Here is a 72,089-nt window from a genome sequence, read left to right on the forward strand (position 1 = left end):
GTCAAACAGGGCAGTGGGGCCGTCTGTCATAGACACATTTTAACTAAACAGGGTTAATTAGACTAATATGCAATTAGATTAATTAAACATAATTAATTGGGGTTAATTAACATGATTAATTAATTAATTAATTAAATTATTATTATTTTACACATATTTCCTTTTGTTCCTTTTTTATAGGGGCAGACCCCACTGGTAAGTGGCCCAGGAGGCCACGCGGGTTAATGGGCACAGGGGCGTTGCGGGGGTGGGCGCCGGCGTGCGGGGGGCTAGCCCAACTGGCCGTGGCCAGGCACGGCCGGAGCGGGCGCGACCTCGGGAGGCGCGACCTCGGCCAGTTATGCAGAGCTAATTTTATTCATCTTCTTGTGGTTGTGACTTCATAAGGCAATATCAGAAAATAGGAAGGAAAGAGTAAGTTAGGGGATGTTGGTGGTCCTCCGCACCGACGCAAACAGAGACTCTCTAGATTTGCCACTGCTACTACTAATGAAGTTGAAGTTCCAAGTCTGCATGATGAGTTCATTTCCCGTACTCCACCATCGTAGGTGCTTGCTCTAAGTTGACAGTGTGATAATTGGTTCCATGTTGCATATGTTGTCTAGCCTGTATTTCTTCTATTTTGATTAAATTGCACTTGTTGAGTTTATACGTTATACATGTGCATATGACATGGCTTTCTATGTCTAGAATACACTACATCTATCTATCATACCATGTTCTTACATAAAAATACTATTGTTGTGTATCCCGCATCACTCACTCATGATTGGACGCTTTTAACATGGCAGTTTGATAGTGGTTGCATCTTGCATTGATTTCTACGTTGTACTGCTTCTAATTTTTCGAATTGCCACTTATGACAAGACACATTTAGCTTGGCAGATTAATATTGGTTGCATCTTTCATATGGTGTCTAGCTTGCATTACTTCTATTTTCTTGAAAATCCTTCTGCTTAGTTTACACATCGTAATTGTGAATATGTCATGCCGTCCTATTTTTCTTACATATTCCATCCTCATACGGTTGTCTTACATCAAAGTATTGCTTGTCTGTATCATGCATCAATGAGTTCTGAAGAGCGATTTTATTCTTTTGTGTTGTGGGTACGGCTTGACATGGCAAAGTCAAAAAAGAGCAAAAAAGATAATATAGTAGGGAGTGGTGTTACTTGTCGGGTGAAATGGAAAAGGATCTGCCGTCGAGATTATACTGGTACTTATAGTGCAGTAGAAGGTTCAAGTCCACCGGCTAAATCTACAAACACAATATCACCTGCTCCACCAGCTGCAGCATCTGCTTCAACTATACCAGCATCTCAACGAGTTACTCATTTATTTGCTTCAGAACTGGCAGTTCCCAAGCTACCTTCACACCTAACACTACTTCCGAAGCACTACTGACACAACAGGACTTGGCAAGATCAGATGAACCTCATGAGCATCAACACCAAGACGGTACCTGACCGAGTCAAGTTGCAGTTGCATGCTCCTTTATATGTACTCTCACAGTTGGATGTACACTAACACTTTCCATATTCATTGTTGAACTAGCACCACGGCGCAAGCGCAAACAGACATCGAGAATAATGCTTGACAGATTAACAAAATCTAAAGGAGGAAGAATGGAGATCCATTTTGAGGCAGGTTTAAAAAAGCCACGTGATGCTACAGAGTCAGCCAAGTTAGTATTAGAGGCAGCCATTGCCGTTAGGTGTCATGCACGTATCCTCCCAACGTGGATCCAGTATAGTAATGAGAAAGACAATACCCAGTTTAACACCTTCCTTGACCATTTATCCGTAAGTAATGTTATTCATTGCAATTAGTAATATTGTCTTGCTTTGTCCCATACTTTCTAGATTCCTCCTAATAAGACTCACATTCTTTTTTGAACAGATGAGGTTCAAGTTGGATCCAAAAGATGATGCAACTAAACAAGCATGCACTCATGTTTTTCAATCTGCTCTGCGACAGTATCGGTACCACCTTAGAAAATCTCACTTTGAAGGCAAGGCTAACAATGAAATCGCCCAAACATCTCCAGTGGAATATATTATAGATGAAGACTGGACAACCCTTGTTAAACACTGGTCTGATCCAAAGTATCAGGTAGGCTATATGTATTTGATCAGACAACATATTAAACTTGTATTTATGTATGTGCCTTACAAGTGTATCTTCTTCTAGGCTAACTATTTGAAGAACAAGACCAACCGTTCTAAAGTGAAATTCCAACAGACAACAGGCTCTCATAGCTATATTGCACACTACGAGGCTCTTGTAAATAGCTTCTACTTCTTTCTTTTTTCTGTGTCATATTATCGTATCTATATTGACTTGTTCCAAATATAGAGGAAAGCCCATGCGTACCAAAAAGAACCTGAACTGAATGCAGTGCAAATCTTCAAGGATTGCCACACCAGCAAGATGAAGGGCATGAGTACACCAGTTCAAGCCGCTGTTGTAAGTCCTTACTCCTCCTGCCTTTGAACTGATTGGTACTGTGATGTGTTCATTTAACTACTTGGTTTGCAGCCAATGTCAGTTAGTCTGTTCACTTTTATACACAGTTGTCTTAACGTATCATTTCACCTTACATGGTTTAAAAGGGATGAAGGATATTCTTTTGGTCTTGATCTATAATCTAGTTGTTATGTTCACATGCGCACACAATGATAAAATAGCCTATTTGTTTTCTATCTGTTTTCCCATGATATGAATGATGTCATACTATGTTCATCCTACTTTAAACCATGGCTCTTTATCCTTAGATGCCAACGAGTGTGAGGAAATAGACAATACAGTAGGCATGCTACATGGACATATGTTCTGAAAGTGATTTTGTTATGTAGTTGGCACTACAATACATGCTAATGTATTACTGTAGATCACCAAAATATGTTATATATAAATGTGTAACCTACTTTGTTTGTTTTTTTCTCATTAGTAACTTATCTGGTACACTAATCTACAAGTTCAAACTTTCATCAAGCTATGGAACAAATGATTGAACAGCCACAACCACATGTAGGTGACAAGGCTACCACAGGCACAATGCCACCTCTTGCTGCAGTGCGTCAGTATCTCTCCACTAACAGTGCAAGAAGCACCTTCCTGCGTAATTCTGGGTTGGTGGTCAAGCTAACCTCGTCCAAATCGCCTATTGAACAAAATCTTCCGGCTAGACAAAGTGATATATCTGTGCTCCAGACACAAGTCCAATCCCTAATGGACGTCGTTTCGGAAACAAGAATAGTGGTTGACAAATGTCATCAAGATATGAATGGTTTTGAAACCAGACTATCAGGCATTCGCTTCGTTGTTCAAGAGTAAAGGTCTCGTGAATCATCATGACCTTGTCCTCGTCCGAGGACTCTTCTGCGTGACTGGGGGTGCCCGCAAGGAGGGCGGGTCCTCCTTTAGTCACTTGCCTCACCACCCGACAGTCCCGAAGGTTGTGAGTCGGGTAAGAATTAAGCAGAATAGCATGTATCGCACATGGTTTATCCAGGAGACCATCAAGGGTGGTCCAGGGGTGGCCAGAGGTTTTCTTCTTCTTCCGAGGTCGTTCATCCGGTATGTTTCGCGTGTGGGACTTGCATCGAGGTGTGGGTCTGTAGCATTTTAAATTGTATTCATAGATCAAATTTGTGTTTTTCCTGCTGAGCCAAGCATATTCGATGGTGTAGAACTTGGACACCAGATCGGACAATTCCGGAAGTATTTGGACACTGCGGCGAGCGAGGGCATTTGAAATGCCTATATCCTTGCATCCATGTTGAAAAGTTGTTACTATATCGGAGTCCTGGTAGTCCGATATCTGGTATTTGACAGAAAAGAATCTGGCCCAGAACTATCTAATTGATTCGTCGGGGAGTTGCTGCACGTAGGCATCCCATAATCTGATGGGCCCGATTTATTAGGCCAATACTCGATGTGGGAGATGGGTGGGCAAATTTTGATCCCTATGGATTGCGGGTTCAAAACCCTAGCATCCTCATCATGTGCTAAGCCCGTAGCCATCACATTGGTCGGGCTGACTTGACGATCAAATTCCTCGACTGCGTCTAACCGGCCGCTGTCTGAATCACTTTCCAAGAAGTACCTCGGCCCTTTGCCCTTGAAAGTGGGTTCAGTCGGGGCCATGGAGGAGTCATGGGTTACCTCTGACCCGTGGAGAGGGGAGGGCACTTTTGTGCCAGAAGCTTCAGGTACGGGAGCCGTGCCCGCGAGATTGGAGTCGTAAGCTGATGATCCCATCGATCCTTTTTTTACTTTCACAAGGAAACTCTCAACGAAAGCACCAATGTTGGTGCGAAAACCGGCAGACCTCGGGGTAGGGGGACCCGAGCTTTAGATCTCTGACAGATGGTAACAGGAACAAGGAGACAATGTTTACCCAGGTTTGAGCCCTCTTGATGGAGGTAAAACCCTACGTCATGCTCTTGTTTATATTAATGGAGATGTATCGAGTACAGAGTTGATCTACCTCGAGATCGTCAGATGTGTTCTAACTCTAGGGCTAGGTGAATGTGATTGTGTTGAAGTGCCCTCTACGGGCTAACCCTTTGTCTTATATACACGCCAGGCAGGGCATCTAGGGTTACAAGGTCGCTATCTAGGGATGGAGACGATTGGAGAAGTCTTGAAGTACAGGCCAAGTCTTTGACGGGCGTAGTCCATCACACCTCCATCGTGCGGCTTCAGGAGTCCATCTTGGGACGAATGAGGGCCCGCCGGCCCAACCGGAGGAGTACGGGCCAACTAGGTTCGTACCCCCTAGTCCAACACACCGTTAGTGGGCGATATGGTGGGCAAGGAGACAATTGATCCACGAGGAAATCTATCAAGCTCCTTCGGCGTCACATTTTTTATAAACTGTTTCATAGTTGAACCAAAGATAGCACCACAGAAGCAAGCAACACCTCAGACCGCACCCAAGATCGCATGTGTAAGACCAAAGGCACCGCCACCGGGACATGCTAAAATACATGTGGATGCCAACATGACGAGATCAGGCTTGGTTGGCTCCACAACAGCCATTAGCCGGGACGCTGGAGGTTTTTATCTAGGTAGCTCTGCTCTGGTTATTACCGCTGTGACTAATGTTGCAGCATTGGAAGCGATTGCATGTCGCGAGGCTTTATCATTAGCCGAATATTTGCTTCCCCAAAAATTCGTTGTTGCTTCATATTTGAAACAGGTGATCAAAGATATCGACAAAGAGGTGGGTAGCAGCTATTGGAACATCATCAAGGAGATCAAGCAGCGAGCAACAAAATTTAATGCGATTTTAGTTTGAAAGTCGAGTGGCAAATTTAGATGGAAATAGTTTAGCTAAGTATTCAAATTCTTTTGAGAAGGGGCACCACTTGTGGTTGGGTCAACCCCATGATTAGGGCTGGAATTCGAGCCGAGTCGAGCTGGCTCGGCTTGACTCGCTAGAGCTCGTTTCGTTAACGAGCTAGCTCGACTCGACTCGTTATTATAACGAGCTCAAATCCAAGATTGGCTCGACTCGTATAACTCGCGAGCTGGCTCGTTTAGCTTGTTAAGCTCGTTAAAGATATGAACATAAAACCCTCAAATATTATAAAAATGATTATGTATATATTAAACATATATATCACTAACAATAGTAATTTTCTTGTAACGCATGAGTCTCCTAGGCGGTTGGGCCTTCAACGGTTAGGCCTTGTGTTGTGCGCCTAGGACGTAGGGTGCTGAGTGTCTGATATTTTTTTGTATTGGTAGTGGCTGATCTTTTGTACCAAGCCAAACGAGTTACATGAGTATTCATGAGATTGGCTCGTTTAACTTGGTCTATAAACGATTTTAAACTAAAGCTTCGCTCGACTCGTTATTCTTTGAGTTCGAGTCGATTCGAGCCGAGTCACGAGCTACTCGTTTAGCTCACGAGCTTCGAGCTTTTTCCAGTGCTACCCATGATTAATTTGTTGAAGTGCCTTCTGCTTAGTTACCACATCATAGGTGTGAATATGTCAAGCCACCAGTTTTTCATACATGTTCCATCCTCGTATCATGACTTTGCCTTTCATTAGAGTAGTGTTCGTCAGTATCATGCATGAATGAGTTCTGTAGAGCGCATTATATTCCTTTTTCTTGTCTGTTTGACTTCACAATGCAAAATCAATAAAGCTGAAGGAAATTGGCAAGGCATTGGATGATGGTGGTCCTTCCGAGCAACTGAAATGGAGGTTCTCTACAGATTCTACTCCGCCATCCTCCCAACAAGATTCGCAAGACAACGCAAGGCTATACAGTCAACGTAGTCGTGTAGATGATGAGCACATCTCCCCTACTCCACCATCACAGGTGCTTGCTCTAACTTGGCACTATTATATGTGGTTGCATGTTGCGTATGATGTCTAGCTTGTATTGCTTCTAACTTTTTTGAATTGCATCTGCTTACTTTACACATAATGCCTATGAATATGACATGTGTTCCTGTTTCTAGAACATACTATATCTGATCACACCATGTTCTTACATCAGACTACTATTCTTGCATATCCCGCATCAATCACTTATGATAAGGCACCTTTAAGTCGCCACTATGATATTGGTTGTGTCTTGCATATGATTTCTAGCATGTACTGCTTCTAATTTGTTGAAATGCCATATAGTTTGAACTTGGCAGAGTGATATTGGTTGCATCTTTCATATGGTGTCTAGCTTGCAGTGCTTCTAATTTGTTGAAATGCCTTCTGCTTAGTTACCACATCATAGGTGTGAATATGCCACGCCATCCTGTTTTCCATACATATTCCATCCTCGCATCATGTGTATGCCTTTCATCCAAGTAGTGTTCGTCAGTATCATGCATGAATGAGTTATGAAGAGCGAATTATATTCCTTTTGCTTGTCGGTTTGACCTCACAATGCAAAATCAATAAAGCTAAAGGAAATTGGCAAGGCATTGGATGATGGTGGCCCTTCCAAGCAACTGAAACGGAGGTTCTCTATAGATTCTACTCCGCCATCCTCCCAACAAGATTCGCAAGACAATGCAAGGCTAGACAGTCAACGTAGTTGTATAGATGATGAGCACATCTTCCCTACTCCACCATGACAGGTGCTTTCTCTAACTTGGCACTATTATATGTGGTTGCATGTTGCGTATGATGTCTAGCTTGTATTGCTTCTAACTTTGTTGAATTGCATCTGCTTACTTTACACATAATGTCTGTGAATATGACACGTGTTTCTGTTTCTAGAACATACGTGTACATGATGAACATATCTCCCCTACTCCACCATCACAAGTGCTTGCTCTAACTTAACTGTTATATGTGGTTGTGTTTTTTGTATGATGTCTAATTTGTATTGCTTCTGATTATGTTGAATTGCATCTGCGTAGCTTACAACTTATACCTGCAACGATCACTTACCCATAAGACACATTTAACTTGGGACTGTGATGTAGGTTGTACTGCTTCTAATTTCTTGAAATGGCACTTACGACGAGACACTTTTTACCTGATAGAGTGATATTGGTTGCATGTTCATATGGTGCCTAGCTTCCATTTCTTCTAATTTTATTGAAATGCCTTCCGCTTACTGTTTTTTCATACATATTCCATCCTCCTATCGTACGTGTGAATATGCAACGCTGTATTTTTTTGTATATATTACATCCTCCTATCCTGCGCTTGCCTTACATCAAAGTAGTGTTCGTCTGTATCATGCATCAACCAGTTATGCAGAGCTAATTTTATTCATCTTCTTGTGGTTTTGACTTCATAAGGCAATATCAGAAAATAGGAAGGAAAAGAGTAAGTTAGGGAATGTTGGTGGTCCTCCGCACCGACGCAAACAGAGACTCTCTAGATTTGCCACTGCTACTACTAATGAAGTTGAAGTTCCAAGTCTGCATGATGAGTTCATTTCCCGTACTCCACCATCGTAGGTGCTTGCTCTAAGTTGACAGTGTGATAATTGGTTCCATGTTGCATATGTTGTCTAGCCTGTATTTCTTTTATTTTGATTAAATTGCACTTGTTGAGTTTATACGTTATACATGTGCATATGACATGGCTTTCTATGTCTACAATACACTACATCTATCTATCATACCATGTTCTTACATAAAAATACTATTGTTGTGTATCCCGCATCAGTCACTCATGATTGGACGCTTTTAACATGGCAGTTTGGTAGTGGTTGCATCTTGCATTGATTTCTACGTTGTACTGCTTCTAATTTTTCGAATTGCCACTTATGACAAGACACATTTAACTTGGCAGATTAATATTGGTTGCATCTTTTATATGGTGTCTAGCTTGCATTACTTCTATTTTCTTAAAAATCCTTCTGCTTAGTTTACACATCGTAATTGTGAATATGTCACGCTGTCCTATTTTTCTTACATATTCCATCCTCATACGGTTGTCTTACATCAAAGTATTGCTTGTCTGTATCATGCATCAATGAGTTCTGAAGAGCAATTTTATTCTTTTGTGTTGTGGGTACGGCTTGACATGGCAAAATCAAAAAAGAGCAAAAAAGATAATATAGTAGGGAGTGGTGTTACTCGTCGGGTGAAACGGAAAAGGATCTGCCGTCGAGATTCTAGTGGTACTTATAGTGCAGTAGAAGGTCCAAGTCCATCGGCTAAATCTACAAACACAATATCACCTGCTCCACCAGCTGCAGCATCCGCTTCAACTGTACCAGCATCTCAACGAGTTACTCGTTCGTTTGCTTCGGAACTGGCCAGTTCCCAAGCTGCCTTCACACCTAACACTACTTCCGAAGCACTACTGACACAACAGGACTTGGCAAGATCAGATGAACCTCATGAGCATCAACACCAAGACGGTACATGACCGAGTCAAGTTGCAGTTGCATGCTCCTTTATATGTACTCTCACAGTTGGATGTACACTAACACTTTCCATATTCATTGTTGAACTAGCACCACGGCGCAAGCGCAAACAGACATCGAGAATAATGCTTGACAGATTAACAAAATCTAAAGGAGGAAGAATGGAGATCCATTTTGAGGCGGGTTTAAAAAAAGCCACATGATGCTACAGAGTCAGCCAAGTTAGTATTAGAGGCAGCCATTGCCGTTAGGTGTCATGCACGTATCCTCCCAACGTGGATCCAGTACAGGAATGAGAAAGACAATACCCAGTTTAACACCTTCCTTGACCATTTATCCGTAAGTAATGTTATTCATCGCAATTAGTAATATTGTCTTGCTTTGTCCCATACTTTCTAGATTCCTCCTAATAAGACTCACATTCTTTTTTCAACAGATGAGGTTCAAGTTGGATCCGAAAGATGATGCAACTAAACAAGCATGCACTCATATTTTTCAATCTGCTCTGCGACAGTATCGGTACCACCTTAGAAAATCTCACTTTGAAGGCAAGGCTAACAATGAAATCGCCCAAACATCTCCAGTGGAATATATTACAGATGAAGACTGGACAACCCTTGTTAAACACTGGTCTGATCCAAAGTATCAGGTAGGCTATATGTATTTGATTAGACAACATATTAAACTTGTATTTATGTATGTGCCTTACAAGTGTATCTTCTTCTAGGCTAACTATTTGAAGAACAAGACCAACCGTTCTAAAGTGAAATTCCAACAGACAACAGGCTCTCATAGCTATATTGCACACTGCGAGGCTCTTGTAAATAGCTTCTACTTCTTTCTTTTTTCTGTGTCATATTATCGTATCTATATTGACTTGTTCCAAATACAGAGGAAAGCCCATGCGTACCAAAAAGAACCTGAACTGAATGCAGTGCAAATCTTCAAGGATTGCCACACCAGCAAGATGAAGGGCATGAGTACACCAGTTCAAGCCGTTGTTGTAAGTCATTACTCCTCCTGCCTTTGAACTGATTGGTACTGTGATGTGTTCATTTAACTACTTGGTTTGCAGCCAATGTCAGTTACTCTGTTCACTTTTATACACAGTTGTCTTAACGTATCATTTCACCTTACATGGTTTAAAAGGAATGAAGGATATTCTTATGGTCTTGATCTATAATCTAGTTGTTATATTCACATGCGCACACAATGATAAAATAGCCTATTTGTTTTATATTTGTTTTCCCATGATATGAATGATGTCATACTATGTTCATGCTCTTGTTTATATTAATGGAGATGTATCGAGTACAGAGTTGATCTACCTCGAGATCGTCAGATGTGTTCTAACTCTAGGGCTAGGTGAATGTGATTGTGTTGAAGTGCCCTCTACGGGCTAACCCTTTGTCTTATATACACGCCAGGCAGGGCATCTAGGGTTACAAGGTCGCTATCTAGGGATGGAGACGGTTGGAGAAGTCTTGAAGTACATGCCAAGTCTTTGACGGGCGTAGTCCATCACACCTTCATCGTGCGGCTTCAGGAGTCCATCTTGGGACGAATGAGGGCCCGCCGGCCCAACCGGAGGAGTACGGGCCGACTAGGTTAGTACCCCCTAGTCCAGCACACCGTCAGTGGGCGATATGGTGGGCAAGGAGACAGTTGATCCACGAGGAAATCTATCAAGCTCCTTCGGCGTCACATTTTTTATAAATTGTTTCATAGTTGAACCAAAGATAGCACCACAGAAGCAAGCAACACCTCAGACCGCACCCAAGATCGCATGTGTAAGACCAAAGGCACCGCCACGGGACATGCTAAAATACATGTGGATGCCAACATGACGAGATCAGGCTTGGTTGGCTCCACAACAGCCATGAGCCGGGACGCTGGAGGTTTTTATCTAGGTAGCTCTGCTCTAGTTATTACCGCTCTGACTAATGTTGCAGCATTGGAAGCGATTGCATGTCGCGAGGCTTTATCATTAGCCGAAGATTTGCTTCCCCAAAAATTCGTTGTTGCTTCATATTTGAAACAGGTGATCAAAGATATCGACAAAGAGACGGGTAGCAGCTATTGGAACATCATCAAGGAGATCAAGCAGCGAGCAACAAATTTTAATGCGCTTTTAGTTTGAAAGTCGAGTGGCAAATTTAGATGGAAATAGTTTAGCTAAGTATTCAAATTCTTTTGAGAAGGGGCACCACTTGTGGTTGGGTCAACCCCATGATTAATTTTGTATTTCACTTTTTGTGGCTTTCGATCAATAAAACTTAGATTTACCCTCTAAAAAAATCAGTACAACTTTTCGTCTCTTCGTGGCTAGGGTTTTAGTGGTAGCAAACCTTCAGTCGATATTGAAATCTCTGGTGACGACGCAATTTATCGTCGTCCTTGTCATCTAAGTCAATCCGGTATTATCTGCAACTAGACATTCTCACATCCGCGATAAGTTGACAGAGGTTGAAAGTGAGAATTGACACGTGTACAAGTGTCTGTCCCGAGTCCGGGCACGCCAAGAACATATGTGCGCTCCCCGTGCCGTCGGCCGTCCCAATCAGTCGGGTATTATTTTCCACTAGTTCCCTCGCCTGCAGGGTAGACGCGCGCATAGAAACGAGCAAGCCATTTCTAAGATGCGATCGATTCGGAGAGGAGAATTTTCTGCCCATGATCCTAGCTAGTGCCTTGGACTACTAGCACTAGCGGGCAATTTCTTCTTGTTCAGTTCCAAAGGCTACGTGTTTAGCCCCTCGTACTACGTAGGTACTTGCAGATACAGAGACAAACCACCGCATTCAAGCCGCGGCAGGATCAGCGAAAAGATGAAACCCGACAACGAGAGGAATGTCGAAGACTACATATATAGCTCGTACTACTATATTCTCGGGCAATGTAGTCCAAGGCTGCATTAATTGGTGCTTTCTCTTTGCGTTGACGAAATCTGTCAGCGGGGAATTTCTCTCTTTAGGAAAGCAATAGAAGTACGGACGGGAAGGTTGAAGATTTATGCGACAACAGCGACGTCCATGGACTGGACTGCTGGAAGCTATGCATCGACCATTTTTATATATAAAAAAAATGTTAAATACACTACGGGTGACTCAACTTGTCCAGTGGGGTCACCTTGTTACCTAAACTTGTAAAATACACGAAATTGGTGTTGTAACTTGTCCGAACGTTCAAATACGATGCCTCCAACTGTATCCAAGCGTGTGCACTGCTCATGTGGCATGCCAACGTGATGTTGGCCCACATGTCAATGACTATGAGGAGAGAGAGAGCTGGGTCAAAGCCGCGCTTTGGTAGTTTTATAGAAAACTCCTTGTACTTTAATTAAATTTCACATAAGGCCCCTTTTATTTTATTTAAATAGGCCAAACTGTTTTGATCCCACCTGTCAGGTTTGGGTCCTGAAGCCAGCACATGAGATGAAAACAGTAATTAAGAAAGAGAGAAAAGGGTGCGCATCGGGAATTTGAACCAAGTACCTTGGCGCTCAAGTGCGCACATGTGTTTTTTCTTTTTTGCGGGTAAAAGTGCACACATGTGTTGGCCACTAGGTCAAACCCTTCTCTGTCCAATGTGGAGATAAATTCGCCTTTTATAATAAAGACACCGTCCAAAATAATAAAGAGAAATTAAAAAGAAAAAGTTGACTCGCCTCTTCAAGCATTTGTCTTATTTATGAGCTAGACGTCTATATATCGCGTTTGTGAATAAGGATGTGGGACGAAATATGTTCCTATTTATAAGCAAGATGTCTATATATCATGTTGCCATTTACCTCTTCAAGCATTCGTCTTATTTTTATTATAATATATGGCCCTCTTATGGGCCCGCACAAAAAAAATTCAATTTCAAGTTTATTATTTATGCTATTTTTCTGGTAGGAAATGTAAGAAAATGTTACAGTTGCCATAGACTTAAAGAAAGAGTTAGTGATTTTGAAAAAAAATCAACATCTGTTTCAAAAATTATCACGTGTGTTAGGAAGTTGTAGATGTGTATTGGAAAAATTATTGTGTAAAATTATTCTTACGTTTCTGCAAACACGTTTAACATGTTTTAACACATTTATAGAATTTATTGTTTTTACACAATGATTTTTCATACATGTTGAACTTTTTATATTGAAATGTTTTTATTACATTAAAGTTCCGAATGAAGATACAAAAATTTACACAATATTTATAATATACGTTGGACTTTTTAAATACACGGAAAATTCAGAAAAGGGTCATGTTTACCCCTTCGAACTACACAATGATAAAAATAGAATGGAAAATTAAATAGACAAATAATCACATATTGATGATTATTGTATTTTTATATGGAAAATTTTACACGTCATAACAACTAAACAGTAACCTGAAAAGAAGAAGTAAATAACTTAAATGGAAATTGCATGGTGATAGGTAGAATTGATCTATATATGTTTCCAGCGAACAGTTGCTTATAAAGTACTCCCTCCGTCCGGAAATACTTGTCATCAAAATGAATAAAAGGATATGTATCTAGACATATTTTAGTTTTAGATACATCTTTTTTATACATTCTGATGACAAGTATTTTTGGACGGAGGGAGTACTAATTGTTCTGGTGGCTAGCGTACATGCTACTTAACCTGCAGCCCCAGGTTCGAAACTGTATATGCACCGTGCGACAAGTTGTAGCATTGCTTTTGTGTATTTTGCAAGTTTAGGCACTAAACTAACCATAGCGAACAAGTTAAGGCATGTGAGGTGTATTTAACTCCATCTAAAACCTACGAAGTGAAAAATCACGTAACCACGAGAACGATGCTTCTGCAAAATGCATGATAGATGTTGTCACCGACGAGAGAGAGGGGGGAGCATGGACCGGTGCAGAAGACAAGCGTGTATCATGGCTTTCACCGGCGCATCCGTACGTATGGGGGTATGATACCGACGTTGCCAACGCGAGATCGATAAAAACGCCGGGACAAAAGGGAAGAGGGTTCACGGGACGCCTCCAAGGCTCCAACTATCCGTGCCACCCGGCCCTCCCTCGTGCGCCCTCCACGACGGCGGCCCACAGGCACAACGCAAAGATTCCCCTCTCGGTGTGACATGGCAACATGGGCGCGACAAGGTGAGGGGCCGGGGCATTTCGCTTCCCAAACTCTGGTCCCCGTGGCCAAGATGGAACTCGTAAGTTCCCAAAAAGGTTTAAAAAGTTAAAAGAATCCATACATGATCCCATTTTGACAGTGCGACGTAGTACCTGACATTTCGAAGCGAATCCGTAGCAGAAACGCCGTAACAAGAACGTCCTACTGAGCTCGTATCGTTGCGACATCAGATTGAATCTTTTCCGTCCAATTTTCCAGCAAGACGGGAGCGTTTAGTTGACTCGTTCGAACGCTCCCCTCACCTTCCCCGTCTGATGCATCCCGACCACACCCGTACGCCACGGCATGGCCGCTTCCCGGTGTCGCTTACACCAGCCTCGCCAGAAGCGTACACAGGCCGACCCGGGCAATTCCAAGACATCCGGACGACTGTGATGAACAGAAAGAGGGGAGGCTTAAAGGCACGCGGGAGGGAGCAAGAAATGGCCCAGCACCGAGGACCGAGCCCACAGGACGGACAGCAAAATCAAATCCATCCACGACAAGTCATTTCCATCGTCCGGAGACAAATCCCTCCGCCCCAAATGATTCCATCAGATCACTCATATGCGTGCAGTGCGGCTACACAGCAACTTCTGAGCCAGGCCGTGATGCAGCCTTTCTCTTTGATTGCACACATCACGGCGCCAGGCCAGACTTGCCAGAACCAGTACGCCGTGCGGCCGGGGTATGCACCACGGTTTGGCGTCGGCAGCGGCGCTTGCCCCAGAATGTGCTGTGCCTCAACAGAACCATGCTTGGAGTTATGCCAAGAATCATGCGCAAAGCAAATTCGAGGTTTAGTCCGGAGGATCAAAGTAGGCGAAACCAGATCGCTAATCGGCACTAGGACACCCTTGTAAGAAAGGGACATGGGTAACTGGATAGTGGCATCACGGAGAAAACATTATAAGAATTGTAAGCTTTTTTTCAACAAAAATCATGACAGGATAAAGATCGCTTAGTTCCATTCTCAGCACTCAGTACCCGTAATATTATACAGCATTCCATCTACACAGCAAACAGCCAGGCAAATGTTGGACCCAACAAATGGGCAAAATGATAGACCATGCGGGGGAGTGAGGAGCGAGTTTGAAACCAGGCAAACCTCACATAAATGACGCTTCTTTGTCAGTTTTGAAGATTCTATGCAGAAAGAAGACCTAGGGGGACTACTGTGACCAAAAAAAGATCCAAGACTAACCAAGAAATCAAGCTAGTTCAATTCGAGAAGGGATGTTTGGGCTCAGTACCTTCAAAAAAAAGCAAAGCAGTGCAAAAACAGTTCCCCGATTGCCTCCAGCTCAACACATTAGCTATCGGATATACCATACAATCAAATATAATACTTGTGCTGGTCATTTATACTTTTGGGGTTACAGGGAATTGGTTCTCCCATGTACTCCCTCCGTCCCAAAAATGATCTTATATTTCGAGACGGAAGGAGTAGTAAATTAACATGGTAACTCTGCAAAGAACACGTAGTGGGGCAAAGTTATTCAACCCATTTCCTCTCTCGCTGGCTCAGTCTGAAACTAGTCACTAACTGATAAAACTATTTGGTAATTTTACAGTGACTGATGATTTGAGGGCTAAGCATAATCTTGTTTCGTGTATGATCTCTTAAATTACAGTGACTAATTGAGCAGAAATTCCGTACAGACAGTCAGAAACAACTATTCCCACTGTCCCGAAATAAGTGTCGCTGATTTAGTACAATTTATACTAACTTTGTACTGAATCAGCAACACTTACTTTGGGACAAAGGGAGTACTTAAACATAGGTACAGCAGGCTGCAGATTCACTTTCGTAACCGATATAGAGTTGGATACTTGTATAGCTTAAATCTCAAGTATGGACAAAATGTTAAAACGCTAATAATATCTCTACCATACAGTTTCAACTTCAGCTATTCTCCATTTCATTAATACCAGGATGTGCTTCCAACATTTCATCCAGTACAAAAGTAGGATGTCTGTTCTGAGACTTCTGGTTCAGCACTTTCTGGAAATCTACACCCTACTTCGAGCTATGCTAAACTTATACAGTATGTCACCCTGATCAAGCACAGCGAAGAGAAGCAGTGCGGCTATCCAGTAGGTTGCAGAAGATCATCAGTAGATCCTAATAGTAGATAATGTGGATGCCAACAAACTGAGAGATCTAATGCAAAAAGGCACCAGCATCATCATGCAAAGAAGCTTAAGACCCCATGGATAAACCTGAGTGGTGCTTGAATGAAGCAAATAATTATCCCAACCAAGAACATCGCCGCAGGTGGAAAAGTGGCTCCATGAAGTTTCTCACACCAGAAGAAGAGATGCCAGAATCTCTCCCATTGTCTGCTCAGGTACATCAGTTCTATCATCTAAGTCTGCTCCAGACTGAAGAACAGCAGCATCTAGTACTAGCTTTCTCCTTGCAATTGCATATATGCTTTCATCAACTGATTCCTTTGTCACTAACCTGGATAAAATAAACACTCACTGTTATCAATTTATCATCTTAAGAGTTTGATTATTCTTTTTTTTTAGTTTCTTATGTGACATCTAGTGTTCTTTTTCGACTTTCAGATCATTTGGAGTTCAAGCGACCAGTATCCTTCCTTTTTATCTGAACCCAATGGAAACAGACTAAGCGGAGATGTTCAAAGGAGAATGAGATATTTTTTTAGCAGAGGACATCACATAGAAAAAGCAGGTGCAGATTGTATGACGCACATTTAAAAATAAAAATATGACCAGCTTATATAGTGCAAGGGTGCCCAACATTTTATTAAAGCAAAAGAAAAGAGTTACTTCTGAAAACTACCAGCACGAACCTCCATACTTTGAATTGCATTGGTAATGCAAAGGCAAAAACAGTAGTACCAAAAACAGAAAGGAAAAACAATCAAACTTTGTCTTGAGGAATGCAATACAATAACTTAACTATATATTCCAACAAAGATCATATTATCTAACTGCTAAGGACCAAAGAATCCAAACAAGGATAAAAGAAAAAACTATAACCCAGAACAAGTGTAACTCGTACTATAAAAATACCATTCAAGACCTTTTAACATGCAGATGCTCCCACATTAGAACAAATGTTGTAGAGAAGTGAACCATTGTCGGAATAAGAAAAATATGAATACTTCAAAATATGCTCACCGAGTCATATGGTCAGAAACAGCAAAAATTAATACATATGTCATATTTTGAACCGCACCTATAGATAGTGACAGGTTTCTGCTGTCCAATGCGATGGCAACGATCTTCAGCTTGCCGGTCCATCTGAGGGTTAAAATCCATGTCGTGTATTATGACTGTATCAGCTCCTATTAGATTCAGCCCCTGACCTCCAGCTCTAGTTGAAAGCAAACATGCATTTATCGAAAGATCATTGTTGAAAGTGTCCACTATAGTCTGCCTTTCTATTACTGGGGTGCTGAAACAAAAGGGATTTTACCAGTTAAGAATTATAATACAATTTAATTCAGAAACTTGCTGAGGAAAGAACTAACCCTCCATCGAGACGCCTATATGTAATTCCTATTACTTCCAGTGCCCATTCAAGGATATCAAGCATTGTGGTCCACTGGCTGAATATAAGAACTCGGTGACCATTATTTGTTAAAGACGGTAGAAGCTCTGCTAAGGCCTGAAGAAAAAGTACGAATTAAGGTAAATCATAAATTGCACTTGAGTCCTAATATGCCTTGATAAAGAAAATTTTAGTAGTTCACATAAAGAAAAAATATATAATAATACTATTGTGTTTTACTGTTATTCTTCTTTTCTTGGATAGGAACTGGCTAACCAGATAAAGAAAAAAAAATGGTACCTGACATTTCGCTGATGCAAATACATGCTCGTCTTTTAGGGCACCCTTTGTACCAGCATCACCATGTGTAATCAACAGCTGGAGGAGAAATTAAGAATTGAATGATACAAGTGTCCCACAAAAAATATACTAAGAACAAGCGAATTTAGGGCAAAAGGGACGTGTTTCAACAGCAAAACCATCCCCTGCACAGTACAACCGTTGACAAATAACAACAAATGCATACTACTTTTATGTCGCACTTAATTATTTGGCATGCAGAATGGCAGAAGAAGCTAACAAGCAGGATAGCGAAAATCAGAAAGCAAATAAGACTCAGTATAATTTAGTAAGCAAAGTCAATAGGAGGTGAACCAGCTGATTAAGAGAAACCAGGTAAAGAGAAATAACAATACTTGGTGGATAGCAAAATCATTGTAGTTCTTTAGCGCTTGGATTGCTCTGTCGAAGGAACATTCAAAGCCAAATGCGCCTTTAGGATACGTCAACCTTGCTATTCGATCGACATCTTTGTCACTGTAAATGCGCCTTATAAGCAAAGGGTGATTGGCAATCTGTGGGAGCAATGAAAAACCCTTTAAGATGGAAATAAACATCTTCCTGTATTTTGCATCACAGTATATACTCACCTTACGCAACTGCATAAAATAGTTCGATATTTGACGCTTTGGAATTAATCCAACAACATTTTGAGGATATTGGCCGGAAGACTTTGCAGTACGAGCCTCACAAATGGCACGGTACTCATTTGCGGCTCCATTATAAGCTTTAAGCTGCTCTGATCCCATGGAGACAAAGTTAACCTGTCACACACAATCAATGTAAGTTCAAACAGGGAATATCAACAAGAACATGCAATTGCTGATGACTGAAGATAAGTCAATGTACATGTTGTGTCTTCGGGACAAGTTGCTGCATAACATCCGACTTCAAGCGCCTAAGGATGAATGGCCCTAAAATGGACTTTATACGTGAAATTAACTCATGGTCTTCTGAATTCAATAGCTTCTTGAGATCAACTTCTCCTGTGGCAAATATATCAGGCATCATTAACTCCAACAATGACCATAGCTCCTGCAGATGATATGAAATTCAGGAGCAGCTTCTTGTAAGAAAATGACCAGCATCTGATAATTAAAGGCAGCTGAAAGGATATGGAGTTTTAACAGTTGGGGGTGCACATTTCAACTAATAGCTGGATGAAGCCATCATAAATTCAGTGTCATGAGTATTCATCTAGGTAAACGGCAGGCATCAAACCATAAGATGGTAAAAAATGTAAAGTTAATAGTGTTGAACCACAAGTACTGTGTACAACACAGAACCATTAGATATTAAGATACTGATTCTAACTCATATAGATAAGAATATGATGTTGAGAAACTTTAATCGGTAGCTGTGCACCGAAAGACAGTGGTAGCTACAAATCCTTAGTACACTTGCTGATCACACCTCCATGCCTTTGTGAATCTTTGACATGCAGGACATTGGTAAAATGTACCCAATCCATATAGTCAGTCCTTTACAGGTAGTGTTATGCTGATATGTCCTTTTATTTCTGTATCAATCACTCTGCTTGTCCCCCCCCCCGGCCCCCGCGTCGCTCCCAGGGGGCGACTCGGGTGGCGAAACCCTAGCCGCCACCTCAAACTCCCCTCCTCCCCTCCCTCCCCTCGCCGTCGCCGGAGGATACCGGCGGGCGTAGCCCTCGCCGGTGGACGGCGGCGGCGGGGCCCTTGTCCGTGGGCTCACGCGCTGTTTGTGCGCTGGAGCGGCGGGAGCGCGCGGTGGCGAGGCAGGCGGTCGTCTGCGCTCAGGGGAGGCCGTGATGGTGTGGAACGCATGCGCGGTGGCGCTGCTGTGGCAGCGGCCGGCCGCTGCTGCGAGCTGCAGAGATGAGGGCGCCCAGATCTGGGCTGCGCGTTTCTGCCCCAACCCACCCGTCCCCCTCCTTCCACCCCTCCCGGCCGCCGTCGGTGGTAGCCGCTGGGCGGGTGAGCACGCGCGCGGCAGTCCTTGACGGCTGCTGCTCTGCTGTGCCCCGGCGGTTCCTGGCGGTGGAGGCTGCGGGCCGGCACGGCGGCGGCGCGGTGCAGGTGGCTGTTGTCGCCTGCTCGTCGCGCTCCCGGCGGTGGCCGGCCTGCTGGCGCTGCGCCGGTCGGTGCTCCTCCTGCGACTACAACGTTCCTAGGCATCCCTCCATGTGTGCTGGTCTTCTCCGGCGTTCTTCTCCAAGTCCGGTCTGCCATTGCATCTGAGGTCCCTGTTCATGGGTCGGGGCGAAATCCCCGCGCGGCGACGGCCTGCGCTGTCAACGGCGACGCCCGAGGGTGCCGTCACCTCCTTGGAGGCGTTGGCATGACCCTGACCAGATCTCCTCCTCAAGCACCGGGAGAAATCCCAGGTCCGGCCTCCCGGACCGGGCAGCGGCGGCGTCTCAGCGACGTTCCCTTCTTGTAGGCGCTGCTTTGGCTGCAAGTGGAGTTTGATGCGGCAGATGGAGGCTGGTGATGCATCGCTCTGGCGTAGACTGCTACACAGGGAGCGGATCGCAATGTATGCCAGCGCCCGCGCTTCTCCAACGGTTGCTACACCAGTTCCTGTTGAGCCCTGCCCTTCACCCGCCGACTCTCTAGGCACATGGGTGAGAGGTACGTTGGCCTGGGCAGTCCTGGAGCTGCAATCGTCCCTGGAGCTGTCTGGCAATGGCAGTGACGCTGCCCTGCTGGGCGAGGCCTAATGTCGTTGCGTGTCTATAGTTGAGGGCACCTCCTCACCTGGTTGTAGTCGCTTGGTGAGGACGGTCGTGTATTTGTGTGTGTGTGTGTGTGTGTGTGTGTCCCTCCTTTCTGGAGGTTGTACCCCTGATGTCTTCCTGTTCAATGAAATGAAACGCAAAGTCTCTTGCGTTTTCTCGAAAAAAAAATATTTCTGTATCAACGGGCAGATGTGTCGTGATATATTTAACTACAATGGCATCATAGGGTATCAGAGGAAAAAATAAAGCTTAAGTTGGACACTTGTATCAAGACTCACATGCAAATCATTTTGAAGTGGAGTTCCCGTCAGCATTAGCCGCTGATGAGCATGTTGTGCAACAGCCATAAGGTTTTTCCATCGGAAGCTGCCCTTATCTTTCAGCACGTGTGCTTCGTCCATCAATACACAACTCCATTTCCATCTTTTGAGTGCCTTGCGGTCATCCTTTTGTTGAGCACTGCATTATGGATCAAAGCAGCACATAAATCTTCTAAAAATATGCAGAATCATTAGTGAATCTCCATAAGATATTCTGTTTTTCCACCCTAAGGGACTACAAACCTCCGTCTTTCGAAGAGCGAGTAGCCAACAAGTAGGACATTAAATGGAGCTGGACATCCTGCTTTGCCTAAGGAACTTAACTCCTTTGAGAAGGCAGTCCTTCCAGCACCATGAAACATGATGATCGAAAACGAAGGACACCACTTCTTAAGTTCCCTTTCCCAATTTTCCAACACTGAAGCTGGGCAAACTATCAGGTGTGGACCCGGGTCATCATATAGATGTTGCAAGAGATTAAGGTAAGTCACAGCCTGTAAATAATGAGACCAAATTCAAACATTAAGAAATGAATAATGAATCGGCACTCAAGTATAGGGCAAATCCTACTAATCAGTTTATTCTTGGAAATGTCACAAAAGGCTACAATCAAGTTGCATTTTATAGTATGTGTGCATAATGACAAAAAAACACATGAACAACAGTCCATTAGGACACAATAATAATGGACAGGGCGCAAAAACATCAAATTTGAACAAGCTAACTTATCATGCTTTAGTACTACCAGATTACGATGATTGATTATTTTCATTTTTACTTAAAACACTGTAAGCTTGCTTACCTGGACTGTCTTGCCGAGACCCATTTCATCAGCCAAAATTGCTGTAGAAAGGAGAGAAGGCTAACATGAATAATAGTCTTTTGAGCAGGGGAAAGTTAGAACATGATAAAAAAAAATGGAAAGAACCAGTATGAGCGTTGACTGGTACTACTCTGATAACCTCACAAACATAATATATGTAATGCAAGACAACATTGTTTCAGTCTTGCAGACCAGCAAGCACTAACACGGTACATTAGCACATGACAAGACAAGGTTTTCTGTACCGCATGAAAATTCTGATAGTTACAATGTAAATATTTTTACTCGGTGCACCTTTACAGTAAATTCGAATACCTGTACCTCATTTCATCAGCCAAAATTGCTGTAGAAAGGAGAGAAGGCTAACATGAATAATAGTCTTTTGAGCAGGGGAAAGTTAGAACATGATAAGAAAAAATGGAAAGAACCAGTATGAGCGTTGACTGGTACTACTCTGATAACCTCACAAACATAATATATGTAATGCAAGACAACATTGTTTCAGTCTTGCAGACCAGCAAGCACTAACACGGTACATTAGCACATGACAAGACAAGGTTTTCTGTACCGCATGAAAATTCTGATAGTTACAATGTAAATATTTTTACTCGGTGCACCTTTACAGTAAATTCGAATACCTGTACCTCATTTCATCAGCCAAAATTGCTGTAGAAAGGAGAGAAGGCTAACATGAATAATAGTCTTTTGAGCAGGGGAAAGTTAGAACATGATAAGAAAAAATGGAAAGAACCAGTATGAGCGTTGACTGGTACTACTCTGATAACCTCACAAACATAATATATGTAATGCAAGACAACATTGTTTCAGTCTTGCAGACCAGCAAGCACTAACACGGTACATTAGCACATGACAAGACAAGGTTTTCTGTACCGCATGAAAATTCTGATAGTTACAATGTAAATATTTTTACTCGGTGCACCTTTACAGTAAATTCAAATACCTGTACCTCATTTCATCAGCCAAAATTGCTGTAGAAAGGAGAGAAGGCTAACATGAATAATAGTCTTTTGAGCTGGGGAAAGTTAGAACATGATAAGAAAAAATGGAAAGAACCAGTATGAGCGTTGACTGGTACTACTCTGATAACCTCACAAACATAATATATGTAATGCAAGACAACATTGTTTCAGTCTTGCAGACCAGCAAGCACTAACACGGTACATTAGCACATGACAAGACAAGGTTTTCTGTACCGCATGAAAATTCTGATAGTTACAATGTAAATATTTTTACTCGGCGCACCTTTACAGTAAATTCGAATACCTGTACCTAAGAAGACTTACCAACTGCTCGTTTTAGAAGACAAAGGCAGCATAAGGATCGAAAGAATAGGATGCTCAGTGACAAGTGCCATGTTATCATGTATTTACTACTCCCTCCGTCTGGAAATACTTGTCGGAGAAATGGATGTATCTAGACATATTTTAATTCTAGATACATCCAACTTTATCCATTTTTGCGACAAGTAATTCCGGACAGAGGGAGTACTTAGCGAACTAAATGCAACTGACAATAAACAAGTGGGGTGAACTCAGATCCATCAGTTTGATGTCATGGCTAGATGTTACTGATGAAAAGGAAGCAATAGTTTGAGCAAAGACCACTTCATTGGCAGATGCCTTTCCGATGCAACAAGCATCTTCGGGTTCAAAATTTCAATTCACAGAAAATCACCTCCGCCGATGCCTTTCTGATGCAACAGTAGAAGGAAATTGACCCCCACAAGCTGGTATGGTTTCAGCACCGGGTTGAATTCCATGTCCTCGCTTGTGCATGCTGCATCCACATCTTCCTGTTCTCATATCCCATTGCATCAGAAGACAAAAACTCAATAGTTCAAGACCTGTAAACTGCATCAAAACTGATAAGTGTACCTGAGTGACAATCCGGACGGTGGAGGCATCTGTCTCAGCATAGCTTTCGCAATTCCGTGCTGAAGAACCATACAGCTCCTGCCTCAGATCAACCGAAATCCGTGAGCACCTGCGCAATGCCTTCCCCACCACATCCCCTTCCACCTCATCTGCCTTCACACTACTCTGCCCATTGTAGTCCCCATCTTCATCATCCTCGTTCTCCAACTCCGACCAGTTCACCCCATCATCCTCTTCTTCATCTCCTACCTCCACCACACCAGCAGCCACGGAGCCATCACTGTCATCATCGTCCTCGATCACGAATCGGCGACCAGTGGTGCGGCGCGGCCGTGATGACCTCGGAGCAGGGTGGTCGGAATCATCATCTGCGAGATCAGAGTCATCATCGGCGAGGTCGGAGTCCTCAAATGTGAGGTCTAAATCTTCCTCTTCCTCGGAGAGATCAATGGTGGCGGTTGCCAGCCGTCGGCCAGTGGAAGGGCGCGGCCGCGATCTCCTCGAAGCAGGGAGGTCGAAATCGTCGTCTTCGGGGTCGAATTCGTCTTCGGGTTCGAAGTCGTCGTCGGAGAGCGCCGCGACGATGGCGGCCTTGGAGGGTTTAGGGTTGTGCCGGGAGGATTGGGTGGACGGCGTGGCCCGCCTAGGCGGGCTTTTGTGCTGGGGACGCTTGAGCACGCGCGAGCTATCCTCGGCGCGGCGCGCCTTGACGCTTTTCCCCAGGTCGAAGTCGTCGTCGTCGTCGTCGTCGTCGGAGAGGACGACGGCGGCGCCGTTGCTGGTGCCGACGGCGGAGGAAGCCTTGGGGTCGTAGCGGAACGAATCGATGGGAGGGGGAGGCCGCGCGGGCGGCTGGGGGCTCCGGTGGGGGCGCTTGAGGACCCGGGAGGGCTTGAAGGTGTGGTTCGACCACTCGTCGTCGGAGATCTCCTCGAAATCCCGCCGCATCGGGGCGGCGGCTGCGGGCCTGCGGGTTCCTCTGGGGTCTAGGGTTTCGGGGGGAGGCGCGCGAGGGGGGCGGGTATGGTGCTGCTCTCCTAGTAGGCGAGGATCCGAGGCGGCGGCGGCGGCAGGGGGTGAGCGGGAGAATTGGGGGCGAAGACGAGGAGGCCGGGAAACTTTGGCGGCCCTAGAGAATGGGGAAAACGGAGCGGCGCCGAACAGAGCGCCAATTGCCTCCCAGGAGGAGGACGATTCGTTAAATTTTGCCGTTTTCAGGGGTGGTGTTTGTTTTTTCCAAAAAGTTTTGGAATATCTTTCCCTGGCGTGTATGAGCGGTGTACGTCACTGTGTTTGGGAGTCGTGGCAGAGGGCCGTGTTGCCGTCAGACCAATGAGATGGACGGTGGACCGATGATTCTTTTTTTTTTTTTGAAATTCACTCCTTCCCTTTATTAAACTAAATTAGGAAGTTCATCAGAAACAATGCTTAAAATACAATCTGGGGGGACATCTCCCACGACACCGAACATTATTACAGAAACCGAAACGGGCAATCTCATGAGCCGCTTTATTTGCCTCCCTTCTCACCCAAGTAGCTCTGAACTCCCCCAAGTTTGTGGCCATCAATTTGATTTCTTCCACCAAGATACCCACCACGGACAGATTTCGATCTTGCTCATTTAGCATCCTAGCCACATTAAGGCAGTCGGTCTCCAAGTGGAGCTTGGGCACATCTCTTTGCAGCGCTAGTTCGACCGCCCTCCTACATGCCAACAGCTCCGCCAACTCTGCCGATGTGATATCCGGGTGAAAAACTGCATCCGCACCTCTGAAGGCACCCTCCTCATCTCTGAACACCACTCCGCCACCTCCACTTTGCCCCGTCCGCGACAGAGCGCCATCGACGTTGGCCTTGAGTCAGCCTGATGCCGGTGGTTCCCATCTAGCGCGTTGGGGAGGAGGTGTTGAGTTCTCCTTTTGGCCCCGTACTTTCTTCCATTCCTCCATGATCGCTGCTACCCTCCTCGCCACCATGTTGGCCTCCTCAATTCGTTTCCCATCCCGGGTTTCATTCCTTGCCAGCCATATCGCATACAAGCCCTGAACCATCGCTAATTTCTCGTCCTCTGAAGAATCCGCAAACCACTGAAGCAGCCATGATGCAACCGAACTCTGGGTGTCCGTCGACCAAGGTGGGATCGCCACCCTTGCACCCAATACCGAGTTCAGCTCCTTCCAAAAAAGTATGGAATGGTAGCAGCCCCAGAATCTGTGATATACCGTTTCTTCCCTCCCACACGCTGGGCAGAAAACACCGGGCTTGATCCTTCTGCGAAGAAGCTCCGAACCTACCGCCAATCCATTCTTGATCAACCGCCACGCATGGATCAATACTTTCCCTGGCGCGTTGGTGCCCCACAACGCCAACCAACTCCGGTGGTTCACCGCAGTAGAGGACGATCCTGGCTGTCCAGTTCTCGCCTTCTTCTTCTCCATGCATAGGTGGTAAGCAGATTTGACGGAAAACTTTCCCGTGTTTGTAAAATTCCAAGCTAGGATGTCCTCCGTACCCGGTCCACCCACGCAAATCTGTAGAATATCCTGCACATCGCCGTTGGTGAACATTGCTTCCAACTTGTGTCGATCCCAACCGGTAGCCTCATCATTTAGGAGATCACTCACCCTCGTAATCCCCGGTATATACACCTGGCCCAGTGGCCGTAGGCTGCCTTTGCGAGGGATCCAATTATCATGATGAATGCATATGGTGGATCCGTCACCTACTCGCCATATAAGACCGTCCAAAAGCAAATTTCTGCCATGCAAAATGCTTCTGAAAGTGTACGATGCACCACTCGGACAGGTTGCATTTAGGATTGATCCATGATCATAGTAGCGTGCTTTGAGGACGCGTCCACAAAGAGAAGACGGGACCTGCAATAATCTCCAGGCTTGCTTGGCGAGTAGTGCTTGGTTGAAAGCTTCCATATCTCTAAAACCCATCCCTCCCTCTTGCTTGCTCTCACACATTTTCTTCCACGCTATCCAGTGAACCTTCTTCTCACCATTTGCCTCACCCCACCAAAATTTAGAAGATATAGATGTCAGGTTCCCGCACAATTTCTTGGTAAGTTGGAAGCAACTCATGGTGAATGTTGGGGTTGACTGGAGCCCCGATTTGACCAACACCTCCCGAGCCTTTTTCGATAGACCTTGCCCTTTCCAGCCGGTGACCTTACCCTTTGCACTCTCCCGGGCATATTTAAAAGTACCCTCCTTAGATTTCCCCACCGCAGTGGGCAGTCCCAAATATTTCTCACCGAGAGCTTCAGAAGTAATCCCGATAATAGCCTTAAGATGATCTTTGGTGTCCTCTGTGCTTCCTTTCCCGAAGAAGATAGAAGATTTTTGTAAGTTAACTTTCTGTCCCGATGCTGCCTCATAGTCCTGCAGGATTGTTTTGAGAGCAAGAAGATTACTTTCAGCACCTTCAAGGAACACTATACTGTCATCAACAAAGAGGAGGTGGGTAACGACGGGGCCAGTGCTCCCAAAAGAAACCCCCTTAATGTCACCAGAACTTTGTGCATGTTCCAGCAACGCTGAGAAGCCCTCCACACAAAACAAGAACAAATAAGGTGAGAGGGGGTCTCCTTGACGGAGGCCCCTAGACAGCAGAAAAGAGTCCGAGATTCCTCCATTGAGCTTCACCATGAATCTTGCCGACGTCACGCACCGCATTATCATATGAATCCATGCCTCATGAAAACCAAACTTCTCCAACACTCTCTCAAGAAATATCCACTCCACTCGGTCATATGCCTTCATCATGTCTAATTTAATCGCACATAAAGGTTTCTTCCTCTTCCTCCTCCTGATGGCGTGGACACACTCATAAGCCACCAAAACATTATCTGTGATGAGTCGCCCCGAAACAAAGGCACTCTGTTCTTCTGAGATCAAAACGGGGAGGATTCCCTTCAGTCTATTGGCCAGCACCTTCGTTGCAATTTTGTAGAGCACATTGCACAGACTAATAGGTCTAAATTGAGACAACAACTCCGGTGAAGTAACTTTAGGAATCATCACTATAACTGTGTCATTGAAACCTTCCGGTGTCGCCACTCCACACAAAAAATCCTTGACCGACCTGCACACATCCTCCTTAACTAGCGACCAGTGTCGCTGATAGAACAAAGCCAGGAAGCCATCCGGCCCCGGCGCCTTCGTAGGACCCATCTGAAAAAGAGCCGTCTCAATTTCAGAGTCAGAGATCATGGCTGTGAGTCTCCCATTCACCTCCTCCGTGACTAGAGGATCAATGTGTTGCAACACACTTGCCGCTGCATTAGAGCCCTCAGAGCTGAACAATGAGGTATAAAAATTCCTTGCCATAGTCCGCATGTCATCATCAGAGGTACAAAGCATACCATCCTCCCTGCGCAATGCCTTGACGGTGTTCTTCCTCCTTCGATGCGATGCACGGTTCTGGAAATACTTTGTATTTTGATCTCCCCACTGCAGCCAGTCAATCCGCGAACGTTGTTTGTAGTAAATCTCCTCCTTTTCGTAAAGATCATGAAGCTGACTCTCTATATCCTTGACCTCCTGGAAGTAACCAGTCACCAGCGCTCTTTCTTTTGCATCTCTCAGTTGGGTTTTAAGTTTGGAAATCTGCTTGCGAAGGGATCCGAACACATCCCTACTCCACGTCTGCATGGCCTTGGTAATAGTGCCCAGTTTCCCGCTCATACCCGCATGCACCCCATGCTGCTGCTTTGCTAGCTCCCAGGCCCTCGCAATCATCTGCTCATAATCTTCATGCCTTGTCCATGCTTCCTCAAATCTGAACATCCTGTGCTTCTTGAGACCCGCTACATCCAGTGATGCCGCCGCTCTGACTAACAGTGCCGCATGGTCAGATTCCTCGGTCAGAACATGTTCGACCCCGGTCTCCGGAAAGAGGTGCAAGAACTCATCATTCCATGTGGCTCTGTCGAGCCGAACCTGAATATTGGCGCCACCATCTTGCTTATTATCCCACGTAAATGGGTAACCGGTGAAGCCCAAGTCCGCTAATCCACAATCACCAAGGCACTCCCGAAAATCCTCCATCTGGTAGAAGCTCCTCGGATTGCCTCCTTTCTGCTCTGTTTGAAACAGGATCTCGTTAAAGTCCCCCGCACACAGCCAAGGTAAATTGTCTTGTCGTCTCAAATAACGAAGGGCATCCCAAGTTTTCCGCCTGTGCTCCGTCCTAGGTTCACCGTAGACTCCAGTGAATCTAACGGTCCTTCACTCTGACATGATTTCCGCATCAATAAAGTACTGGCACCATGGTCTGAGAGTGACCGAAATATGATCCCTCCAAAGAAGAGCTAATCCACCACTTCTCCCCTCACAATCTACCGCAAAGCCGTGCCAGAACCCTAGACTCCATTTGACCTTCTCCATAGCATGCGCCTTCTTCTTTGTCTCGCAAAGAAAAACCAACGCTGGGTTGTACGACCTAATCAGGTCCCTCAACTCTCCAACTGTCGGGTCCAACCCCAACCCCGACAGTTCCAAATGAGGAAATTCATTGCTCCCGGCGGCCCCGGCTGCCGGGGTCCGCCGATGTTGCTACATTATCACCGATCCTCTCAAAGACAGACGACACCTTCTGTCGTTTTTCGCCAACGAGAGCATCACCATCTTCCCTCCGAATTCCTTCTCCTACTGGCACCCACACTTGCCTAGAAGATCTCTTCTTCTCCCTGGGAACGTACCGATAATGGTCCTCTCGCTATCGAGAAGATCCCACATCGCCTCTAGGCTTCCTGACATAATACCCCGGTCTCATGTAATGCTCCCGAGGTGCCTTCTCCTCCCTGCGTTGCTGACCTTCTCTGTGGTCGTGACTATTTCTCGGGGAGATGATACCTTCTCTCACCTTCTGATGCAGCTCCTGTCTGAGGTGTTTTTCCCGTTTTTCATCTAAATCGTGACGAAGATCCCTCTCCTTAGCCTCTGCTGCACCAGTGTGCATTTTATTCGGGCTTTGGACCTCTTGTTGCTCCTTCCCCTTCTGCTTTTGCCCACCAGTGTGGGAGTCAGCCGAAGGCGTATATTCTTTGTACAGAGATCTGCGGGTTGGTAAGTCACGCACATGTGCATACCCTTTTTGTCCATAGTCACCCCCACTTGACATTGAGCTTTCTCTGCTTATATTCTTGCTAGATGTACCTTGCCACTGCTTCTTCTCCTGATGACTCGACGATGTTCTACCCGGCGAGGCACGCAGCCATTCTCCCCATTGCGACAGAGGGTCCACAGGTGGGTCACAAACTCCATCCACATGCACCAGTCTACCGCAGTCAAAACAGAAGTGGGGTACTTTCTCATAAGCAAAATCAAACCACGTTTTCTCCGTGTCGTCAGGCTTTCTCTTCAAGTAGAAACCACGGACGAGGGGCTCATGCAGTGCAATTCTGGCCCGAACTCGCAGTTGTGTTCCCCTCGCTAAACCATCCTCTCCAACATCTACCCTGACTACTTTCCCAAGCCAGTTTCCAAGTGCCTCTCCAAACGCCTTCGATCTTTTGTCTAGTGGTAAATCATCGACCCTGACCCAGGCCTCAATCGAATCAAAGATCATCTCAGACGGCCTGGTCGCCCCATCATAGTCCTTCAAGGCAACTACATTGAAATCAAACTGCCACGGGCCATTGTGAAGAACATGTTTCCAGTCCCCTTCGCTGATCATGAACATATTACCTCCAGGCATCTTGAATTGGGCCTCCCTGTGGAGACCCCATGCACGTTGCATCGCTCTCTCAAAAGCATGCTTGATCAGAGGGCGCGGGGAAAAGGACTTGCCAACGACAGCCCACTTCACCTCCATCTTTGTCCTTGGATCTGGATCATCAAAACAAAATCTGGCCGCCTCCTTTTCCGTCAGCGCCAGATCCCCCATCTTTGCCGATAGGGACGCAACATCCTCCGAGGTCTTCCCATCTGCCGGAGACTCCGAAGATCTCCGACTCGCCGTGTTTCCAGTCTCCCCCACCTTCAGCGGGGTTTGCTTCCTCGGAGTCGCTGCCACAGGAGGAGTCCTCCCACCTCTGCTCGAAGAAAACGCCATGGCCTCCTCGTCAAGCAAGGTTGTCTCTCGCAGGACCCAGCCAAGCCTGCAGCGCCGTCACCACACCCTGGCTGCCCTGTAGATCACCACCACCCTACGTTCAAAACCCTAAACCTAGGCGCCGCCTCTCGATCGCCTTAGCGATCGCCTCTTGGTCGCCCCTTAGAGAAAAAACATGGTGGACCGCTACCTACCTGTGCTGCCTGTGGACCGATGATTCTGATCTTGCATTTGGGTTCACCTTTTGTGTGTGTGCGCGCGCGTGCATTTGGGTTCACCTGTGGGCCAAGTTTCGTCCTGCTCGTTTTGCTTGGATGGATGAATCACCCAAAATGCTGGACTTGCGGGGAATGGGTTGATCCCGTCCGTTAAAAACGTATCATGGCATCTCTAGCAGATCCCGCAAACCGCGGTGCCGCAAGTTTCGTTTACGGGGTGCTGGACACATACAATGATTCTATCTTAGCAGTGGCATGTAGGATAAATAATGAGATGGAGTAACGAAAAACTAGAGAAAAGGCTTTGCCTTCTCTTATTTATTAAGATATGACTAGGAGAATGCCCGTGCATTACTGCGGGCAAAAGTCGGATGACCATGTATTGTCATGAAATGATAGAAATATACACATGTATCAAATTATTATTTTAATTCAGAAATACGTGTTAAGCATGGTGGCATCTGGTTTCATCAAATAGCGACAAATTCAAACTCTCTTAGGCTTCCTTCTCGGCAGTCTTGGTGTCTCCGAAACCAGATAAACACTAGCCACCAAAGAACATATACCATCCATTATTAAATAATATCAATATCACTCAACTTCACACGTCCATACGTGCCACTATTACGAGGTACACAAAATCTGACAATTCCTTGTAATGAGCCTCTTAATTTCAGCAATAATAGCACACACAAAAAAAGAGATCCGACTTCCGAGAGTGTTCTTTATCAATAGCATGACCATTCCATTCTTCTATCAACAATCAACCTGAAAAACATTGCAAATTGTTTAGTTCATGTCAAATATTAGGGGGTGTTTGGTTCAGGGACTTTTTAGTCTCAGAGACTAGAAAAAGTTCCTAAAAAGTCCCTAGGAACCAAACGGGAGGGACTTTTTCTACAGGGACTAGAAAAAGACTCTACTGTAGAGTCTTTTTTTATTAGTCCCTGGGACTAGAAAAAGTCCTAGGACTTCTGAACCAAACACCCCCTTAGTCCCAAGTTGTTAACCGCGGGCAAGTATGTAGTGCACCTGACATCGGTTTGTACTTAAAAACATTTCGAACAAACTGAGAAAAGGTCCACAAATAAGCACAAAATGAACCGACAGTCACAAAAATCAAGTACCTTTTGAAACCCAACTCGAAAAACAAAAATAGTATCGACAGTGATAATGAGCCAAATGTAAAGCCCACCTAATGTTGTGTATTATCGAGTTCGTATTTTTTCTTGAACTATGTTATGAATTTGACTTCAAATTTGTGACACGGGTGTTCCATCTTGCAAATATGGCCTATCTCATCTAAGTCCTATGTTTTTTAGATTTTATTTTCAAAAAATATTTATGAATGTCGACCATATTCATTGTCTATTTTCTCAAAACATTCAAAGATGCCAACAAAAGGACCCTATGCACAAGATATTCACCCTTTGGTTGGCCCCCCTCTCTAGCATTTTTTCCTTGTTGGACTTAATCATGTTGACCTTCGCCAATCAGGATATGCATTCGCATTCTCTACTCACATAACAGAGATATCTCTGATTCTCCCGTTTGTTGTAATTCTTTATCCCTGTTAGAAATTCATGGCCAATGAGAAATGAATAGAACCTTGAAGAACAACATCAAATATACCTTCCTCATTCTCAGGTAATTAAAACCAAGGGAGAAAAGGAGACACGAAGGGTTCATATAGTATAACTATATTCATTTGCAGCCTCTGCATCCATCACAACCCCAAAATTAATCGACATAACCAGCCACAAAACGCACATGCCCTGCTGCCCAGAAAGGGGGAACGCCAAAGAGCAGAATGTAGAGTATAACTCTGGCACTCCATATGCCATCATTGACTCCATATCTCTGCTTCAGCACCTCTGAAGCCACACAATAGGCACTCCCAAGAATATCCCTGAACTTCTCACCTGCATTTCTATTATATCCCATTTAATCTTAAGCACAACATGAGTTTAGTTGCCATAATTTAACTAAGGTAGCACTACATATACAATAGTAAATTGTAGAGACAACATGAACTAAGGGGAAAGGTTGAGGTTTCTTCACATGTCCCTTCTCAGATAGTATGTTCAGTCAACCAATTAATTACTCATCCGGCTTGAAGAAGACGTTGAGGTTGAAATCAGTGGGCTTGAGAAAACACACACGTGTACAGTTATCCAACAAATTGACTGGAAGATGCAGCGCAATACATCAATACATCGTCAATTGTTTTCTCCTTGCTTCATCTTAACCAACACACATCACAATACATCATCAATGAAATGAGATTTCAACAAAGAACGCTACTTACCAAGTTTAAGGGGTTCCGGCCTAGGATTGACTGAAACTGTTTCCGAGAAGTTGGACCTACACTGAGATTGAACAATATACATAGTGTTCCTTGGAGTAAACGCTCGCTCTAAAAATTGTCTAAACGAAGCCAGGGCGTCGGAGCACTGGCATAAATAGATCCAAGAAAAAACTCCATACATTAACAATTATATGATCTAGTTGGGTGCAAAATTAGGTTTTAAAGAAACTCACGGGAACAATCTTGGACAGTGTAAGTAGATATTCAGTCAAATTAAAAGGTGAAGTCAGAGTAGGGAACAATTGATCTGTAAGGCCTGTCGTTCCAATGCACAAACATTCATATGCGTGTTCAGGAAGAAGAAGAAAAGCACAAAGATGTCATATCCTATAGCTAGCTAGTGTACCATGATAAAGATCATACATACTATGGGTGGCCGAGCATTGCCTCTGTGAAGTCAAAAGCAACGGGGCAATACCAAGTGTCCCAACAAGTCAAGTCAGGCAAACTGTCGAACGGCTGGGAGGCGGTCCTGGCGGTGAAAGAACATGCGGTGCCCCCATGTTTGGTTTTGGTAATAGATGACAATATCTATGGACTAATGGTTGCCTTGAGTTATATTTGAAGGATTTATCCATAGGCTTTTCTTGGAGTCCATTTGTTGGTTTCAAGGAGAGTTTGTGATGACCAAGGTGCCATTCAAGGAATTACCTAAAGATTGGTCATGTGAGAGGTTGATCAAGACTAAGTCAAAGAGTGAATCAAGTTGATCACTACACAAAGCGTAGAAGATGTACCGAGAGGGATCAAGCGATCCCATGGTATGGTAAGTGTCGGTGTCAAAACCGGCGGATCTCGGGTAGGGGGTCCCGAACTGTGCGTCTAGGTGGATGGTAACAGGAGACGAGGGACACGATGTTTTACCCAGGTTCGGGCCCTCTTGATGGAGGTAAAACCCTACGTCCTGCTTGATTAATATTGATGATGTGTGTTACAAGAGTGGATCTACCACGAGATCAAGGAGGCTAAACCCTAGAAGCTAGCCTATGGTATGATTGTTGTTCGTCCTATGGACTACAACCATCCGGTTTATATAGACACCGGAGAGGGCTAGGGTTACACAGAGTCGGTTACAAAGGTAGGAGATCTACATATCCGTATCGCCAAGCTTGCCTTCCACGCCAAGGAAAGCCCCATCCGGACACGGGACGAAGTCTTCAATCTTGTATCTTCATAGTCTTGGAGTCCGGCCGATGATGATAGTTCGGCTATCCGGACACCCCCTAGTCCGGGACTCCCTCAGTAGCCCCCGAACCAGGCTTCAATAACGACGAATCCGGCACGTATGTTGTCTTCGGCGTTTGCAAGGCGGGTTCTTCTCCATGCTCCATGTGTTTGCCGGATAGTGTCCGGTTGCTTCATAAATGATGCGCTCCTTGGCTTCCGCGTCCAATAATGGACTTCTTCCACGCGTCGTACGAATGCGAAAAGCCAGGGTATTTTTATGTTTTACCCGCTAGCTGCGCAAATAAGCTGCCTATAAGAGAGGCGAGGATCCAGATCCAAATCACACCATCCTCCTTCGGCAAGTACTCATCGAGGCGCATCTGACACCAAACCCATTCCATCATGGACAGTCGACGCGGCTCCTCTTCTCGCGCTCCCAGCCCTAAGCCAGGAGATTGGAGGAGATGCTCAGTCCCGCACAGCGAGTTAGTGACGCTCCAAGCAGAGGGATATCTTCCCTCGGCCTTCATGGTTCCGGTTCGAGCCGGACTGGCCACCTACAAGGGTGGGAAGCAGGCGGAGAGCGCCCCCAATCCCTCCAAAGGAGAGCGGGTGTGCTTCGTCCCCTACTTAATAAGGGGACTCGGATTTCCTATACATCCGTTTCTCCGGGGGCTCCTGGAGTTCTACGGACTCCTGCTTCATCATCTTACACCCGCCTCCATTTTGCACATCGCGGGCTTCGTAGCTCTGTGTGAGCTATTCTTGGGCATTGAGCCCCATTTTGCGCTGTGGAAGAGGTTGTTTTGCCTCGTACCCCGCTCTCACGAGGGGTCGATATATCAAGTGGACGGAGCCGAAATATGGCGCATCACCGGGACCGGATACCTGTCCGGGACCCCGAAGAAGGCGTCCGAAGACTGGCGACGCTCCGCTGCCGGATCCAGTCCGAATCGGCCTTCCGGAGTTCAGCAACGCTCCACTGAAGAAACGCCTGAGTTGGCGCCCACGGAGCCCTCAACGAGAAGATGATAGGAGCGTCCATTACTTGATGGGCTGGATACGGCTGCTAGCCCATTCCAGATTAACCATGATCGGAGTCATGGCCACATGCATTATGCGCGGGGTGCAGCCGCTCCAATATAGGGGCTACCCCATGTGGGACTTCAATGGAGATGATGACGCCACCCGTCACGGCCGCAAGGGACCTGGCTCGGCCGACGACCTGGTGAAGATCCTGTCCGGCTTGTACAAGGGGGAGAAGGAGGACTTCCTCCGCATGAATCCTCTGAACGGGTTTTCCATGAACAACCCTCGGAGCTGGGTAAGCGGTCGCATGCATATCTGATTTGTGCCTTTAAAGGTAATTGTCTTATTGTATGATTTTGACACAGGAACTGCGTCGGGATGTGGAGGGCATAAAAAGCCCAGCTCCACAACCCGAGGATCCAGAAAGGTCCCTTGATCCGGCCTTCGAAGAGGATCCAGACTTAGCAGTGGAACTGATCGACGGGGTGTTCCACCAGCTCAGCATAGACAATGCTTTAGTCGCCATTATGGCTGACTACCCCGGTTTGACACCATTATTTAATCTGTGCTTAATTCTGACCATCCCATGCTGATGGTGCATCACAGGAGGTGCCTTTAAGGCGGGAAGCCAAACCCACGGTGTCCGGCCAACAAGGGTCAGTCCGGCCCAGCAGGCGGAAGAGGAGTGCGACGCGAACTGAAGCGTCGCCGCAACGGTACGGAGCACCGCTATTTTTAAGGGAAGGATTCCCAGGAGGTATATTAATGCTCATAACTTTTCCAAAAAGAGCGCTCGCCGGACAGTGTCCGGAGAGGTTGCCAATCAAGCCTCCGCCAGCCATGCTCCAACGCATGGCCCGGGAGGGGAGGCGAATACAAGGCATGAATCGGACGCTCCTCCGACGGAGGATGCCGACAGGCTGTCCGCCACCCGGTCTGAGGTGGAGAGCGCCATGAATCACAGGCGCCGCCGGATAGTTCTTCGTGACGCGTGTTTCCCCCCGGAGGCGTTAAATGCCTTTGATGCGGGAAACGCGCACCTTCGTGCCGCTCAAGATGGGTTAACCAGAGCCACGGAGCAGTATGTGAAAGACATACGTGTAAGTAATTTTAATACTTATATATACCAGTAGCCCCCGAGACTTAAAATAGTTAAAATAACTGATTTAAGGATCAATTTTTATGCAGGATCTTACGGAGAAGAATACCCATCTATCCCAGGAGCTCCAAGAGTGCAAGGCCCAACTTGAGGCCGCACTGGCCGCTATAGGGGGAGCCACAGAGACCCCCGCTGGTAAGACATACTTTGAAAAGATAATTAATTAACAAAGCGTGGCGTGAATCTGACAATAATATTGTAGAGGGTGCCAGACTAGATCCGGACAAGCAACAACTACTGCGTCAGCTAAAGGCTGGCGAGAGGGTGCTTATGAAGGTGCAGCAGGAGAGAAACAAGCTCCAAGATGCCCACACCCAACTAGGAGAAGAGCTGAAAGGTGTTCGGGCCCAGCTGTCTGGCTCCTTGAAGGAGAATCAGCGGCTTCGTCGCGACATTTATAGTAAGTGCTTGAGCAAATTCCTTTGAAAAGAAGAGTTCGGCGAGGAAGTCGATTGATAGAAATATGTCTTTAGGTGTGCTCACAGGTCGCCCTGCGGAGGAAATGCCTGGGTCAACGGGTGACCAACTTCCCGAGCTGGTGCAATTGTTCGAACGTGTTCGGCAGGCGATGAGTGGCGTCGTTCAGGCTTTATGGCCATCCGTCTCCCTACCCGAGGGCCTTGGTGAGCTTGCTGAGAAGCTTCGGGGAGCACGACGACGCCTCCGTTTGTGGAAGATATCGGCCTGCCGTCAGGGCGCCAGGGAGGCCTGGGCCATGGTGAAGACGCGCTACCCGAAGGCTGACCCAAACCACATGGCCGAGGTCGGACCTGCGGGGCCTGATGGGAAGGAGATCCCTGTGAGCTTGATGTACGGCCAGGTAGAACTGGCCGCGAAATATTCCCAACAGGACTGTAAATTAGACAACCTGTTAGATGGGATTGAGGAGGAGTACAATCAGTCGGTTTGACGATGTAATTTGAAATGACATGTAAGATGCCTTCTAGCCGGATTGTAGATCGTTTGTCTTTGCGGACCGTTTCGCTTCAACCTCGGGACCCAATAGTCCGGAGTGTGTCCGAATACCCTCACGGTTATAAAAGAACCGGGGCATGCATGGAGACAAGGCGTCGGGGTCATAATTGCTTTATCAGACAAGTGCCCAACTAGTTATGTTATATTACATGGTTAGTAAGAAACATCTTCCAGGGAGAATAGTTCCGTTAAGGGTTCCTTTCCCTGGGAGGCATGCCCTAAAGTGCAATGCCGGACTGCGAAAATAGCAGAAAAAGCATCTGGGGGCAGATAAATAAGTAAGTAATAAATCATATTTTAGGTCACTGACCGAATATTCTCTTAAGAACGCTAGCTTTCGGCTTCACCCAGTCTGAGGTACACATCCGGCTGACCCGGCAGTAACAATCGCAGAGGTGCTCCCTTTACCTCCTAGCCGAACAATCAGGAACGTAGGGGTAAGCACAGGAGCCAGGCAACCCAGCTTGGCCAAAACTTAAGTCATATCGATGCATATAATGGTGAATAAAAGGTACATGCAGAAGTATGACACATGTATTGGGCGTGAAGCCCATATTAATAAGCTTCTGGTAAAGAAGCCCCCGGGTATAATGAGTGCTAGGAGCACATCAAGTGTGTGCGAACAAAGCACAAATCAGCCTATAAAAGGTATTGAGAAAAAAAAAGTGGGAAGAAGGAGGGGGACAAGAGACAGTAAAAAATATAAAAAGGTGGACGGGGGAGTGAGACGAACTCTAAGTCCGGTGTTTAGGTGTAGAATCTTCGGAGACGGGCTGCGTTCCATGGGTTCGGCTCGAGTCGGTTGTCAGATGCTTTACGTAGACGGTATGCTCCACCGGTCAGGACTTGGTCGATGATGAAGGGACCTTCCCACTTGGGCTTAAGTTTGTCCTTTTTCTTGTCCGACAGGCGTAGAACGAGTTCGCCGACATTGTAAGTTTTGGCCCGTACTTCTCTGCTTTGATATCTTCGAGCCTGCTGCTGATAAAATGCGGAACGAGCCTTTGCCACGTCCCGCTCCTCCTCTAAGGCATCCAAACTGTCCTGCCGATCCAACTCGGCTTCTCTTTCTTCGTACATGCGCACACGAGGTGAGTCATGAATTATATCGCAGGGCAGAACTGCCTCTGCGGCGTATACCATGAAAAATTGTGTGAATCCAGTAGTTTGGTTTGGCGTGGTCCGCAGCCCCCAGAGTACGGAGTCGAGCTCCTCTACCCAGTGTGTGTTAGATTCCTTGAGGGACCGCACTACTCTAGGTTTGATGCCGCTCATGATTAGACCATTTGCTTGCTCGACTTGACCGTTAGTTTGGGGGTGATAGACTGAAGCGTAATCGAGCTTGATGCCCATGTTTTTGCACCAGAGTTTAACCTCGTCGACCGTGAAGTTCGTGCCGTTATCAGTGATGATGCTGTGGGAGACGCCAAAATGGTGTACTACCCCGGATATGAAGTCTATCACCGGTCCGGATTCTGCCGTTTTAACCGGCTTGGCCTTAATCCATTTGGTGAATTTGTCCACCATGACCAATAAGTACTTGTGCTTGTGGGTTCCCCCTTTAAGGGGTCCAACCATGTCAAGCTCCCAGACCGCGAATGGCCAGGTAATGGGTATAGTTTTGAGGGCGGTGAGTGGCATATGGCTCTGATTAGCAAAGAGCTAGCAACCGACGCATCGTTGGACTAAGTCCTGAGCATCTGCCCGGGCTGGCGGCCAATAAAATCCTATATGGAAGGCCTTGCCTACAAGGGCCCGGGCTGCAGCATGGTGCCCGCCGAGTCCGGCGTGAATTTCAGCCAGGAGATTCCGCCCCTCCTCTTCGGAGATACACCTTTGAAGGACCCCGGTTGTGCTTTTCTTATAAAGTTCTCCCTCATGGACCTTGTAGGCTTTAGATCGCCGAACTATGCAGCGGGCCTCATTTTGGTCTTCGGGAAGTTCCTGCCGAATTAAGTAGGCTAGGAATGGTTCTGTCCATGGGGCAATTACTGCCATTATTTCGTGAGCTGAAGGTGTTATTTCAATGGCTGAGCCGCCGATTGTGTCAGAATGGTCTGAGTTAGGTGATGCAGCTGGCTCCGGATTGTTATTTCCGGACTCCTCTTCCCATAACACGGATGGCTTAAAGAGCCGTTCCAGGAAGATGTTTGGAGGGACGGCGTCTCGTTTCACGCTAATGCACGCTAACACGTCTGCTGCCTGGTTTTTATCCCGGGCTACATGGTGGAATTCGGGTCCTTCAAACCGAGCTGACATTTTTAGGACGGCGTTGCGGTAAGCTGCCATTTTTGGATCTTTGGCATCAAAGTCTCCATTTACTTGGGATATTGCGAGGTTTGAATCCCCGCGCACCTCTAGGCGTTGAATGCCCATGGAGATTGCCATCCGGAGGCCATGCAGAAGGGCCTCGTATTCGACTGCGTTGTTGGAGTCCATGTACATTATTTGAAGTACGTATTGGATTGTGTCTCCAGTTGGGGACGTCAGGACGACGCCAGCCCCCAAGCCAGCCAACATTTTGGATCCGTCGAAATGCATGATCCAATTGGAGTATGCGCCGTACTCTTTAGGGAGTTCGGCTTCGGTCCATTCAGCGACGAAGTCAGCCAGAACCTGCGACTTTATAGCTCGCCGTGGTTTATAGGTTATGTCAAATGGTAAGAGCTCAATAGCCCATTTTGCAATCCTGCCCGTTGCGTCGCGATTGTTTATAATATCGTTGAGAGGTACTTCGGAGGCCACCGTTATGGAACACTCTTGAAAGTAGTGTCGCAGCTTCCGGGATGCCATGAACACCGCATACGCTATCTTTTGATAATGTGGGTACCGGGACTTGCATGGAGTTAGAACAGTGGATACATAGTACACTGGTTTTTGAAGAGGGAATCTGTGCCCTTCTGTCTCTCGCTCGACGACGAGTACCGCGCTGACAACTTGATGTGTTGTTGCGATATATAATAACATAGGTTTGCCCAGGTTGGGTGCGGCCAGGACCGGATTTGTTGCCAGTATGGCCTTTATTTCTTCGAGTCCGGCTGTGGCAGCATCCGTCCATTCGAAATGTTCGATGCACCGGAGGAGGTGGTAGAGGGGCAGAGCCTTTTCTCCCAAACGGGAGATGAAGCGACTTAAGGCCGCTACGCATTCGGTTAGTTTTTGTATTTGCTTGAGGTCCTTTGGAATATCCAATTGTGACAGAGCTCGGATTTTGGCCGGGTTTGCTTCAATTCCTCTACCGGATACGATGAAGCCCAAGAGCTTTCCGGCTGGTATGCCGAAGACGCATTTTTCCGGATTGAGCTTAATGTCATATGCTCGGAGGTTGTCGAATGTCCCTCAAGTCTTCTACTAGAGTTTCGACGTGTTTGGTCTTGACGACCACATCGTCTATGTATGCCTCTACTGTTTTGCCTATCTGGGTAGCCAGACATGTTTGAATCATGCGCTGATATGTTGCGCCGGTGTTTTTGAGTCCGAAGGGCATTGTGTTGAAGCAGAATGGCCCATATGGAGTAATGAATGTCGTTGCGGCCTGGTCTTTCTCCGCCATCTTGATTTGATGGTATCCGGAGTATGCGTCGAGGAAGCACAATGAATCGTGCCCTGCGGTAGCATCGATGATTTGGTCGATGCGAGGGAGGGGGAAAGGGTCCTTTGGACAGGCCTTGTTAAGGTCTTTAAAATCGACGCAGAGGCGCCATGATTTGTCCTTTTTTGGTACCATTACTAGATTGGCTAGCCAGTCCGGATGTTTTATATCTCTGATGAATCCGGCTTCTAAGAGTTTGGCTAGCTCCTCTCCCATTGCCTGTCTTTTGGGTTCGGAAAATCACCGAAGAGCTTGTTTGACCGGCTTGAATCCTTTTAGGATGTTTAGGCTGTGCTCTGCCAGCCTGCGTGGGATTCCTGGCATGTCTGAAGGGTGCCAGGCAAAAATGTCCCAATTTTCCCGAAGGAATTCTCGTAGTGCGGCTTCGACATCAGGACTTAATTATGCCCCAATGGAGGCCGTCTTTGTGGGGTCCGTTGGATGGACCTGAAATTTGACTATTTCGTCTGCTGGTTTAAAAGAGGTGGACTTGGACATCTTATCGAGTATCACATCGTCCCTATCCATCGTGGAGCGCAGCGTAGTTAGTTCCTCTACCACTAGGGCTTCGGACAATGCCTCTAGGGCCAGTGCGGCTGTCTTATTTTCAGCGTGGAGTGTTGTATCTGGATCACTGGCAAGAGTGATTATCCCATTGGGTCCGGGCATTTTGAGCTTCATGTACCCGTAGTGGGGTATAGCTTGGAAGATTGTGAATGCCTCTCGCCCTAACAAAGCATGATATCCGCTGCCGAATGGGGCCACTTGGAACGTGACCTCCTCGGACGTGTAATTGTCCGGTGAGCCGAACACTACATCTAGTGTGATTTTTCCTGTGCAGCGTACTTCTCGACTAGGGATTATCCCTCTGAAGGTTGGCTGCTTCGCTCGATGCGGCTCCAGTCACATTTTTTGAAGGGTTTCCTCGCAGATGAGGTTTAATCCGCTGCCGCCATCCATGAGTACCTTGGTAAGGCGAAAGCCGTCCACTATCGGACTGAGGACCAATGCGGCTAGTGCTCTAGCTGTTCGGAATTTAGGTTTGTCGCTGGTGTTGAAGGTGATAGCCGTGTCACTCCATGGATTTGCTGTTGCTACTTGGTAGACTTCGGCGAGGCCGCGGATTGTTCATTTTCGCATGTTATTTGATGCGAAAGTCTCGAAGACTGTTAATACCGTACCGGTACTGCTGGGCTGTTTGCCCGGGGCTAAAAAGCCTTCGCCACTCTTGGCCACCTGCCGTAGTATCCAACATGCTCGAAGGCTGTGTGTTGGAGTGGCGCCCTCCGTACTGTGGATTTTGCAGGGTCCGTTGAGCCAGCCCTCCAGTACGGTTCCATGCCCTTTAGGGGTTTTTTTCTTTTTGGTTTTTAACCCAGGTGCTTGAGTATGGCGCACCCTTTTACTTCGGACTAGGGTTGTAGTCAAGGTCGGACTGTCCCAAAACCTAGCTTCGGTGTTCCTGGCACTCTCCACCGCACAGTATTTTTGTACGATGGTTGCTAGGTCGACGAAGCGTGTAACTTCGCGACGACTTATGGCGTTCATGATTCCCTTGTCCGTGCAATTGTTGCAGAAAATTGAAATCGCGCTTTCTTCGCAGCAGTCCTTTATCCTGTTCATAACCAGGAGGAATCTGGCCTAGTAATGATGTACTGTTTCATCAGGCTCTTGCCGTATTCGAGAGAGATCGCTTATGTTTGGGTGGGCGGGTGGAATCAAGTTCGGAACCCCGCCCGATCTGAGGCTCAAAGGCCAAGAAGTTTCCGGATCTGGAAGCTTGACTTACTGGATGCTTTCCAACGAATCTAGTCCGATGCCTGACTCTAAGTTCAGTATTTGATTAGCGTCCGTCCCTCCGCGGGAATCCGGCTTGGAGGGATCAGGAATCCGGACATAGTTGGTTTTCAATGTAGAAGAAGGGTTGCCGCATTGTCCCTCTACCACGACAACGTGGTGGGTAGCCTGAGGAGAGTTAATCTCTCTCAGATCGGTTTTAAGCCCAATCTGATTGTAGTCTGTAGCGACTCCCAGGGCGGCGATGCGATCCAAGAGCTTGTTTACAGAGGAGAGCTTAATCGGATCTAACTGCTCGGCAAATTCCGAGCTGACATGAAGATCGCTTTTGATGACCTGAGAGGTCATCGTCGGAGCGGTGGCCGAACAGGTGGTCATAAGAAAACCACCTAGCCAGACAGTTTGGCCGGCGGCCAAAGCTCCCTTGACGATGGTGCCGTCTTTAAAGACGGGAAAAGGCATCCTTCCTGATCACGACGGCACAGAGGAACTCTCAATGAAAGCACCAATGTCGGTGTCAAAACCGGCGGATCTCGGGTAGGGGGTCCCGAACTGTGCGTCTAGGCGGATGGTAACAGGAGACGAGGGACACAATGTTTTACCCAGGTTCGGGCCCTCTTGATGGAGGTAAAACCCTACGTCCTGCTTGATTAATATTGATGATGTGTGTTACAAGAGTGGATCTACCACGAGATCAAGGAGGCTAAACCCTAGAAGCTAGCCTATGGTATGATTGTTGTTCGTCCTATGGACTATAGCCATCCGGTTTATATAGACACTGGAGAGGGCTAGGGTTACACAGAGTCGGTTACAAAGGTAGGAGATCTACATATCCGTATCGCCAAGCTTGCCTTCCACGCCAAGGAAAGTCCCATCCGGACACGGGACGAAGTCTTCAATCTTGTATCTTCATAGTCTTGGAGTCCGGCCGATGATGATAGTTCGGCTATCCGGACACCCCCTAGTCCGGGACTCCCTCAGTAAGCATTGTCAATTACGCTTTGTGTACTAACCCATGATCTTCGTGAGAGTTCTTTGTGGGGTTAGGTTGTGGTGTGCAAGTTCAAGTGAAGCATCACGAAGAGATCAAATTCTTGAAGATTGCCGTCCATTGTGGTGACAATGGACTTGTGAAGATGTGCGAAAGAGTGGCTCACCCATAGTGGAGTATGGGGGAGCAATCAACTAGTCTTCATCGAGCCAACGCAATCAAGAAAGGTGGTCCAACTTGAGGGAGTCAAGATCGTCATCATCTAGCTCAAGTGGACCATGTGCAAGGCAAAGGTTTGCCCTTGATAGGTTTTCCATGTTCCGGTCTCATGGTGGTAGTTGGGAGACCGGGTTTTAGGATCGATTGTCGTACTATCAAGGGGGGCTCTCGATGAGTAACTTGATCGTATCATTCGTAGAGAGCTCAAACCATTGCATCCTTGCATCATATTTCTTGGTTCTTGTTTGGTTCTCTTTGTGGGTTTTGGAGCTTTTGGTCATCTTGATGACAAGCTCGAGTTCATCGAAAACGGAGTTCTCATGCATCTTCTATGATGTTTTCGATGTTGGAAGTTCTGCCGGTTCTTCTCTGTTGGAGGTTTCTCTCCACTTTTTGTTAGGCATACCTCCCCTGCCTATTCTTCGCTGTTTTGATGCTACTTGTTGTCTTGTATCCAACAAGCTTGAGTTTGCTCAATTCGGAGCTCATTTGCAGAAGTTATGGCAGTTCTGGTTTTCCTTGGAGCGTACTTGTTTTCGTGGATGTGGCATTAGGTTGGCGCCAGCGGTAGTACCGCTGGACCGGAGCGGTAGTACCGCGTATCGCCACAAGCGGTAGTACCACTGTCCCACAGCGGTAGTACCGCCCATGGCCATAAGCGGTAGTACGGCTCTGGTTCTGCGCTGGTACCGCCTCAACTCGAGACGTGTTTTTCTCGTGTCGGGTTCAGCAGCAGTTGTAGCAGCAGTAGGAGCGGTAGTACCGCTCGTGTGCGGTAGTACCATGGCTACCACCGCCCCTAGTACCGCTGGGCCAAGCGGCAGTACCGCTGCTGCCAACGGTAGTACCGCTGGATCCAGCGGTAGTGCCGCTGATTCGGCTCTGCCTCGCCCTCTGTTTTGCTCTGGTCTCTGTGTTCTACCGCTCGGGCGGTAGTACCGCTCCCCTGAGCGGTAGTACCGCTCGTGCGCAGTCTGAGCACATAACGGTTGGATTCGGGAGCTCCTATAAAAGGGGGTCTTCTTCCCCATTCAACCTTATCCTTTGAGCTCGTGTTCTTCCCCCATTGTTGACCTTCTCCGAGCTTGCTAACTCTCAATCCCTCCATGGATTCTTGCTAGTTTTTGAGGGAAAAGAGAGAGGAGATCTAGATCCACATTTCCACCAATCACTTCCTCTATGTGAGGGGAACCCCTTGGATCTAAATCTTGGAGTTCTTGGTGTTCTCCTTCTTGTTCTTCCTCTCATCTTCCTCCCTAGCATTAGTTGCTTCGGTGGGATTTGAGAGAGAATGACTTGGGCACTCTACGTGCCCTTGCCATTGCATTTGGTGCATCAGTTTGAGTTCTCCACGTGATACGTGGAAGTTACAAGTTGAGAAGCTTATTACTCTTGGGTGCTTGGTACCCTTGAGCTTATTACTCTTGGGTGTTTGGACACCCTAGAGCTTGTTCCTCTTGGGTGCCTTGGCACCCTAGACAGTTGGTGTTGTTCGGAGCTCAATCATTGTGGTGTAAAGATCCGAGCAAGCGTCGGGGTCTCTAATTAGGTTGTGGAGATCGCCCCGAGCAATTTGTCGGGTACCGGTGACCGCCCCCAAGGGTTGCCAAAGTGTACAGGTTCGGTGACCGCCCCCAAGGGTCACCATTTGTACGGGATCGGTGACCGCCCTCAAGGGTCCCTTAGTGGAATCACGGCATATTGCATTGTGCGAGGGCGTGAGGAGATTACGGTGGCCCTAGTGGCTTATTGTGGAGCATTGTGCCTCCACACCGCTCCAAACGGAGATTAGCATCCGCAAGGGTGTGAACTTTGGGATACATCATCGTCTCCGCGTGCCTCGGTTATCTCTTACTCGAGCCCTTTACTTATGCACTTTACTTTGTGATAGCCATATTGTTCTTTGTCATATATTTTGCTATCACATAGTTGCTTATCTTGCTTAGCATAAGTTGTTGGTGCACATAGGTGAGCCTAGTTGTTTTAGGTTTTGTGCTTGACAAATTAACCGCTAGGTTTATTCCGCATTTGTTCAAGCCTAAGCCGTAATTATTTTAAAGCGCCTATTCACCCCCTCCTCCAGGCGACATCCTCGATCTTTCAGGCGGCCCTGGACTCGGACGGGGGCAGCTGAAGCACGTCCGGCCACCGCGGTGGGATGGGGATTGGGTAGGTGGCGACTTGATCTTGCATGGAGTAGTGGACGCCACACTCGGTCCTCCCGTAGTCACTGTTGGCGCTCGTGTCGATGCAGGCGCAGCCGCAGCGGTACTCGGGCTTGCCAGTGTCACGGTCGATGATACGCTCCATCACCAGTAGCAGCACATAGAGGAGGGTAGGGCATAGCCAACACGGCCTCCTTGCGCCACTCCTCACTACTTGCCCTGTACCGGGGTTCAGGGCATGGCCGTCACGGCCTCCTTGCCCCGCTCCTCGCTGCTCACCCTACCCTGGGGTTCCGTGATGGTGGAAACATCGTCGTCGTCGTCTTACGGTGCCATGACCTAGAATTCTGCAATGTCAGCGGCGGCGGTCTCGGAGATCGGTGATACGTCTCCAACATATCTATAATTTTTTATTGTCCCATGCTATTATATTATCAATCTTGGGTGTTTTATATGCATTATTATGCTATTTTATATCATTTTTTGGGGACTAACCTATTAACCTAGTGTCGAGTGCTAGTTGCTATTTGTTCCTTGTTTTTGCCTTTATAGAAAATCAATACCAAACAGAATCCAAATGGAACAAAACTTTTTGACGATTTTTCTTAGACCACAAGACACCCTGGAAGCTTCGAGATAAGCTCGAAGAGCGTGCCCCCAAGCTTGTGGGCCCCTCGTGGCACTTACAACCCTATTTTTTCTTCTATAAATGTCCAAATATTCCTCGTAGACAAGAGGGCACACCAAAAATATTGTTCCGCCGTCACAAGCTTCTGTCCTCGTGAGATCCCATCTTGGGGCCTTTTCCGGTACTTTGCCGGAGGGGGATCCGATCACGAAGGGCTTCTACATCAACCTTGTTGCCCTTCGGATGATGTGTGAGTAGTTTACCATAGACCTACGGGTTCATAACTAGTAGCTAGACGGCTTATTCTCTCTCTTTGATCTTCAATACAAGGTTATCCTCGATGTTTGATCTATACTACGCAACTTTATTTTTGTAGACTCGTGTTGGGCCTCCAAGCACAGAGTTTTGTAGGACAGTAGCAATTTTCCCTCAAGTGGATGACCTGAGGTTTATCAATCCATGTGAGGTCTAGGATGAAGATGGTATCTCTAAAACAACCCTGCAACCAAATAAAAAAAAGTCTCTTGTGTCCCCAACACACCAAATACAATGGTAAATTATATAGGTGCACTAGTTCGGCGAAGAGAAGGTGATACAAGTGTAGTAATGATACTAGATATTGATTTTTGTAACAGGAACAATAAAAAATAGCAAGGTAGCAGTTGATAAAACGGAGCACAAAAGGTATTGCAATGGTTGAAAACAACGCCTAATGTCCATACTTTCGCTAGTGCAATCTCTCAACAATGCTAATCTAATTGGATCATATAACCATCCCTCAAAGTGCGATGAAGAATCACTCTAAAGTTCTTATCTAGCAGAGAACATAAGAAGAAATTGTTTGTAGCTCTTCTTCCCGATCGATCTATCCAAGAGTTCGTACTAAAATAACACCAATCTATTCTTTCCGATCGATTTAACAAGAGTTCGTACTAAAATAACACCAAGTTATTATTTCCGATTGATCTATCAAGAGTTCGTACTAAAATAACACCAAAGCAAATTCAGATTCGTAATATTCAATCCAACACAAAGAACCTCAAAGAGTGCCCCAAGATTTCTATGAAGAAAGTAGGATGAAAACGTGCATCAATCCTATGCATACATTACCCCAATGTCACCTCGGGAATCCGTGAGTTGAGTACCAAAACATATATCAAGTGAATTAATATAGTACCCCATTGTCACCACGGGTATTCATATGCAAGACATATATCAAGTGCTCTCAAATCCATAAAAGTATTCAATCGATAAAACAAAATCTGAAAGGGAAAACTCAATTCATCACAACAAGATAGAGAGGGAGAAACACCATATGATCCGACTATATTAACAAAGTCCGCGATACATCAAGATTGTGCCGTCTCAAGAACACGAGAGAGAGAGAGAGAGAGAGAGAGAGTGAGAGAGAGAGATTAAACACATAGCTACTGGTACAAACCCTCAGCCCGAGGGTGACTGAAGGAAATATGCCCTAGAGACAATAATAATTTTGTTATTTTATATTTCCTTATTCATGATAAAGGTTTATTATTCACGTTAGAATTGTATTGATCGAAAACTTAAATACATGTTTGAATACATAAACAAATACCATGTCCCTAGTAAGCCTCTACTAGACTAGCTCGTTGATAAAAGATGGCTAAAGTTTCCTAACCATGGAAATGTGTTGTAATTTGATAATAGGATCACATCATTAGGAGAATGATATGATGGACAAGACCCATCCATTAGCTTAGCATTATGATCGTTCAGTTTATTGCTATTGCCTTCATCATGTCAAATACATATTCCTTCAACTATGAGATTATGTAACTCCCGGATACCAAAGGAATACCTTGTGTGCTATTGATGACCCACAAGTATAGGGGATCTATCGTAGTCCTTTCGATAAGTAAGAGCGTCGAACCCAACAAGGAGCAGAAGGAAATGACAAGCGGTTTTTAGTAAGGTATTCTCTGCAAGCACTGAAATTATCGGTAACAGATAGTTTTGTGATAAGGTAATTCGTAACGGGTAACTAGTAATAATAATAAACAAGGTGCAGCAACGTGGCCCAATCCTTTTTTAGCATAGGACAAGCCTGGACAAATTCTTATATAAATCAAAGCGCTCCCGAGGACACATGGGAATTACTGTTGAGAGAGTCCCGGATTAGGGGGTGTCCGGATGACCGGACTATAACCTTTGGCCGGACTCCTGGACTATGAAGATACAAGATTGAAGACTTCGTCCCGTGTCCGGATGGGACTTTCCTTGGCGTGGAAGGCAAGCTTGGCGATACGGATATGTAGATCTCCTCCCATTGTAACCGACTCTGTGTAACCCTAGCCCTCTCGGTGTCTATATAAACTGGAGGGTTTTAGTCCGTAGGACGAACAACAATCATACCATAGGCTAGCTTCTAGGGTTTAGCCTCTCTGATCTCGTGGTAGATCTACTCTTGTACTACCCATATCATCAATATTAATCAAGCAGGAGTAGGGTTTTACCTCCATCGAGAGGGCCCGAACCTGGGTAAAAACATGGTGTCCCTTGTCTCCTGTTACCATCCGCCTAGACGCACAGTTCGGGACCCCCTACCCGAGATCCGCCGGTTTTGACACCGACATTGGTGCTTTCATTGAGAGTTCCGCTGTGTCGTCGCCATTAGGAAGGATGCTGCATCCCGTCTTTAAAGACGACACTGTTGCTAAAGGAGCTTTGGATGTCGGCCAAACTCTCCGGCTAGGCAGTTTTCTTATGACCGCCTGTTCGGCCGCCGTGCCGACGATGACTTCTCGGGTCATCGAAAGCATTCTTCACGTCAACTCGGAACTCGCCGAGCAGCTAGATCCGATGGAGCTCTCTTCCTTAAACGAGCTCTTGGATCGCATCGCCGCCTTGGGAGTCGCTACAGACTACGATCAAATTGGGCTTAAACCCGATCTGAGAGAGATTAACTCTCCCCAGGTCACCCACCACGTTGCAGTGGTGGAGGAACAATGCGGTAAGCCTTCATCTATCTTAAGGACTAGTTATGTCCAGATTCCTGATCCCTCCAAGCCGGATACCCGCGGAGGGGAGGACGTCACTCAAGCCCTGAACCTAAAGTCAGGCAGCGGGCTAGATTCATTGGACGATATCCAAGAACACAAGCTTTCGAGTTCGGAAACTCCTTGGCCCCTGAGTCTCAGATTGGGCGAGGTTCCGGATTTAATTCCACCCGCCCACCCAAATATAAGGGATTTATCCCAAATTCGGCAAGAGCCTGCAGAAATAGTACACCATTACTGGGCCAGATTCCTCCTGGTTATGAACAGGATAGAGGACTGTCGCGAGGAGGATGCAATTTCATTCTTCTACAATAATTGCACGGACAAGGGAATCCTCAACGCCATAAGTCGCCGTGAAATTACACGCTTCGCCGACTTGGCATCCATAGTACAAAAGTACTGTGCGATGGAAAGCGCATGGAAAACCGAAATAAAATTTTGGGACAATCCGGCCCTGAATACAACCCCAGTCCAAAATAAAACGATGCATTATCGCCAGGCACCTGGGTTAAACACCAAAAAGCAAAAACCCTCTATAGGGCATGGAACCGTACTGGAGGGATGGCTCAATGGACCCTGTAAATTTCATAGTACAGAGGGCGCCACACCAACTCATAGCCTTAGAGCATGTTGGATACTCTGGCAGGTGGCCAGAAGTGGCGAGGAGCTTATAACTCCAGAATTCATAGAGCACCACCCCAGGGATACCAGTACGGTATTAACAGTCTTCGAGACTTTCACATCAAATAATATGCGGAAACGAACACTCCGCAGCCTTTCCGAAGTCTACCAAGTAGCAACAATAAACCCATGGAGTGACACGGGTATTACCTTTAATGCCAGTGATGAACCTAAATTCTGAACAGCCCAAGCACCAGCCACATTGGTCCTCAGTCCAATAGTGGACGACTTTCGACTTACCAAGGTACTCATGGACGGTGGCAGCGGATTGAACCTCATTTATGAGGAAACCCTTTGAAAAATGGAAATAGACTGGAGCCGCATTGAGCGAAGCAACACAACCTTTAGAGGAATAATCCCCAGTCGGGAAGCGTGCTATACAGGAAAAATCACACTGGATGTGGTGTTCGGCACCTCGGATAATTACAGATCCGAGGAGGTCACATTTCAAGTGGCCCCGTTCAGCAGCGGATACCACACTCTATTAGGGCGAGAGGCATTCACAATTTTTCAAGCAATACCCCATTACGGGTACATGAAGCTCAAAATGCCCGGACCCAACGGAATCATCACTCTTGCTAGTGAGTAGTGACCCGGACATAGCACTCCGCGCCAAAAACAAGACAGCCGCACTGGCCCTTCAGGCACTTTCTGAAGCCCTAGCAGCCGAAGAATTGACTGCGCTGCGCTCCACGGTGAACAGGGACGACGTGATACTCGATAAAAGATCCAAGTCCACCTCCTTTAAACCGGCAGACGAAATAGTCAAATTCCAAGTCCACCCAATGGACCCTACAAAAACAGCCTTCATCGGGGCGCAATTAAACCCTGATGTAGACGCCACAATACGAGAATTCCTACGCGAAAATTGGGACATTTTTGTCTGGCACCCTTCAGACATGCCAGGAATCCCACGCAGGTTGGCCGAGCACAGCCTAAACATCCTAAAAGGATTCAAGCCAGTCAAGCACGCTCTTCGGTGTTTCTTCGAACCCAAGAGACAAGCCACGGGAGAGGAGCTAGCCAAACTACTGGAGGCCGGATTCATCAGAGACATAAAACATCCGGACTGGCTAGCGAACCTAGTGATGGTACCAAAGAAGGACAAATCCTGGCGCCTATGCGTCGATTTCAAGGACCTCAACAAGGCTTGCCCAAAGGATCCCTTCACCCTCCCCCGCATCGATCAAATTATCGACGCCACCGCAGGACACGATTCATTGTGTTTCCTCGACGCATACTCCGGCTACCATCAAATTAAGATGGCAGAGCCAGACCAAGCCGCAACGGCATTCATCACCCCATACGGCCCATTCTGCTTCAACACAATGCCCTTCGGGCTCAAAAACGCTGGCGCAACATATCAGCGCATGATTCAGACATGTCTGGCAAACCAGATCGGCAAAACAGTGGAGGCGTACGTAGATGACGTGGTCGTCAAAACCAAGCACGTCGAAACTCTAGTAGACGACCTGAGGCTCACATTCGATAACCTCCAGACATACGACATCAAGCTTAACCCAGAAAAATGCATTTTCAGCGTACCAGCCGGAAAGCTCTTGGGCTTCATTGTATCCGGTAGAGGAATTGAAGCAAACCCAGCCAAGATCCGAGCTCTATCACAATTGGATATTCCAAAAGACCTCAAACAAATACAAAAAATGACGGGATGCGTGGCGGCTCTAAGCCGCTTTATCTCCCGCTTGGGAGAAAAGGCATTACCCCTTTATCGCCTCCTCCGGCGCACCGAACACTTCGAGTGGACGAATGCCGCCACGGCCAGACTCGAAGAAATAAAAGCCATATTGTCAACAAACCCGGTCCTGGCCGCGCCTAACATCGGCGAACCAATGCTATTATACATTGTGACAACTTATCAAGTTGTAAGCGCAGTACTCGTTGTCGAACGAGAAATGGACGGACACAAATTCCCCCTTCAAAAACCAGTTTACTACGTGTCCACTGTCCTCACTCCATGCAAATCACGGTACCCGCATTATCAAAAGATAGCGTACGCGGTGTTTATGGCATCCCGGAAGCTGCGACACTACTTTCAAGAGTGTTCACTAACAGTAGCCTCTGAAGTACCTCTTAACGACATTATAAACAACCGCGATGCGACGGGCCAGATTGCCAAATGGGCCATTGAGCTCCTCCCGTTCGACATAACCTACAAGCCATGGTGAGCTATCAAGTCGCAAGTTTTGGCTGACTTCGTCGCCGAATGGACTGAAGCCGAACTCCCTAAAGAGTACGACACATATTCCAATTGGGTCATGCACTTCGATGGCTCCAAAATGTTAGCTGGTCTCAGGGCTGGCGTCGTTTTGACGTCCCCAACAGGAGATACAGTTCAATACGTACTCCAGATAATGTATACAGACTCCAATAACGCAGCCGAATACGAGCCCCTTCTACACGACCTCCGGATGGCAGTCTCCATGGGCATTCAACGCCTAGAGGCACGTGAGGATTCGAACCTCGTGATATCCCAAATAAATGGAGACTTTGATGCCAAGGATCTGAAAATGGCAGCTTATCGCAACGCCGTCCTAAAAATGTCAGCTCGGTTCGAAGGGCTCGAATTTCACCATATAGCCCGGGAAAAAAAATCAGGCAGCAGACGTCTTGGCACGCATCGGCGCAAAGCGCGATGCAGTCCCCCCCCCCAACACTTTCTTGGAAAGGCTATTCAAACCATCCGTATCATGGGAAGGGGAATCCAGAAATAACAGTCCGGATCCAGCTGCACTGCCCGACACCGAACATTCTGACACAGCGGGAGGCTTGGCCAACGAAGTAACATCCTCAGCCCACGAAATAATGGCTGTCATTGCCCCGTGGACAAAACCATTCCTAGCCTACCTGACCAGGCAGGAACTTCCAGAGGACCAAAACGAGGCACGCTGCATAGTGCGGCGATCTAAAGCCTATAAAGTCCATGAGGGAGAGTTTTATAAGAAAAGCACCACCGGAGTCCTTCAAAGGTGTATCTCCGAAGAGGAAGGGCGAAATCTCCTGGCTGAAATTCATGCCGGACTCAGCGGGCACCACGCCGCAGCCCGGGCCCTTGTAAGCAAGGCCTTCCATACAGGATTTTATTGGCCGACGGCCCGGGCAGATGCTCAGGATTTAGTCCAACGATGCGTCGGTTGCCAACTCTTTGCTAACCAAAGCCACATGCCACCCACCGCCCTCCAAACTATACCCATCACCTAGCCCTTTGCGGTCTGGGGGCTTGACATGGTTGGACCCCTTAAAGGGGGAACCCACAGACAAAAATACTTACTGGTCATGGTGGACAAATTCACCAAATGGATAGAGGCCAAGCCTATTAAGACGGCCGAATCCGGACCAGTGATAGACTTCATATCAGGGGTCGTACACCATTACGGCGTCCCCCACAGCATCATCACTGATAACGACATGAACTTTACGGCCGATGAGGTCAAACTCTGGTGCAAAAACATGGGCATCAAGCTCGACTACGCTTCAGTCTATCACCCACAAACTAACGGTCAAGTCGAGCGAGCAAATGGTCTAATCATGAGCGGCATCAAACCCAGGTTAGTGCGATCCCTCAAGGAATCTAATACGCACTGGGTAGAGGATCTCGACTCCGTACTCTGGGGGCTGTGGACCACGCCGAATCGCACTACCGGATTCACACCATTCTTTATGGTATACGGCGCAGAGGCAATTCTACCCTGCGACATAATTCATGACTCACCTCGCGTGCGCATGTACGAAGAAAGAGAAGCCGAATTCGATCGGCAGGACAATTTGGACGCCTTGGAGGAGGAGCACGACGTGGCAAAAGCCCGTTCCGCATTCTATCAACACTAGGCTCGAAGATATCAAAGCAGAGAAGTACGGGCCAAAACTTACAATGTTGGTGAATTAGTTCTACGCCCGCCGGACAAGAAAAAGGACAAACTCAAGCCCAAATGGGAAGGTCCCTTCATAATCGACCAAGTCCTGACTGGTGGAGCATACCATCTGCGAGATGCATCGGATAACCGACTCGAGCCGAACCCATGGAACGCAGCCCGTCTACGAAGATTCTATGCCTAGCGCCGGACTTTGTGTTCGTCTCCTTCCTCTATCTATTTTTTACATATTAGCTGTCTTATATTTCTCTCCTTCTCCCTCCTTTTATTTTACAGCCTTTGAGGGCTCGTTTGCGCCTTGTTTGCAAACAATTGACGCGCTATCCGCGCTCATTATACCTGGGGGCTTCTTTAACAGAAGCTTGTTTATACGAGCCTCATGCCCAACACATGTGTCACACTTCCGCATGTACCTTTTATTCACCATTATATGCATCAATATGACTTAAGTTGGCCAAGCTGGGTTGCCTGGCTCCTCTGCTTACCCCTACGTTCCCGATTGTTCGGCTAGGCGGTAAAGGGAGCACCTCTGCGATTGTTACTGCCGGGTCAGCCGGATGTGTACCTTAGACTAGGTGAAGCCAAAAGCTAGCGTTCTTAAGGGAATATTCGGTCGGTGAACTAAAAGATGATTTCTCCCTTGTTTATTTATCTGCCCCCAGATGTTTTTCTGCTTTTTTCGCAGTCCGGACATGCACTTTAGGGCATGCCTCCCAGGGAAAGGAACCCCTAACGGAACTATTCTCCCTGGAAGATGTTTCTTACTAACCATGTAATATAACATAACTAGTTGGGCACTTGTCTGTTCAAGCACTAATGACCCCTACGCCTGGTCTCCACGCATGCCCCGGTTCTTACATAACCGTGAGGGTATTCGGACACACTCCGGACTCTCGGGTCCCGAGGTTGAAGCGAAAAGGTCCGCCATGACAAATGATCTAAAATCCGGCTAGAAGGCATTTTACATGTCATCTTAAATTACATAGTCAATTTGACTGGGTATATTCCTCTTCAATACCATCCAACAGGCTGTCTAGTTTACAGTCATGTTGGGAATATTTGGCGGCCAGCTCTACCTGGTCGTACACTAAGCTCACAAGGATCTCCTTCCCATCAGGCCCTACCGGTCCGACCTCGGCCATGTGGTTTGGGTCAGCCTTCGTGTACCGTGTCTTCACCATGGCCCAGGCCTCCCTGGCGCCTTGACGGCAGGCCGATATCTTCCATAATCGGAAGCGCCGCCGCGCTCCCTTCAACTTCTCTGCAAGCTCTCCAAGGCCTTCGGGCATGGAGATGGATGGCCACAAGGCCTAGGCGACGCCTTGCATCACCTGCCGAACTCGTTCGTGCAGCTGTGAGAGCTCGGGAAGAAGGTCACCCGTAGATCCAGACATTTCCTCTGCAGGTCGACCTGTCAGCATACCTACAGACATAACTCTGTCAATCGACTTCCTCGCCGAACTCTTTTTTCGAAGTTCGTTCAAGCACTTACTAAAAATGCCGCGTCGAAGCCGCTGATTCTCCTTCACGGAGTCTGACAGCTGAGCACGAACATCCTTTAGTTCCTCGCCCAGCTGGGTGTTGGCATCTTGGAGCTTATTCTTCTCTTACCTCACCCTCGTAAGCACGCTCTCGCCAGCCTTTAACCGGCGCAAGAGTTGTTGCTTGTCCGGATCCACTCCGGCGCCATCTGCAATATTATCATCAGATTTGCACACATGCCACACTTCACAAACATACTTATATTTCGAAGCATATATTACCAGAGGGGGTCTCCTTGGCCTCCCCTATCGCGGCTAGTGCGGCCTCAAGTTGGGCTTTGCACTCTTCCAGCTCCTGGGACAGTTGGGTATTCTTTTCTGTAAGATCCTGCATAACAAATGATCCTTAAATCAGTTATTCTAACTGTTTCAAGTCTCGGGGGCTACTGACATATATAACCATCAAATTTTCTCACCCGTATGTCTTTTACATACTGCTTTGTGGCTCTGGCTAGACCATTTTGAGCGGCACGGAGGTACGCATATCCCGTATTGAAGGCATCTAACGCCTCTTGGGAGAAACAAGCGTCATGAAGAACTGTCCAGTGACGCTTGTGGTTCAGGGCACTCTCCACCTCGGAATTGGTGGCAGACAGCCCGTCCGTATCCTCTGTCGGAGGAGCGTCCGGTGCGCGCCTCGTGCTCGCCCCCACTTCCGGACCCGGCCTTGGAGCCTGGCGGGTGGAGGCGCAATTGGCAACCTCTCCAGATATAGTCCGGCGAGCGCTCTTTTTCCTGAAGAGAGCACGAGCATTAGTACGACTCGAGGGAATAAAACCTGGGAATAAAATGGCACGCCATACTGTTGCGCCGACGTCTCAGTCCGGACCGTGCTTCTTTTCAGCCTGCTGGGCCTTGATGCCCCTTGTTGGCTAGCCGCCGCAGGCTCGGCCCTCCGCCTCAAGGACTTCCCCTGCAAAAACGCCATTGATATACGGTGATAAAAAATAAGCACGGGTGGATCATCTTAAAAGTACAGGGACTTCGGTCTCGGTTACTTGTGAGGCTGGAAGTAGTCCGAGATAGTCAGCCGTAATGGCCACTAAGGTCTTGTCCTTGCTCAATTGATGAAACACCCCATCGATCAGCTCCACACATAAGTCCGGGTCCTCTTGGGAGTCCGGATCGAAGGATCGTTCTGGGTCCTTGGGTTGTGGAGGAGGGCTGTTTATCTCCTTTATAGCCTGGCGTAGCTCCTACGTTGAAATTGCTAGGCTAAATACTTAACTGTGGGAATATGAAACGGATGGGCAAGTGAAAGTATTCGCTTACCCAGCTTGGAGGATTGTACATAGAAAATCCGCCCCATGGGTTGATGCAGAGGAATTCCTCCTCCTCTCCCTTGTACAAAGCGGACAAGATCTTTATTAGAGCGGCAGCTGATTCCGGCCCCTTACGGCCGCACTGGGTGGCATCGTCCTCCATGTTGAAATCCCACATGGGGTGGCCTCTATACTGAAGCGGCTGCACCCCCGCATAATGCATGTGGCCATGACCTTGATCATGGTCAGTCCGGAATGAGCTAACAACCTTATCCGGTTCATCAGGTAAAGGATGTCCTTGTCATTTTCCTTTTGAGGGCTCCGTGGATGCCAGCTTAGGCGCTTCTTCAAAGGAGCATTGTCGAACTCAGGGAGGCCGATCCGTACAGGGTCCGGCAGGGGGACATCTTCTATATAAAACCATTCTGAAGGCCAGTCTTCGGATGCCTTCTTTGGGGTTCCGGATAGATATCCGGTCCCGGCGATGTGCCATAGTTCGGCTCTGCCCACTTGATATATCGACCCCTCCTGAGAACGGGGCACGAGGCAAAACAACTTCTTCCATAGCGCGAAATGAGCCTCAATACCCAAAAACAGCTCACAAAGGGCTAAGAAGCCCGCAATATGCAATATGGAGGCAGACGTAAGGCTGTGCAACTGGAGGCCGTAGAACTCCCGGAGCCCCCGGAGAAACGGATGAATTGGAAATCCGAGCCCTCTTATCAAATAAGGGACAAGGCATACCCGCTCTCCTTTGGAGGGATTGGGGACGCTCTCGGCTTACTCTCCACCATAATAGGTGGCGAGCCCGGCTCGAACCGGGACCATGTAGGCCGGGGGGAGTAACCCCTTAGCTTGGAGCGCCACTAGCTTGCTATGCAGGACGGAGCATCTCTCCCAATCTCCAGGCTGAGGACTGGGGGGGGGTGAGGGAGTCCTAGACTATGGGGTGTCCGGATAGCCGAACTATCATCATCGGCCGGACTCCAAGACTATGAAGATACAAGATTGAAGACTTCGTCCCGTGTCCGGATGGGACTTTCCTTGGCGTGGAAGGCAAGCTTGGCAATACGAATATGTAGATCTCCTACCATTGTAACTGACTCTGTGTAACCCTAGCCCTCTCCGGTGTCTATATAAACCGGATGGCTTTAGTCCATAGGACGAACAACAATCATACCATATGCTAGCTTCTAGGGTTTAGCCTCCTTGATCTCGTGGTAGATCTACTCTTGTAATACCCACATCATCAATATCAATCAAGCAGGACGTAGGGTTTTACCTCCATCAAGAGGGCCCGAACCTGGGTAAAACATCGTGTCCCTTGTCTCCTGTTACCATCCGCCTAGACGCACAGTTTGGGACCCCCTACCCGAGATCCGCCGGTTTTGACACCGACATTGGTGCTTTCATTGAGAGTTCCTCTGTGTCGTCACCGATAGGCTCGATGGCTTCTTCGATCATCAACAACGACGCAATCCAGGGTGAGACTTTTCTCCCGGGATAGATCTTCGTATTCGGCGGCTTTGCACCGCGGGCCAATTCGCTTGGCCATCTGGAGTAGATCGAAAGCTACGCCCCTGGCCGTCAGGTCAGATTTGGAAGTTTGAACTTCACGGCTGACATCCGCAGGGACTTGATCTTTGATGGATTTGAGCCACAGCCGAGCGCGCCGCACTGTCATGATGGGCATGATTTAGCTCTGCAGCCGGACAGTGCCCTGGAGGCCGCACACGAGTCCGCTCTGATCCTCAATTCGTAGCCGGCTGCGCAGATCGAGGACGGGTGGCTAGACACCGCCTCAGGGGATGCAACCTCTACGGTGATGGAGCCGAACACTGACCTTGTCCCTCATGAAGCTCGTGACTCCGAGGTACCAGACTCCTCGCCGGACTCTGAACCTCCCGCGCCCCCTCCAATTGAATCCGATTGGGCACCGATCATGGAGTTCACCGCTGCGGACATCTTTCAACACTCACCTTTCGGCGACATCTTTTGTTCGCTAAAGTATCTCTCGTTATCAGGAGAGCCCTGGCCGGACTGCGGTTAGGACGGTTGGGATGCGGATGACGAATAAATTCAAAGCCCACCCACCACCCACTTAGTAGCCACAGTCGACGATCTAACCGACATGCTAGACTTAGACTCCGAAGACATCGACGGTATGGACGACGATGCCGGAGATGACCAAGAACCAGCGCCTACTGGGCACTGGAAAGCCACCTCATCATAGACATATACATGGTGGATATCCCAAAGGATGGGAATGGCGAAGGAACAACGGAGGATGACCCCTCCAAGAAACAGCCCAAGCGCCGGCGTCAGCGGCGCCGCTCTAAATCCCGCCACAACAAGAATGGAGATTCCGGCACCGGAGATAATAACACCCCAGACAGTGCCGAAGACAACCCCCTCCAGGAAGATTCAGCACAGGAGGACGGAGACGCCAGCCCTCATGAGAGAGCGGCAAACGAAGAGGTAGAGGAGTACATGCCTCCCTCCGAAGACGAGGCAAGCCTCGACGACGACGAATTCGTCGTGCCTGAGGATCCCGTCGAACAAGAGCGTTTTAAACGCAGGCTTATGGCAACGGCAAACAGCCTCAAGAAAAAGCAGCAGCAGCTTAGAGCTGATCGAGATCTGCTAGCCGACAGATGGACTGAAGTCCTTGCGGCCGAAGAGCATGAGCTCGAACGCCCCTCCAAAAGCTACCCTAAACGCAAGTTGCTCCCCCAATTAGAGGAGGAGGCATATGAACCTGCATCACCAGCAGACAATACGGCTGACCGACCACCCCGTGGCCGCGACAAAGAGGCCTCTAGGCCCTCCACTAGAACCGTACCCCGTCAGCGCTCGAGAAGCACAAGGCCACAGGGGAACGCTCTGGACTTGCGAGATATATTGGAGGATAAGGCAAGACAATCAAGATCGATCTATGGATCGCATGGGCGCCCCATGATACGTGACGACAACCGTCGTGCCGGACACAGTAAGTCCGGCCGGGCCGAACACAGTAGACAAAGCTCTCTTGAACTTCGTCGTGATATCGCCCAATACAGAGGCGCCGCACACCCACTATGCTTCACAGATGAAGTAATAGATCATCAAATCCCCGAAGGGTTTAAACCCGTGAACATTGAATCTTATGATGGCACAATAGACCCCGCGGTTTGGATCGAGGACTATCTCCTTCATATCCACATAGCCCGCGGTGATGATCTCCACGCCATCAAATACCTCCCACTCAAGCTTAAAGGACCAGCCCGACGTTGGCTTAACAGCTTGCCAGCAGAGTCAATTGGGAGTTGGGAAGACCTGGAAGCCGCATTCCTCGATAACTTCCAAGGCACGTATGTGCGACCACCAGACGCTGACGACCTAAGCCATATAATTCAGCAGCCAGACGAATCGGCCAGACAATTCTGGACACGGTTCCTAACTAAGAAAAATCAAATCATCGACTGTCCGAATGCGGAGGCCCTCGCGGCCTTCAAATATAACATCCGCGACGAGTGGCTTGCCCGGCACCTAGGACAAGAAAAGCCGAAATCCATGGCAGCCCTCACATCACTCATGACCCGCTTCTGCGCGGGTGAGGACAACTGGCTAGCCCACAGCAACAACCTCAGCAAAAATTCTGGCAATCCGGATATCAAGGACCGCAATGGCAGGTCGCATCGCAACAAAAACAAACGCCGCATTAACGGCGACAATAGTGAGGATACATCAGTCAATGCCGGATTCAGAGGCTCCAAACCCGGTCAGCGGAAAAAGCCATTCAAAAGAACTACTCCGGGTCCGTCCAATTTGGACCGAATACTCGACCGCTCGTGCCAGATACACGACACCCCCGAAAAGCCAGCTAACCACACCAACAGGGACTGTTGGGTATTCAAGCAGGCAGGCAAGTTAATTGCCGAAAACAACGAAAAGGGGCTGCATAGCGATGACGAGGAAGAGACCCGACCGCCGAACAATAGAGGACAGAAGGGTTTCCCCCCACAAGTGCGGACGGTGAACATGATATACGCAACCCACATACCCAAAAGGGAGCGGAAGTGTGCACTCAGGGATGTATACGCGATGGAGCCAGTCGCCCCGAAGTTCAACCCATGGTCTTCCTGCCCGATCACTTTTGATCAAAGGGATCACCCCACCAGCATCCGCCACGGTGGAATCGCCGCATCGGTTTTAGACCCAATCGTCGATGGATTTCACCTCACCAGAGTCCTGATGGACGGCGGCAGCAGCCTGAACCTGCTCTATCAGGATACAGTGCGCAAAATGGGCATAGACCCCTCAAGGATTAAACCTACAAAGACGACTGTCGGTGTCAAAACCGGCGGATCTCGGGTAGGGGGTCCCGAACTGTGCGTCTAGGCGGATGGTAACACGAGACAAGGGACACGATGTTTTACCCAGGTTCGGGCCCTCTTGATGGAGGTAAAACCCTACGTCCTGCTTGATTGATATTGATGATGTGGGTATTACAAGAGTAGATCTACCACGAGATCAAGGAGGCTAAACCCTAGAAGCTAGCCTATGGTATGATTGTTGTTCGTCCTATGGACTAAAGCCATCCGGTTTATATAGACACTAGAGAGGGCTAGGGTTACACAGAGTCAGTTACAATGGTAGGAGATCTACATATCCGTATCGCCAAGCTTGTCTTCCACGCCAAGGATGTCCCATCCGGACACGGGACGAAGTCTTCAATCTTGTATCTTCATAGTCTTGGAGTCCGGCCGATGATGATACTTCGGCTATCCGGACACCCCCTAGTCCGGGACTCCCTCAGTAGCCCCTGAACCAGGCTTCAATGACGATGAGTCCGGCGCGCATGTTGTCTTCGGCATTGCAAGGCGGGTTCCTTCTCCGAATAATTTATAGAAGATTGTGAACACCAGGATAGTGTCCGGCTCTGCAAAATAAATTCCACATACCACCGTAGAGAGAATTATATTTACACAAATTCAATCTACTGACGTATTTGGTGGCGTGACGTCACACCACTACCAAGCCTTTACTTGAATCGTTTTTATTGTACCACCTCAGCGTGTTTAGCGAAGCGGTTTCCTTGGCACGTCTTGTCGAAGTAGAGATCGTGTTCCCCTTATTCCAGGATTCCCATCAATACAGACATGGGTAACCCAACCACGCCATTGATTGCGGTGCTTGGGAGATAAGCGAGTTTTATCAGGCCGGTGGGGACGCATGTTTCCATCCGCCCATATAAGGGGATAAAGATCCAACCCTTTTACCTGCACCTTCTTCCTCCTTGGCTTATCCATCTCCGCGAACTCGAGCTCCAGCGCCCAAGTCCGCACATCTCACCTCAACCTTCTCCAACTATGTCTGGAGCGGGAGGCAAGTGGATGGCCTCCTCCGTTACGGAGGGGCACATCCAGAAGCTGCGCAGCGCCGGATATCTGTCCAGCGACATCTCGCACCGGCTCCCCGACGAGGGAGAGCTCATCCCCACCCCCAGACCCCACGAGAGGGTAGTATTTCTTCCCCATTTCCTCCGCGGACTGGGCTTCCCACTCCATCCCTTTGTCCGGGGGCTCATGTTCTACTACGGCCTAGATTTCCATGATCTGGCCCTGAATTTTATCCTCAATATCTTGGTGTTTATCGTCGTGTGCGAGGCTTTCCTCTGCATCCAGCCCCACTTCGGCTTGTGGCTCAAGACCTTCAGTATCAAGCCGAAGGTGGTAAAGGGCAGCCAAGCGGAGTGTGGAGGCGCCATGGTGGGCAAGATGCCCAGCGTTACATGGCTTGAGGGCATTTTCGTGGAAACCATTAAGGGGTGGCAATCAGGGTGGTTCTATATCACCGAGCCGCGTGACCCCGAATGGGCAGCGGCCCCCGAATTCAGATCTGGCATCCCCATACGGCTCACCTCTTGGAAAGAGAGCGGCCGGACATGGGGTGATTCGGAGGAGCTGACCGGACTCCAAGCCTGCATCAAAAAGCTAGTGAACAAGAAGCTCAAGCTTGTCAACGTAGTCCAGGTCATGCTTATCCGTCGGATTCTCCCGTGCCAACGATGGGGCTTCAGTATGTGGGAGTTCGATTCGGCGCAGCACCAGACTCTGAGCGGGCTCTTCGATACTACGTACGAAGATATCTGGAGGGTGCTGTTTAAAGGTGCCGAGGCCCCCACATCCGCTACCGAAGATCGTGGATTCAACTCGCAGCGTCCGACGAGCGAGGTAAGCGACTTTGCCCTTTACGGGACACTTGTTTTCCATAGTTTGACTCTATGCGGGATCTAAACTCCCTCTCCTCTGACAGGACTGGCTGAAGAAGGCTGAACAGACTATCTATCCAGAGGACCCAGCGGACGCCCGCTTAACGGGGCTGCTGGCTCCGGCACCCCACGTGGTGCCGGAGAAGAAGGCCAAGAAGAAGGCCACGGGCACTCGGAAGAGTTCCCGTTTTCAGGTGTCATCGGATGATGACTCCGAGGCAGACCCCTCCCACAAAGGCGAGGAGGATAAGAAGAAGGCCTCTCCCCCAGCGGGGGGGGGGGGGAAGAAAAGGAAGGCTTCCCCAACAAGGGGGGCTGAAGGGTCCAAGAAGGGAAAGACTCTTCCCCTGGACTGCTTCGCCAACGCCAGTGATGACGACGAGGATTGGCCTCCAAGGGCCAAGCCCCTGGTGAGATCGTAAGTATCCGGACTCCCGAATAACTTCATGGTTTTTCTTTTCACCACATAGTGTCCTTCTAATGCCGCATACAACCCTGTAGTCCGCCCAAGGATGATTTTCCTGCTTCGTCGAGCGGGTCCTTGGGTGCGTCAGATATGGATTCCCTTTCGACCGCCTCCACCCCCCGTGATGCAGACGATGCCGAGGTGGGATCCCGGGAAGGGACCCGCCAGGAGGGGGAGGCCCCAGAGGTGCCGTTGGGCAACCTCCCGGACTTTGCGCCGGACTCCGCACCGGAACCTGAAGTGGCTCCGGAGTCCGTCGGGCGGCCCCTTCGTAAGAAGGGCAAGACCCCGACGCCAGCGGCCTCCGTCCAGCCGGAGGCACCGGATAGCTTGCTGGAGGCACTCAACGGCGCCTCCATCAAAGAGGAACACCACACTTTCATGAGTGCGGTGATTCAGAAGGTTCAGCTCGCCAAGAGCGGGCTGACCGAAGCCTGCAGCAGCCTTCTAACAGGCTTTGAGGTAAGAATTTTGATATATGTAGAATAGTACCGCATAGACAGTAGCCCCTGATGCTCGGTTTGGTATTCGGAAAGAAAAGCCGGACTGAGGATCTAAAAAGATATACGCAGGAGTCATAAAAAAAGTATGTCAATATGGGATTGCAGGTTGTGCTGCCGACCTCTGCCGCCCTGACTGCGGAGGTCAATACTTTGAAGCAAAGCCTCGAGCGGTCCGAGAACGAGCTCGGCCGTGCCAAGAAGCAGCTCGGCGATAAGGAAGGTGAGTAACACCTTATTAAAATTGTACCTTACTAAAAAGGATTTGCAAGAAGCAGCTCGGCGATTCGGTTGGACGGAGGCCGCCGGCGTCATGGTCTTGCCCTTCTTACGCAGGGGCCGCCCGCCGGACTCCGGAGCCACTACAGGTTCCGGGGCAGAGTCCATTGCAAAGTCCGAGAGGTTGCCCTGCGGCACCTCCGGGGCCTCCTCCTCCTGGTGGGTCCCTTCCCGGGATCCCACCTCGGCATCATCCTAATCACGAGGGGTGGAGGCGGTCGGAAGAGAATCCATATCCGACGCACCCAAGGACCCGCTCGTCGAAGCGGGAAGATCATCCTTGGGCGGACTGCAGGGTAGTATGCGGCATTAGAAAGACACCATGTGGCGAAAATAAAAACCATGAAGTTATTCGGGAGTCCGGATACTTACGATCTCGCCAGAGGCTTGGCCCTTGGAGGCCAATCCTCGTCGTCATCGCCGGCGCTGGCGGAGCAGTCCGGGGGAAGAGTCCTTCCCTTCTTGGACCCTTCGGCCTCCCTCGTTGGGGAGGCCTTCCTTTTCTTCCCTCCCCCCGCTGGGGGAGAGGCCTCCTTCTTCTCCTCCTCGCCTTTGTGGGAGGAGTCTGCCTCGGAGTCATCATCCGATGACACCTGAAAACGGGAACTCTTTCGAGTGCCCGTGGCCTTCTTCTTGGCCTTCTTCTCCGGCACCACGTGGGGTGCCGGAGCCAGCAGCCCCGTTAAGCGGGCGTCCGCTGGGTCTTCTGGCAATGGGGCCGGACAGATAGTCTGTTCGGCCTTCTTCAGCTAGTCCTGTCAAAGGATGGGTTTAGATCCCGCATAGAGTCAAGCTATGGAAAACAAGTGTCCCGTAAAGGGCAAAATCGCTTACCTCGTTAGCCGGACGCTGCGAGCTGAATCCGCGATCTTCGGTAGCGGATGCGGGAGCCTCAGCGCCCTTAAATAACACACTCCAGGCCTCTTCGTACGTAGTGTCGAAGATCCCGCTCAAAGTCTGGTGCTGCGCCGGATCGAACGCCCACATATTGAAGTTACGTTGTTGGCACGGGAGAATCCGGCGGATGAGCATGACCTGGACTACATTGACAAGCTTGAGCTTCTTGTTCACTAGCTTTTGGATGTAGGCTTGAAGTCCGGTCAGCTCCTCTGAATCACCCCATGTCCGGCCACTCTCCTTCCAGGAGGTGAGCCATATGGGGATGCCAGATCTGAATTCGGGGGCCGCTGCCCATTCAGGGTCACGCGGCTCGGTGATGTAGAACCACCCCAATTGCCACCCCTTAATGGTTTCCACGAAGGTGCCCTCGAGCCAAGTAACGTTGGGCATCTTGCCCACCATGGCGCCTCCGCACCCCGCTTGGCTGCCCTTCACAACCTTCGGCTTGACACTGAAGGTCTTGAGCCACAAGCCGAAGTGGGGTTGGATGCAGAGGAAGGCCTCACACACGATGATAAACGCCGAGATATTGAGGATGAAATTCGGGGCCAGATCATGGAAATCCAGGCCGTAGTAGAACATGAGCCCCCGGACAAAGGGATGGAGTGGGAAGCCCAGTCCACGGAGGAAATGGGAAAGAAATACTACCCTCTCATGGGGCCTGGGGGTGGGGATGAGCTCCCCCTCATTGGGGAGCCGGTGCGCGATGTCGCTGGACAGATATCTGGCGCTGCGCAGCTTCTGGATGTGCCCCTCTGTAACGGAGGAGGCCATCCACTTTCCTCCGGCTCCGGACATAGTTGGAGAAGGTTGAGGTGAGATGTGCGGACTTGGGCGCTGGAGCTCGAGTTCGCGGAGATGGATAAGCAAAGGAGGAAGAAGGCGTAGGTAAAAGGGTTGGATCTTTATCCCCTTAAATGGGCGGACGAAAACATGCGTCCCCACCGGCCTGATAAAACTCGCTTATCTCCCAAGCACCGCAATCAATGGCGCGGTTGGGTTACCCACGTCTGTATTGATGGGAATCCCGGAATAAGGGGAACACGATCTCTGCTTCGACAAGACGTGCCAAGGAAACTGCTTCGCTAAACACGCTGAGGTGGTACAATAAAAACAATTCGAGTAAAGGCTTGGTAGTGGTGTGACGTCACGCCACAAAATACGTTAGCGGATTGAACTTGTGTAAATATTATTCTCTCTATGGTGGTATGTGAAATTTATTTTGCAGAGCCGGACACTATCCTGGTGTTCACAATCTTCTATAAATTATTCGGAGAAGGAACCCGCCTTGCAACGCCGAAGACAATATGCGCGCCGGACTCGTCGTCATTGAAGCCTGGTTCAGGGGCTACTGAGGGAGTCCTGGACTAGGGGGTGTCCGGATAGCCGAACTATCATCATCGGCCGGACTCCAAGACTATGAAGATACAAGATTGAAGACTTCGTCCTGTGTCCGGATGGGACTTTCCTTGGCATGGAAGGCAAGCTTGGCAATACGGATATGTAGATCTCCTACCATTGTAACCGACTCTGTGTAACCCTAGCCCTCTCCGGTGTCTATATAAACCGGATGGCTTTAGTCCATAGGACGAACAACAATCATACCATATTCTAGCTTCTAGGGTTTAGCCTCCTTGATCTCGTGGTAGATCTACTCTTGTAATACCCACATCATCAATATCAATCAAGCAGGGCGTAGGGTTTTACCTCAATCAAGAGGGCCCGAACCTGGGTAAAACATCGTGTCCCTTGTCTCCTGTTACCATCCGCCTAGACGCACAGTTCAGGACCCCCTACCCGAGATCCGCCGGTTTTGACACCGACAGGGGGCGCGAGGAGGAGCTGCATCGACCGGCCATGATGGAATGGATCTCTGTCGAATGCGCTCCGATGAAAGCTCGCGAAGGGAAGATGGTGTGATTCTGATCTAAATCCCCGTCTCTTTTATAAGCAGCTCATTTGCACAGCCAGGGAGGTAAATGAAAAAACACCCTGGCTTTTTGCATTCATTTGACACGTGGAAGATGGCCATTATAGGGCACAGAAGCCAAGGAGCGCAACATTCACCAGAAGCCGGACACTATTCAACAAGTATATGGAGTTTGGAGAAGAACCTGCCTTGCAATGCCGAAGACAAATTTGCGCGCCGGACTTATCGTCATTGAAGCCTGGTTCGGGGGCTACTGAGAGAGTCCCGGATTAGGGGGTGTCTGGATGACCGGACTATAACCTTTGGCCGGACTCCTGGACTATGAAGATACAAGATTGAAGACTTTGTCCCGTGTCCGGATGGGACTTTCCTTAGCGTGGAAGGCAAGCTTGGCGATACGGATATGTAGATCTCCTCCCATTGTAACCGACTCTGTGTAACCCTAGCCCTCTCCGGTGTCTATATAAACCGGAGGGTTTTAGTCCGTAGGACGAACAACAATCATACCATAGGCTAGCTTCTAGGGTTTAGCCTCTCTGATCTCGTGGTAGATCTACTCTTGTACTACCCATATCATCAATATTAATCAAGCAGGAGTAGGGTTTTACCTCCATCGAGACGGCCCAAACCTGGGTAAAAACATTGTGTCCCTTGTCTCATGTTACCATCCGCCTAGACGCACAGTTCGGGACCCCCTACCCGAGATCCGCCGGTTTTGACACCGACAACTGTCAAGCTAGTTTTCATCATGCTCATATGATTCGCATTCGTTACTTTGGTAATTTGATATGTGGGTGGACCGGTGCTTGGGTACTGCCCTTTCTTGGATAAGCATCCCACTTATGATTAACCCCTCTCGCAAGCATCTGCAACTACGAAAGAAGAATTAAGGTAAACCTAACCATAGCATGAAACATATGGATCCAAATTAGCCCCTTACGAAGCAATGCATAAACTAGGGTTTAAGCTTCTGTCACTCTAGCAACCCATCATCTACTTATTACTTCCCAATGCCTTCCCCTAGGCCCAAATCATGGTGAAGTTGAAGGAAATATGCCCTAGAGGCAATAATAAAGTTATTATTTATTTCCTTATTTCATGATAAATGTTTATTATTCATGCTAGAATTGTATTTACCGAAAACTTAGTACATGTGTGAATACATAGACAAAACATAGTGTCCCTAGTATGCCTCTACTTGTCTAGCTCGTTAATCAAAGATGGTTATGTTTCCTAACCATAGACATGTGTTGTCATTTGATGAACGGGATCACATCATTAGGATAATGATGTGATGGACATGACCCATCCGTTAGCTTAGCATTATGATCGTTACAGTTTCATTGCTACTGCTTTCTTCATGACTTATACATGTTCCTCAGGCTATGAGATTATGCAACTCCCGAATACCGGAGGAACACCTGTGTGCTATCAAACGTCACAACGTAACTGGAAGATTATAAAGATGCTCTACAGGTGTCTCCGAAGGTGTTTGTTGGGTTGGCATAGATCGAGATTAGGATTTGTCACTCCGTGCTTCGGAGAGGTATCTTGGGGCCCTCTCAGTAATGCTCATCACCATAAGCCTTGCAAGCAATGTGACTAATGAGTTAGTTGCAAGATGAAGTATCATGGAACGAGTAAAGAGACTTGTCGGTAACGACATTGAACTAGGTATGACGATATTGATGATCGAATCTCGGGCAAGTAACATACCGATGACAAAGGCGACAACGTATGTTGTATGCGGTTTGACCGATAAAGATCTTCCTAGAGAGCCAATATGAGCATCCAGGTTCCGCTATTGGTTACTGACCGGAGATGTGTCTCGATCATGTCTACATAGTTCTCGAACCCGTAGAGTCCGCGCGCTTAACGTTCGATGACGATTTGTATTATGAGTTATGTGTTTTGATGACCGAAGTTTGTTCGGAGTCCCGGGTGAGATCACGGACATGACGAGGAGTCTCGAAATGGTCGAGATGTAAAGATTGATATATTGGAAGGCTATGTTCGGACATCGGAAAGGTTTCCGAGTGATTCGGGTATTTTTCGGAGTACCACGGAGTTACGGGAATTCACTCGGAGAAGTAATGGGCCTTATTGGGCCATGCGGGAAATAGAGGAGGCAGGCCAAGGGGAGGTGGCGCCCCCCCCATGGGTCCGAATTGTACTAGGGGAAGGGGGCGGTGCCCCCCTTGCCCTTTCCTACTCCCTCTCTCATTCCTTCTCTCCTACTCCTAAAAGGGAAAGGATTCCTACTAGGACTTGGAACTCCTAGTAGGACTCCATACACTTGGCACGCCCCTAGGGGGGCGGCCTCTCTCCCCCCTCTTTATATACGTGGGCAGGGGGTACCCCAAAGGACACACAAGTTTCTCTTAACCGTGTACGGTGCCCCCCTCCATAGTTACACACCTCGATCATACCATCATAGTGCTTAGGCGAAGCCCTATGCCGGTAGCATCATCATCACTGTCGCCACGCCGTCGTGCTGACAGGACTCACCCTCATCCTCAACTGGATCAAGAGAACGAGGGACGTCATCGAGCTGAATGTGTGCTGAATGCGGAGGTGCCGTACGTTTAGTACTTGATCGGTTGGATCGTGAAGAAGTTTGACTACATCAACCGCGTTATTGAAACGCTTCTGCTTTCGGTCTATGAGGGTACGTGGACACACTCTTCCCTCTCGTTGCTATGCATCACCTAGATAGATCTTGCATGATCCTAGGATTTTTTGGAAATTACTGCGTTCCCCAACAATGGCATCTGAGCCAGGTCTATGCGTAGATGTTATATGCACGAGTAGAACACAAAGATTGTGAGCGATAATAGTCATACTGCTTACTAGCAATGTCTTACTTTGATTTGGCAGTATTGTTGAATGAAGCAGCCCAAACCGGCATTACATGACCGCGTTCATGAGACTGGTTCTACCAATGTGCTTCACACATAGGTGGCTAGCGGGTGTCTGTTTCTCCAACTTTAGTTGAATCGAATTTGACTACGCCCGGTCCTTGTTGAAGGTTAAAACATCACACTTGACGAAAAATCGTTGTGGTTTTGATGCATAGGTAAGAACGGTTCTTGCTAGAAGCCTGTAGCAGCCACGTAAAACTTGCAACAATAAAGTAGAGGACGTCTAACTTGTTTTTGCAGGGCATGTTGTGATGTGATATGGTCAAGACGTGATGAGATATAATTTGTTGTATGAGATGATCATGTTTTGTTGAAGTTATCAACAACTGGCAGGAGCCTTATGGTTGTCTCTTTATTGCATAAGATGCAAGCGCCATATAATTGCCTTACTTTATCGCTATGCGATAGCAATAGTTGGTGAGACGACCATGTGACGACACGTTGATAGAGATCAATATGATGGAGATCATGGTGTCATGCTGGTGACGATGGAGATCATGATGGTACTTTTGAGATGGAGATCAAAGGCACAAGATGATGATGGCCATATCATGTCACATATTTTGATTACATGTGATGTTTATCTTTTATGCTTCTTACTTTGCTTAGTTCGATGGTAGCATTATAAGATGATTCCTTACTAAATTTTCAAGGTGTAAGTGTTCTCCCTGAGTATGCACCGTTGCAACAGTTCTCCGTGCTGATACACCATGTGATGATCGGGTGGGATAAGCTATGCGTTCACATACAATGGGTGCAAGCCAGTTTTGCACACGCAGAATACTCGGGTTAAACTTGACGAGCCTAGCATATGCAGATATGGCCTCGGAACACTGGAGACCGAAAGGTCGAGCGTGAATCATATATAGTAGATATGATCAACATAGTGATGTTCACCATTGAAAACTACTCCATCTCACATGATGATCAGACATGGTTTAGTTGATTTGGATCACGTGATCATTTAGATGCTAGAGGGATGTCTATCTAAGTGGGAGTTCTTAAGTAATATGATTAATTGAACTTTAATTTATCATGAACTTAGTCCTGATAGTATTTTGCAAATTTGTTGTAGATCAATAGCTCGCGTTATAGCTTCCCTATATTTTTTATATCTTCCTAGAGAAAACTAAGTTGAAAGATGATAGTAGCAATGATGCGGACTGGGTCCGTGATATGAGGTGTATCCTCATTGCTGCACAGAAGAATTATGTTCTTGATGCACTACTAGGTGACAGACCTATTGCAGGAGCTGCAGATGTTATGAATGTTTGGCTAGCTCAATATGATGACTACTTGATAGTTTAGTGCACCATGCTTTACGGCTTAGAACCGGGACTTCAAAAACGTTTTTGAAACATCATGGAGCATATGGGATGTTCCAAGAGCTGAAATTGGTATTTCAGACTCATGCCCGTGTCAAGAGGTATGAGACCTCTGACAAGTAGT

General features: G+C 47.7%; 1 protein-coding gene across 1 annotated transcript; it reads right to left on the minus strand.

Moving 5' to 3' along the window:
- Positions 1–15,793: 15,793 nt before the first annotated feature.
- On the minus strand, positions 15,794–24,765 carry LOC123046295 (protein CHROMATIN REMODELING 19). The gene is made up of 12 exons (XM_044469620.1): positions 23,610–24,765; positions 23,410–23,527; positions 21,694–21,734; positions 21,135–21,385; positions 20,850–21,030; positions 18,702–18,887; positions 18,443–18,616; positions 18,209–18,367; positions 17,814–17,891; positions 17,494–17,630; positions 17,199–17,417; positions 15,794–16,454 (listed from the first exon to the last, which is right to left on the minus strand). Exons 1-12 carry the CDS (start codon positions 24,555–24,557, stop codon positions 16,292–16,294), a joined length of 2,655 nt encoding a protein of 884 aa, XP_044325555.1. The 5' UTR covers positions 24,558–24,765; the 3' UTR covers positions 15,794–16,291.
- Positions 24,766–72,089: the final 47,324 nt, after the last annotated feature.

This window comes from Triticum aestivum, chromosome 2B, assembly GCF_018294505.1.
Source record: "Triticum aestivum cultivar Chinese Spring chromosome 2B, IWGSC CS RefSeq v2.1, whole genome shotgun sequence".
Classification (NCBI taxonomy): Eukaryota; Viridiplantae; Streptophyta; class Magnoliopsida; order Poales; family Poaceae; genus Triticum; species Triticum aestivum.

Excerpts from the sequence above, each read along its gene's own strand:
- LOC123046295 (XM_044469620.1), bottom strand. The coding sequence starts at position 24,557 with ATGCGGCGGGATTTCGAGGAGATCTCCGACGACGAGTGGTCGAACCAC. Across the intron at positions 23,528-23,609 it reads CCGTCCGGATTGTCACTCAG|GAAGATGTGGATGCAGCATG; the intron begins GTACACTTATCA and ends ATATGAGAACAG. Across the intron at positions 21,735-23,409 it reads TCAGAAAGGCATCGGCGGAG|CAATTTTGGCTGATGAAATG; the intron begins GTGATTTTCTGT and ends TCCTTTCTACAG.